Source organism: Leguminivora glycinivorella, chromosome 11, assembly GCF_023078275.1.
Source record: "Leguminivora glycinivorella isolate SPB_JAAS2020 chromosome 11, LegGlyc_1.1, whole genome shotgun sequence".
NCBI classification, from domain to species: Eukaryota; Metazoa; Arthropoda; class Insecta; order Lepidoptera; family Tortricidae; genus Leguminivora; species Leguminivora glycinivorella.
The window spans coordinates 8,639,376-8,711,464 of record NC_062981.1 but is presented as its reverse complement, the minus strand read 5'-3'; the positions used below and the strand labels follow the sequence as shown (position 1 = coordinate 8,711,464).

Genomic DNA, 72,089 nt, shown 5'->3' with positions numbered 1-72,089 from the left:
TCATTTTCCAACCTGAGACAATGAATAAAATCAATAAATTGGTGCTAACTGGGAATTTTCTACAGATTGAAGACATTATTCCACCATTTGTACCTATGTGCAATAAAGTATAAATAAATCATTGGCTTTTGAAATAGTTGATCAATTCACTGCTATCCTGTCATTTTCATAGGCTAACTATAGGTATTATAAATATCATTGCAGGGTACAGGGTTTATTGTAAAATAAAAACAAACTAACTATAATAACGTTTAATTATAATATACATTACAAAAACTTGTTTCATTTACTTGAAAATATTGGAGGTTTACCAGATATCACATCAAATATGAATGCGATGAAATAAGTTCTCAGGAATTTTATTTAAAATGTGATAAGCCTTCAGTGGATGGACTGCTTCTGCTTCTATTGTTCTCGTGCTCCTTCTTCCCATTGAAACCTCGATATTTACGCATTTTCGTCAATCCGTTTCGATTTGTAAACAGGAGCACAGATGAGGAAACAAATAAAATGATTTTCGAACATAACTGGGATTGGTTTCCACGTCGGCTTTTCTACCTCCAATTAAATTTGCACTATAAATTCACCGTAAATTCAATTCAATACTTGTATCAAATAATTACGCACTTTAAGTAAAACTTCAGAGATTGGAAGACACTTTTCTTCTTACGGCAACTATTCACTTAAACGGTGGTTTCGTTTCCACCACTAATATAGGTATATACCTACCTAGGTAAGGCATCAAAGCTTTGACATTATTGTCTTGGCACAAAGTTCAAAAAGAATGTCGTGTCGTTGCACCATTTTCAAATATGTGTAGTTAGCTGTTTATTTGACATACTTATACCACATCAAGCTAAAGTTATACATACGAACCAGAAAAACACGTTTTGTCATAAATCAAACTCTTAGAAATCCATAAAAGTAGTGAAGGCGTCAAAACAACTCAGTGTTTTGCATAAAGATCGTTACCGGTATGATGGATGAGCGCGCGATCATTTCCGACGAGAGCCGAAGAATACCGAAGTGGCTAAGTATTCACTATATTTGACACTCGTATATATTTTCATAGACAAGTTAACTAAACTTATACTTTCTAGTATAATTTGAACCATGAAAAGAAATTCGTCATTTTAGTCATTTATCTAAAAATAGTTATTTGTTTTACAAGGGGCAAAGTTGTTGATTAACCGCACGTGCCAAGATTGGTACCCGAGCAAGCGAAATATTCCAATATTGAACCGCGAGCGTAGCGAGCGCACGAAGGTTAAACAAACTTTGCCGCCGAGTGAAACACAAAATTTTTCACCACACCAACATGAACAAGATATACTGACTATAAAACATGAAACTAAATCAAATCTATCAATTTATTCAATATTTATGATTCAAAATCATCATTTATAGTTAAATTCTACCAGCCAGCAAAATATCAAGCTAAAATTTGTATAAATTTACTTTACGCTCTTGTGGATAAAATGCAATTTTGCTATCTGTTTTCGAATAGCAAAGTAAGCCTTTACCAGTTGGTGTGGTGAAAAAATATTTTTTAATCCGTGGCTCTAAAACAATTTAAAGGCTTTGTCTAATGTCAACGTCATGATCATGATCTAATTTTATTTTAGAAACCTAAATCTTGATGAATGAGTCTATCCACCATTCTTTTAAAGAGCTCATTTAGACGGCGCGCGAACTCTCGTCCGATTTTACTGTTGAGGTACTTGAGGTTGCATACAATTCACCACATCAATCAAATACAGCAATGTACCTAATGAAACTCGCATGCGACTTCTCGCACCGTATACCTAGTCCCTTAGCCCTGCACGGGAAGCATGGTCGCGCGATAGACGATAAAATATCAGGCCGTCCCTATCGCACTTACAAATAGTGCGATAGGGACGGCCTGCTATTTTATCACTTATCGCGTGACCATAATTGCCTGCCTGATTTAGACGGCGTGCGAACTCGCATGCGATTTTAGTTACATTGCGGGCAACAGCCCAGGTTACACAGAATTTTGCATAGCCATCAAATACCGCAATGTAATAAAACTCGTATGCGAATTCTCGAACCGTCTAAATGGGCCCTTAATCGCACGCGCATGCGAGTCAAACTATGTGTGAAACTATTTATAATTCCTACAAATCTGTTGCCTACTTCAAGTAATTCGCGATAGTGACACTAGTTTGCCACTGATAATTCTGTGCCGAACTAGTTCTGGGTTGATTAACATTATCACTCAGCGTCAATATTTCTTTGGTGAACAGGGGGGTTACCATGACGTACTAAAGACGTTCAGTTTAGGTTAAGAGAAAGGGACACAGCTATATCAGTTACATAGCTCCGTCCCTCTCTCTCAACCTAAACTGAACGGCTTTAGCACGTCATGGTAACCCCCCTGACAATGAACGGCGAAGTGTCATTGTCGGGCGACAATAAGCGAGTCGACTTAAAAAAACTAATTAGTCCGTCAGTTAGATTATCAAAGAATTTTAGACAAGTATTTTTTCTTTTTTCTCGTAAACAAAAAATGACGACGGTACAATGCGTTGAAGTTTCGCGTGACGTCACGCCTAGGTACAATTTTTACTTAGAAGTGACGTCACAAGCCTCCACTCCGGAACTTTGATGCTCTATATCTTTGTATTTTTTCATTAATTAGAAAAAGCGAAAAATATGTGTTCAGTATTTTTGAACGATCTAACTGACGGACTAAACAGAATGCCATTTTTTTAATGTAATCGTCATCCCTATTGTTACTGTGACGAAACAGGCCAGAGATCTCAAGATAGTCAAAATACATAGGTGCACTGGTTCGCAAGAGCGTTCGATTCATGTGCAATGGAATATAATTATTTAAGTACAAGACGGCGTCCGAGGTAGGTGCCGCAGGCGACGCGAAGCTATCTCGCGCATTGAGCTATTTAAATGAGTTGTCAATAATAAGTTGTTGGTAATTTAAAATTATATTGCACGGCAAGACTGTATTCTGTAGCTCAGTTGTTTGTAAATAATGTACCTACGCTTTTTCATCTTAACGCATTCACTGACGTATTATAGAAATAGGTTTATCTGCTTAATGGCATACACTATACACACTAGACAGCCGTAAAAAAATGCTTTACAGCTATTTAACCAATTGAAAATACCAATCCTTCATAAAGTTACGCAGGTTGTCTAGTCTCGCGAGGGTTTCCTTGGTCAGAAATCTAATTGACAAAAATATGACATGTAATCTTATCTACTCATACTGGCTATAAATTGTATAAGCTATTACATGTATAATAGATAACTAATCAATATTCTAAAATTGGCCTACTTACGCAAATATCGTTAAGTTGTAGTTTGTTTAAAAACCATCGAAACAAAACCCAAAAGCCGCCGTATAATGAAACAAGATCGTGACAATCATCAAGAGGCGAAACCGTAAACGAACCTTATAATAATCCTGATGAGACCGCCTTAATGTCTCAGAGACCTAAACGCAGAACCGCTAAAAAAACCCGCAAGCCACAGCGTGAGAACGGCCGACGGCGATGCAGTGACTCTTGTATGATATATGGCTCTAAACGTGCTATTTAGCGCTTACGCATCCATTCTTAAGTATAGTGGAAAAGATTAGAAAAAAAATGTAAACACTACATTGTACGAATTCAATAATTAGATTAAGTTTATAATGAGGGGGTTGGACGCCCTCGGCGACGGCGAGACGAGGCCAGGGCCCGCCCCGTGGCGCCTGCGGCGGGCCCTTTTGGACCCTATTTGTTTTAATTACCGACCAATGATCTTTAGGACAACATGGGCCCTTTGAGCTAGCCGAAAATTTGCCCTAATTGGCGGTAGGCCGTAACCAGTCGAGTTAATCGAAAGGAGGGTGGCAACAGTCCGTTCTATGAAGGATTTTTAATCAAGTGGGCATTTTGGTTAAGCAGGAAAGTTGCACTTCTGGTTGTACCGAGAAATCTGAAGGTGAGACGTAGGTGTTGCCTTCTTTATAAAATTTAAAAAAGAATGAGTTCATTATTCTAAGTAATTTTAATAAACTTAAAAAAAATAGGCACTTTTAATCAAAAATAAATGTATCTCTCACTAAATCTGTGATCCCTGTACAAGTATTATGAAAATCTCAAAGTTGTGCACCTAGGTTTAATTTTTATAAAAATACTCAAAGACTTGTTATCTATATCGTCTTTTATAATTTTTAGGTGTGTAAGATTAAGGTAAAAGTCTTCAAGGTTGTCTGTCATGGTACTCTCTAATCCAGACACCCAATAACCTTTCGGAATTTTTATAGTCCCCACAATACATTAACATAACTTAGTTAAACACAATATTTAAGAAATCGTACGTTCCTACAGGCATTCCTGACATTTCCCCTCAATCCCGTGCCGGATCGATTACCAAATAATTCGGTAAACGCTTGTAATCACCTCCGTCCGTGGTTAGTATCGTTATTACCGTACAGCCTCGAATTATGAACGTTTACCATTTATAGTCTGGAATCTGAAGGCGACGCTGGATTTCTTCTTAATCCTTTAATATTGCTGGTCGTAACCGCAATTTAAGGGTAAATGTTTGGGGTTCTCTATCAACCCTTAATAATGGGGTTACTAAATAAAAGATTGGCAACTGTTACTTTCAATCTAATCTTAAAATCATAGAAGATTAGTAAAATATCTACACGAATCCAATAGCTCAAAAGTAAAGATCCCACACCATTAATTCTAATAAAAAAATATTAAAACTTCACTAGACAATAAATTGTCCAAAGAAACCCACAAGTCAAGAAGTTTCACTTATCATTAATAAAATCTTAGCTCCTCATGCTTGTGGTCAAAATCCCACGGTCATAAAAGAAGTTAAAGGTGAGAACCCAGATCTCTAGCCTGGAGCAAACGGTAGATCCACTACAGCAGCCATAGCGACCGTATGTGAGCCTACAGACTTAGCCACTGACTCATCAAATGAAGCCACAGTCGAGAATGTATCATAGCGATACAGCTTTGATACTGGCAGGTTGGAAGTGGTTGGTAAAGGAGCGTTCTTAGTCTGTGTGCGTTTGACTGATAAGTGTTGTGTGGTGAACGAGCATGGTTGGTCCAAGAGGTCGCACGCAATCCAAGCATTCGGTGCACGTGGGAAAGAGGCATCCAAGGCGGGGCGCCCTGCGGCAAGACGCCACGGTTGACGATCCGCTTGATAAATATATGTAACATTAGTGGACACAGAGCAGTTATATTGAAATAGGTTTAATTATTAAATACAAAAATACAATAGACTTTAACCAGGAAAATTGCAAATTTATCCTGCTTGCAGAGTGAAACAAAAATTTCCTATGTAATTGCAAACTGAACATTCGACTCGTCAACAATCATTTATGGTTCTTTTGAAGATGTCAGTTGTAATACAACAATAATCCGTAACAGCATAATTAAAGTTTATGGCAAAAACTTTAGGTATTTTGCATTTTTGCAAGACCCAAATAAATTGTTCAAATAGTTCTCTCTGTTGACTTCAAAGTAGGTAAGTCAAACAACACAGACTTGTAGATTAAAATCTTTTACTGTCACAGTTCCAACAACCCAATCTCTACTCTGTACACTTTCTTACCGCCAGAGGGCAAATTCCCCAAAAAAATCCCAGTCGGCGGGGTCAAATGTCGAACAATTTATTGCCTCCTCAGTGAGGCCCAACCGTTCGCGGCCTTTGGGAATATCTGCGAACCTCTAATTAAGGGGATTATGAAAATATTCACACAGGTGCATGGTACATCCCTAATAAGCATCTTGGCTTCGGGCAAGAGTCGTGAGGGACCTTCGGCTTAATGTTTTGGGTGTTACTGTGCAGGTGATTTTGGGTCTTTTTGGGTCGAGCTATCTAGGATCAGATTTTTTGTGCAGCTGCAATTGTTTCAAAGCGTCATTAGCAGGAGTTGATAAGCAAGCGGAGTGTTCAAATTTATGTTAGCACGTACCTATGAATCAGCTTTCATTTATTTCATACCTTACACATGTATGTGCATTGCATACTTTGGGTGCAATATGCAATATTCGCAACGAGGCGGGAGTGATTTTGAATACGTCATTCCGCTGAAGTAAATGGCGGGCGCTATTTTTATTGTAGCACAACTTTATTGTAAGGAAAGCAGCTGCAAATATGTAATTTGGTCTTCTCACCCGGTTAGCTTCATACTGCCCGTACCGCTTAGTATTTTCCATTTTATCTCAAATACATATTTAATTTTAAAATCAATTTGCTCGTGCGGGATCGTACCTGGTGCAAAGGTTGTCCATTGCCATCCAACGTGGCAATGCGGCAAGTTTGATGGGCACCTTTGCACCCGGTACAGCTCGCGGAGGTCTTTTTTATTAGTTTATATATTTTAATTTAGTTTTATTTAAATTTTTAAGGTACTTTAGTTTTAATTTTTATATTTTAATTGTTTAAGATTGTACATACTAGTCACTTTTTATTTATTGAATAAATTTATTTGTTTCTTTGTTTAATAAATAGTTATAAAGTAATTAAGCATGAAAAATTTTAAAATAAAAAATACAGTAGCCTGTTCTGAATGGAATATTTGTATATTTGCTATGTTTTTATAAGTAAAGCTTTGTTACCCAATAAATGTGCTAAATTATTCAAAGTTCCGCAAACACATGACTTTATTGTACCAATAATTTTGATAGAGGGCACTAAACTTTTAAACTTAAGAATCATTTTAACCTTTGACTGTTATCTTCATAGTATAGCGCAACGGACCTCAAACTTTCCTGCTAGGAGAAAATAATGTGCAAGTGTGTATTAATTCTTAATCTGTGCTGATTTTAGTATGAATTTTATTCTTTATTATTTATTCTTTTTATTCTTTATTCTTTCTTTATTGCACCATGGTAATTACAATATGTTTTTTACATGCGAAATCGTCAGTACCTCATGGACCCAAGATGGGTATGGCAATTTAAATCTTAAAATTAACTTATGTGCTAATACATGTATGTACATGTATATCATTAAAATTAAATTAAATTAGAATTAAAATGAATAAAATTTTATATATGAACATAATTATTAAAATACTAACATCGATTTATGATGGATAACTTTTCAATGATATCTTACTGTTGACAAGCAGCGCAAAGAAACCCTGTGACTCCTTGGACTAAGGAGCCTAGTCAAGACAGCTGTCGTTCACAAAAAATGCCGACAAGTCGCCTAATGGTAAGAAATCATTGCCCATATACACCCAAAACGTCAGAAGGGTTGGAGGTGCGTTGCCGGCTTTTAAGATGGATACGCTGTTTTTCTGAAGATTTGAGGTATTTAAGTAAGTAAATAGTCTTTATTGCACCATTTTACATGTAAAAATATAAATTTATTTATTTAATCGTATGGCATACCTACACAAAAAAAAATGGCGAATAAAATATAAATAATGTTGAGTAAGAGTATAAATAGGTGACAACAGGCGGTCTTATCGCTTAAAACCGATCTCTTCCAGACAACCTTAGAGTAGCTGGTATTTAGGGTCCCCCCACATCTAGCGTCTCGCGAGCGCCGCGTCGGGCCAACTGTATGGAAAAAGACGCCGCGTCGACGCGACGTCGACGCGGCGTCAGGCTTTGCCCATACAGTTGGCCCGACGCGACGCTCGCGAGACGCTAGATGTGGGGGGACCCTTTTGGTCGATGATAATAGATTATTTCTGGCTAAAACACTATAAGCCCTTCGAAAGTTTGAGAACCACTGCTCTAGCGCGTGCCTCACATTAAAATCTTATCAGAGGAGAAAGACATTTACGGTAGTTTAGACCACCTATGAGCGCAATCAGGGCAGTTTATCAGTCACATAATTTAATAATGTCCTAAAGATGTGTCCGAGCGCATGCGTGAAAAGCAGGATTTTATTGCTATTGACTGTTAAAACTGGACGGTAAATTTGAGAATCGTGATGTAGTATGGTTTTATGATGATGACGAAAACACGTGTGCCGGTATGTACAATCAGCAGCAAATGTGCATGGAGAAATTATGAATGAATTCATTGATAAATTCGCCATGCACTTTTGCAGCTGATAGTACATAGACACAGTTACCTCATCCATAACTTTGTTAATTTTTATACAATTGGTTTTCACCGTTTAGAACTAGATGTAGATGGCGTAGGCGAGAGGCTGGCAACCTGTCACTGCAATGTCACAATTTGGATTTCTTTCAACCCCTTTTTGCCAAGAGCGGCACCGCACTGAAACTTAGTAGTTCATATGCTATGCCTGCCCCTTTATGGGATACAGACGTGATTATAAGGTATGTATGTAGAACTAGATGTTATTGAGATTATAGTTTAGAATGGTTGTATTTGAAGTAGTGTCTAATAGTAGCAAGATAGTAAAAAATAATTAAACATGCCGTCAATATACCTACTAAGGATAAATTGACCAGTCAGCTCAATTTAATTTTAGTTTATAATTGTTTGGATATATTATAGTCTTAAAAATTATATGCTTCGTACCGTACGTTTTAGTCTGCGCATAATTACATTCGACTACCTAATAGTGTTCTAGACTACTGCTAACAAAACTAAAACTAATATAAAGTAATAATAACTACTAAAGTAGTCTATATTAGCTGCCTAGTACTTAACATAATTTTTTTTTCACCACCAACCACCGCCTATTACCCAACAACAAATTTGGCAACGTTGCAAAACAAATAATCTTTTGCTTTTTTGCACCCCATTTTGCCAAACTTGCTCTTTCAGAACGTCCATTCACTATTTTTTGCACCATAAAATACATTGAAATAGTATTCGCAACCGTATCTTTCCGAATTCTACTTCAAAATGGCTTCTAAAATTTGCTCTCATTATAATTATAGTAATAGAGGTTGCCTTCGATATTACGAACGCCATAATTTTTGACATGTCGAACGTAAACACCTTCCATTTGGTCAAAGATAAAGGAAGATAAATAGACTGGCCAACTGATTCATATCACTATGTTTTGCCATTTAGGTATTTTTAGTGACGTGTGCTGTTGACTTTAAGTACAACAAAAAAAATCTCTATCAATGAAGTCTGTTTTAAAAAGTCAATTTCTTGGTTAAAATTGGTAGGTAAGTAATACCAGCATTTCTAAGTTTATTGGAAAAAAGAGAGTCCATCTTTTTAGCTGCATTTAAATAGTTTGTGGTTAAATTATTCACAAAAGTAATAAGTACCTATCTAATACCTAATCTGCTGAAAGCGAATCATCCAAATCTAATTTTTTCCGTTCAATTTAATTTTTCCGTTTTCTTACGTTTTTGCAAAAATGCCTCACTGAGGCTCCCAACATTTACCTACAAACCATCTAGAACACCCATTTAGACTCTTACTCGTTTCTATGGCAGTTTCCGAAAATGACCACATAATGACCGGTTGTTTGATTAGTTTTTAGTATATTCGCCGCAATATTAATTGGCGATTGTTATTTCTAGCTTTTTCATGCTTATGGAGACCCAGTGAGATAGAAAGGGATAGCTTTATAACATTTTGAGTTTTGTGGTGTTTCGTCTGACCAGTGGCGCCTATAAATTAGTCACTTACTAAGAACTCGAGAAATGGAAGGTGCGGAAATTGTTTTTGGCTTTAGACTTTGTTGGGTGTTCATCAGTTCAGTTCCATTCACATTTTTTTCTTTGTGCAACTTGGCATAATTATTACCACGCATACCACACATTTAGCAGAATATTGTTTCACAGAACATTTACTTAAGTCGACTTTCATTTAGCATAATTTTATGTACCATAATAATCGTATAACATACTATTACAAGAGCAGAATTATGACACGCTATCGAAAAAGAAATACTGCCTCCGAGCCCCCGTTAGGTACGACGACGAGCGAAGCGAAGAGGAGCGAAGCGAAAAGCAAATTGCAACTTTATGCCGCCTAAATATTATGCACAAATATTATCTGCGAAAGTACTATTCGAATAGAAGACTATTATGCTCATCAACATTATGTCAACGTGCGATTCGGTATTATAAAAATCTGCGAAATGTTTTACGCCAAAGTATATTCTGCGTAAGGTGTTTCTGCCGAACGTGACTCCTGCCAAGAACTATTATGCAAATCAAATATATGACAAAAAAACCGGCCAAGAGCGAGTCGGACTCGCCCACCGAGGGTTCCGTACAAACTTTCAATGGTAAAAATAATCATTACTCATACTCATATTCATTTATTTGTAACGCCATTTTACACGTCAAGATTTGATTTAAAAAAATAATATTCATACAACAATAATACTTAGATAATAATTAGACAGAAGTTAGGCAATATTCACATAAAAAATGCACAAAAATATTTTTCTAATTAGGTAATAAAAAAATTGTCATAAGTGTAGAACGGGTGCTCGACCAGCCAAATTTTTAAGCGATACTTAAAGTTCGACACACTAGGCGCTTCAACCACATATTGCGGCAATTTATTTTTCCCCTCACTAGCTCGGAAACACGTGTTTTGTCCTTCAATACCAGCGGGTAAAAACGCATTTTATCCACTAGTGGATAAAGTAATTAGACTTTGAATATAGTAATTTTTTATGCTTTAAAATTAATAAAAGTGAGTGAATCTAGTGATGACGATGATTTACCACCTGTGGAACTACTGGAAGCAGTGATAAACGCGCTTTTTGCGTTGTACTTTCCTCGCTATAGTGAGGGGAAAAGTTTTGTGTTACACTCGGGTGCAAATGTATTTTACTTCTCGTGTGTTAAAAAACTCGCAAGTTCAGGAGTCTATTCTCGAACCACTCGCTTCGCTCGTGGTTCAACTATAGAATCATTTCACTTGCTCGTTTTTCAATTCCACACTCGCCGTTAAAATACAACTTTGCACCCTTGTATAACAAATAACTAATAGACGGCAGGGTCCATCACATGTGTTAATTTGTTGGATTTCGCCAATTTACGGTCGATACCTAATATAACTGGAACACATGTTGTTCGTTTTGTCACAGAATGTATAATAGTACAAGTACAGAAGGCTCACTCCTTTGATGTTCACAAAATGCCGCCATTCTAAATTCTTACCTACATTAACAAAGGGACCGCACGCGAGCAGCCAACATTGAATTTTATTGCGCCGCGCGAAGGTCGTCGCCAATGAATGGGCCGCGAACTCGCGGCCGCTGACATATGCACTGACATAACTCTAATACTAAATTGAATATACTCTAAGGCCGTTTTCACATTATCCGATCTGATATCTGATGTCGAACCGACATCCTACATTCGATATACGCTTCCGATAATGTCGGATGTAGGTCCGATAAAACGCATTGTTCCAAATCAATGAAGTATGATTTTGTATCAAAATATAATATTTAAAAAATAATTTATATTTAATAATTATAAGCACTATATTCCAAATATTATATTGTAACATTAAAATAACGAACATAAAAATATTCAGTGTCAGGCAAAATAAATAATTTTACATTCAACTATATAAATATATATATTATTATATATATATTCGATAATATATATTGTAAATAATATTGCTATACTTGTCAATAGTTGTCATGCTTTCTAAATTTATTTTTCTCACTGCACCCACATTCGCGAATTTCTGTTTGGCCCTATGGTTGACTGGTAGAGAATGCCTTAAGGCATTAAGTCCGCCATTTGTACTTTTTTCCAATTGTGCAATAAAGTTTAAATAAATAAATATATCTACTAAAAGGTGAAAAAACTAGTATCCGCAATTCGAACCGATGCATTACAACCTTTTTTTTTTCAATGGAAATTGTCAACTAATTTGAATTTCGATCAATTAACAGCTGTTTAATAGACGCCATTTTTGTCACGCACACTACTACATACGTTATATACGCACACAAACAAATATTATCGGCCGACAACTGGCGGGGGGTCCGGCATGCCAAAAATAGTCGGAAGCGTCCTGCCGATATCGGCAGTTCGATGGTGCCTCGGACAAAAACTGTTGTAGAAGAGTGCCATCGGCATTAAATCCGCAATTTTTGCGTTTTATATCGTTTTTTAGTAATAATGATCTATTAAATACATAAATGAAGACCTGGAAGCGCATAAATCTTACATTTTACGTCCTTCCTACATCCGATATCGGATCGGATAATGTGAAAACGGTTAGGCCGGGTTAAACGGGTAGAGCAGAGTCTAACTGGGGAAGTATACCTCCGCTTTACAAAAGACCGCAGTCAAGTAGCACTAGACCTTACTCATTGTTGTGTTCCTGCCAGTGAGTAAGGCAGCCAGAGCTCAACGAGGGTGCGGTATGCTGACAACGGAAGTAATTAGGACAATAGATTGTCCTTTGAGTCGTCGGCACCCAGGCCCCTTCTAAGTACAGATTTGTACAAGTTTCTAATGAGTCGAGTCGGCAACGCACATGTGCCACTCCTTGAGTGGCAGGCGTCCATAGGTTACAGTGACCGCTTTCCATCAGGCGGACCGTATGCCTGTTTGCCACCTACGTGGTACAAAAAAAACTCTCGACGAATTCACCTTAAACATTAAAAACTAAATCAAAATCGATTGATTCGTTCGGGAGCTTCATAGCCAGACATACAGACATGTCAAGCGTCAAACCTATTATTATTATAACACTCCGTCGTTTTTGCGTTGGTGGTTAAAAACAAGAAACCTCCTTCAAAACTATAATAAAACACAACTTTCTAAGAAAATTGGTCAAGTGCGAGTCGGATTTCGACATTTCCATACAAAAAGGTCATGAGCGCCTGACGACATGTAATGGCAACGTACACTAAATTTCGTACTATAAAGATTTTGCGTATATTTTGGAAACTATAAGAGATAGAGCAAATAGACTTCAGATTTTGGTTGTCGGTGGCACAATTTTTTTGTTTTCGTATATATACACCTTTTTTTGGACCTATGTGGGCAATATTATGGTCAGTGAAGTTCTAAACGGTCTTAAGCGCCTCCCTTTTAGTAGGAACTTAAGTCATTTTGGAAAATGATTTTTTTTTAACAATTTCTAAAGCAAAACGAAACAGAAATTGATTTCTTTATACCTGTCCAACGCGCTTACACAATTTTAAGTCGTTTAGTAACTACTTGCAGCGGCAGTGAGTGAAATTCGTAATCTGAGTTTTTTTCTCTTAAGTCCGACTTACGCTTGACTGTAGATTTCTAATAGGTTTTCCTGTAATCTACAGGTAGAGGGCTATCTCGTGTATTTTTTTGAAAATTTTACGCTAAGTAGTTTCGGAGATAAGGGGGGGGGATGGTCATTTTTTGCTTATTTTCTTAAATTACTTCTAAATTACCAAAATGAAAAATATAAAAAAAATATATTTCAGATGCTGATAAAATGTTCTTTCATTTGATATGTAACACAATATAGTTTTAATAACTTTGATTTTTAATTTTCAATTTTACCCCCCAAAAGTGACCCCTGTGATTAAATTTCATTTAATTAAATTACATACCCGTCTTTGGGCCACAGGTTTACATACGTGTGCCAAATTTCAAGTAAATCGGTCCAGTAGTTTCGGAGAAATCGGCTGTGACAGAGGGACAGACAGACAAGCGAGTGATCCTATAAGGGTTCCGTTTTTCCTCTTTGAGGTACGGAACCCTAAAAGTTTCTGCGAGATAATAGTGAACCTTATCACTGTTATCAGTGACCTATTTCATAATAAAGAAAATTATCGCCTGACAGTGACACTTCGCCGTTTATTGCTTGTTCAACAAGGAAATATAATTAGGCACTGAGGAACAATGTTCAGTTCAGTTCAGTTTTTAAAATTAAATGGCTACAGTCCACTGGGACTATTTCGCCAGTGTCAAGGTGATATGAGCTAATTATTAATAATAATTTTTTCCCCTCACTAGCTCGGAAACACGTGTTTTGTCCTTTAATACCAGCGGGTAAAAATGCATTTTATCCACTAGTAGGTAAAGTAATTTGACCTTGAATAAAGTCTAATTAACTGCTTTAAAATTGATAAAAGTAGGTGAATCTAGTAATAAAGATGATTTTACCACCTGTGGAACTACTGGAAGCAGTGATAAATGGATTTTTTGCGTTGTAGTTTCCTCGCTATAGTGAGGGGAAAAGTTTTGTGTTACACTCGGGTGCAAATGTATTTTACTTCTCGTGTGTTAAAAAACTCGCAAGTTCAGGATTCTATTCTCGAACCACTCGCTTCGCTCGTGGTTCAACTATATTAGAATCCTTTCACTTGCTCGTTTTTCAACTCCACACTCGGCGTTAAAATACAACTTTGCCCCCTTGTATAACAAATAACTATTGTACGGTAAGTACGACAGTGTACGGTGAATTAGCACTTGTAAATTGATAGCTAGATTTTACAAGAGCACGTGGACTACCGGCCGTTGACGACAAAAAAGTGTCTATACTTAAGTATACGCGTTTCGAGATTAATTCTTCTTCAGCTTCTTTTTTTGTCGTCAACGGCCGGTAGTCAACGTGCTCTTGTAAAATCTAGCTATCAAATTACAAGTGCTAACTCACCGTACACTGTCGTACAGGTCGTACTTACCGTACTAAAATCACTAATTAATATTAGCTCATATCACCTTGACACTTGCGAAATAGTCCCAATGATGGACTGAAGCCATTTAATTAAAAAAAAAAAGTTTATCATTCTCACTCTCTGCAGGAACTGTATATTTTCTCTGGAGGAACTCGATTCATGTAAGGTACTTTATTTGTCTCAGTGAAACCTGAAGACAAGTAATTTAAGAAAAACAAACAGAGCTTGTTGCGGATTTTATCATGTACATGTACTTTTGATGAAGCATGTGATGGATTATTAGTGATGTAGTTTGGACGAAGTTTGTTGCGGATGCTATTTTGTACCTACGCGTTTGACGAAGCCTGCGCTGTGGATTTGGATGATGGTTTGTATGTTTTGGATATTAAATAAATTAAAATTAAATATATTTAAGAAATAAAAATACAGGACAGCATTAACTATTATGACTAAATCGTCCACGTGGAAAGGCTTTACGGAGTTCGTGCCGTTCGTGGTCAGATTATAATACATGTGCTAAACTATTCACATATGTATCTACAATAATAATACTGTTTAGTGTGTTACTCATACATTAGAACTATTTATTTTTAAATAACAGTACTATACCCAATATTACCCACTAAAATGTCCATCTAGTGTTCAGTAGGTACGAAATTGCAATTATTATGTAGGAATTCATATTAGCTGTCCAGTGTCCACTGTCCATTTGAAACACGGTAACCCTATTATTTCTTCTTTTCCCATATAATTTTGTGTCGCTGCCATAAAATTACTAGAATCACTTTTTAAACATTCGAATTTGTCATAAAAATTCCAAACAACAATGACACCGTAAATCTGTCATTCCGAGCGACATTAATGACAGAAAATTGGCAGTGTCTATTTATTACTAAAATGAATTCGTCCCTTTTAAATTGTGCCTATTAGTTCGCAAAATGACATGGCCGGGGACGGAAGGCACGTACGGACTGCTAACCGCAAAATGGAGAATTCAAAAAAGGAATTAGGGTTGCCACGACAACAGAGGCTGCAACTGTCGTAGTTGGTAGGTCAAATTCAGTCTTAAAAATGTCCGATTGATTAAAATATAAAATAGCGTGATCAACATCATATACCAACGGCTTTCTGTTTATCAACATAGAATTTCATTTAGTTATTAAATTCAAAGTAATTTTCATGAACGGTTTGAAAATTCTACAATCTCAAATTATTATTTTTCTGATCAACTTCGGCTACAGTGAGTAGTGACTGGAGAGAGGTTTGTAGTAAGTAAATAACGAAGACTTATAGGTATGACATGTTATTATTTTAATTTTACCGTATTAAATACTCGTACGTGACAGTTTAAAACTCTCTAACATAGTCACAAAGGGTCCATCCAAAATGGAATCCGTCATCCAAGTGAAACCAAGTTTTTAATTTGCGGTAACCAACAGAACCATGTGGCAACCCCGAGGCAAAAAGTCACAAAATTACGCTTCTCTATTCCCATATCATTCGACGGACTATTATAACCGCATTTGATCCTAAAACCTACATTTAATAACCGGTAATACAGCGCTGCGAACATTTTGATCTTTTATAATTATAGGTCGGACTTTTAACATCGATTCCAGTTTTTTAGACTTACCTGGTTTTACTTAGAAGGCCGCCTGAGTGAGATGCACTTGTACCCTTTGAATTCGTGTATTTTAATTATTAGTTACTATTTCACGGTAATAATAGATAAATATTTTGATACACCTATAATTTAATCAAACGTTTGACCGACATGTGGTTATTAACGGGATTTTAGATAATTACTCTGATTATTTCAACGGTAAGTAATTTTACTGTCTGCAGAATCAGTAGGTAGGTAGTGAAAATGATACATAATTATAGACCTAGGAAACCAAGTACGATTAGGTACCAACTTAAGTAGTGCCTACTTATAGTAAGTAGTACACTCACCACTCAGCATCAATAGTAGCGGATGAAATAATTCACCAAAAGTATCTGACATCCTGATTACTTTCCTACCTATTGATAAATTTGTACCGACATGTCGCGGTCAGGAATGTCCAAGAATAATTATTTTCTCTACGTTTAGACATTAGACACATCTTTTTGTGTTGCAGTTATGGAATGGTAGTGACTTTTGAAGCGTTGACCTATTTGATCCCCTACTACTTACCAGCAGCGGCTGGTCCGTACAAGCCGATTCCCACCGGCTTGCCTAAAATTGGTTACTAGTAAAGTACCTAATGTTAAGGTAGGTTTATTTTTGCTCAGTGTTGCTTAGCAGAAATTTTCACCAGCCGCCACTGCTACTTACAATATATTTGATGATAACCACAAAATTAAAATTTTGAAAAACCCCCGACCACGATCTAGTGGACCGATTTTCATGAAACATGGCTAAGAACACTCCCGATAACACAGCTTTCAAATAAAAAAAACTAAATCGAAATCGGTTCATCCGTTCGAGAGCTACGATGCCACAGACAGACACACACACAGACAGACAAACAGACAGACAGACAGACACGTCAAACTTATAATACCCCGTCGTTTTTGCGTCGCGGGTTAAAAAAAGGAACAGAGCTGTGTAATGGCTTTTATGAAAAGTAATTTTTGTGTAATAGGAATAAAACCGAAATCGACTTTTATCATGTCTGTTTTACAACATTCTATTTAAAAAAAGTCCCTATCTTAAATGAATGCCACCTAAAGTATTATGGATATTTGGAGCCTAAATTCGAAAGGACCAATCCTACCCTAGGCCACTCTACAACCATATCAAAATGACAAGCAGTAAGAGATTTCTTACAATCTGATTTATAACGTCACGATGACATAGTTCTACAGTGGCCTAGGGCTCCAATTGGTTGACTGTACCTAAACTTATTAAACACACACATGCTATTACAACCCAAGTTCTCTCACTTCTTTTAATTTAATCTATTTTTTTTAATATTTCCTTTTTACCACACGTCCTATGTCAGCATAGCACCGTTACATGACCACAATTATTTTACCGCTCACCAAAAGGCTGACCAGCTTTGTCTCAATAATAACATGCGCTGTAATAGCATAACTTAAATGAAAGAGATATATTTGTAAAATATCTAAGGAAGTATACATTTTGACCGCCCGCTTGTCAAAGTTTGACGTGTGTTTGACAGCGGGTATACTTTGTTGCTTGTTCTGGTCAAAGTTGTGTTTTACTATGAAGCCCTTTGCCGCCTTAAAAACTTTCCAGAGCATTTAAATTGTTTATTGAAATATTTAGTTTGAAAAGGTGATCGTTTTTGTTGATGTGGTTGTTATTCGCGCTTGTATGCTATAATTATAAAAAGAAATGTTGAAAGTTTAATTTGCTATGTTACTCAAACAAAATATCCTACTTTATAAGACTTACTTGAGTAAATTTTCATGAATTTCCTTGGTATTTTTTTTTCAGTGAAAATTCACTAAAGAATAAGCTACGAAGACCACCAGTCCACCAGTGGCCGAGCCGGGAATCAAACACAAGTCTTCAGCTTACGCGGCTAACTTCTTTATCACTAGACCGCCCAACCGCCACTTATAGCTACTGGTGGTTAATTATTACATAAATTTTAATTTACATTGATATCTTTAGAACATCTGAAGAATGTCATTACTCATTCGGATATCATGCTTCTCGCTCTTGCTTGCACGTAGCTGTGTCGGCGCAAACGTGACGAATGACTGAATGAAATCTTTCGTATACTATTGAATTCATGACGGTGTTTGTATGAATTGGCCTGTATTGTACATTTTTAATCATGCGGTATACCGGATAAACTTATCAACGACGATTCGACGACATATAAGGAAGTATTTTGACATTGTCCAATTAAAAAATCGATTAACTGGCAATAACAAGCGGTCAAGGTTTAACCGAAGACAAAACAAATATCAGTCATAACATGAGGAAGTAATTTAACAGTGGGAAGAGGTTGACTTTTTTATTATGGCACCGTTTTAAAATAATCATTTATTTAATTGGGTCTTAATACTTGATATCTTGTTTCAATTCTTGTACATACGTTAAAGCAATCTCTGTTTATTTTAATCCGCGTGACATAATATTGTTTTTCTATTTCCGCTATCAGGTACTCAAAGTACCTACTCTTCTGTAAAATTTTAATACGCGACATGAGGGTTCATTTCTCCACACATTCGGTCTCGACTATTTCCTCCCTGGTTTTTGAAGCTAGAGCAATGATTTTTTTCAGCATAGATTATTATTGTTTTTATCTATGTTGGACCATTTTGCTTTTTTTATATTATTATTTTTAAAGGCACTAGAAACTATCATTTCTTTTTCCTTTCCATTTTAGCATTTTCGCTCCTGTTGCCTCTTTACAAACTCATGGTAGAGACAGTGATGTAGTTTTGGTTAAGTATTTTACTTGAATATTTTCTTTGTTGGGTAGTTTTAAGCGAAGTTTTTTGGCTAACCTACTTTCTTGAGTCTGCACGAAGACTGTAAGATTTGATTTTAGTCATCGGAATTTAAGTAGGTATTTAAAATTTATCGTATGCGGCTGTATTATGTTGTTTTATTTCACATATCTCCTACATTAAAAGCCATAGTCGGTAATAGTGGGTGTGTAACTTTTATTAGCCATCACGTCTACTTTTGGCTTCTCATGGCCGGGTGGGTGCGACCATAATTGGCCCAATAAGTGTGTTCCCTGATTTGTGCTGACAGCTGTCAATCCAGGTTGCGTGTGCGATGACTTGAAAGGGATGTTACACTGGGATTTAAATAGGGGTGTTAACGGTTTCTGTTTGTATTATGAATATTATGATAGAAGAAACGTCTGTGTAGTTTGATCACGGAATACTTGTGATTATATTAAGAGTAGATGAGACATAGTAATTAACTTTTCTTGATATAATTTCTTCTAGTCCCGTTTTCGCTTTCATCACCTATAATATGTAACATTTAGAGAGCATTGCCTGAACAGTGAACATACTTGATTAATACGCATTTAAGTAAAACATAATTTAATAAGAATTATAAAAAAAGGACAGACATGTTTCATCATGTAGGTATTTCAGCTTACACTGCATTGGTAGAGAGAAGGTTGTTTGGCAAAGAGCACCTTAATAATGATTACGTAGGTAAGTACTCGAGATATACAACATATTTTTAGGTAGGTTGTTTGAAATATTCCTTGTCCGTTGATTAGTTTCGTATTGTAATATCCATTATTGTCAATCACTATCATATTTAATAGACGATCCAATTTACATAAGTAAGTACATAACAAGGACGATTATAAAGGACCAGCAGAGTCCATACTAAATACCGTACCCCGTTGGCAGCCGTAAATCTATGTCACTAGATGTCACTAAGAGTGTCATTTGAATAAAAATGTCGTTTTTTTTTTAAATACGCACGCGGTAGTTCAACGGCATTACAAGTGATACAGTGAAAAGTATATAGATGACGCTAGGGGCCCGTGTCATGTTTCAGTCCCTGTTTACAACGCAAGCCATCGTTCTTATTTTGAATTATGACAATCATGCAAAAGAGTACCATACTGTCAAATTTTCTATCTCTTTCATTTTGAGCGTGACGTCAATGATTAGTAATATTACTTTCAATATATTTAAAATTTAGATTTTAATGAAGCCATTTCGAACGGTGTTTATGATAGATATCATGTTGACAATCAATCTCCTGACCGTCTCGCTCATACCAATCCTATCCTATATTTGAACGAGTGCGACCGAAACAGTTGAGTATTATTGAAGATTTTTGAATGTCTAAAATCTTATTGGTAGTTGTCGAAAACCCGCTTTTTCCATAAAATGTTGGCGCGACGTCAAGTGGGTGATAGGCGTACGAGCAAGTACGCGTTGGATGGTCGACTACTATGCGCAGCGGTTTTTACGCGTACTTACGGTGACACACAATCGAAAAAGGTCGTCGAGCCATAAGTACGCATACCTGCTCGTATCGTAAGTTTATCACCCACTTCAGACTGCGTTTTGATCGGCGTTTAGCGACAATGATTATCAGCTCGGCTTCATGGCTTTACGAACCTTAGCTCGGACCATCGAATATGAAACTTATAAACTTCTTTATACACAAGGGTATAAAGAAGTTTATAACCAGGTGCTCCATGACACCATTGCACCAATCTTTCGCCAGCACCGCTACACTTCAACGGCCAAGTCACACAACATCCATACTAATATTATAAATGGGAAAGTGTATGTGTCTGTTTGTTTGTCCATCTTTCACGGCAAAACGGAGCGACGTATTGACGTGATTTTTTAAGTGGAGATAGTTGAAGGGATGGAAAGTGACATAGGCTACTTTTTGTCTCTTTTTATATCCCCCCACTTCCTTAGAATGGAGGATGGAAGTTTGTGGAGAGATTTTCGAATTTAACGCGAGCGAAGCCGCGGACAAAGGCTAGTTAACTATAATAATAAAGAAATCGCAGTAAGGAACTTTATGTAGATTTCATTACTTTTTAACCGACTTCAAAAAAGGAGGAGGTTCTCAATTCGACTGAATGTTTTTTTTTTTTATTTTTTTGTATGTATGTTACTCGATATCTCCGAGAATTGTGGACCGATTTTCAAAATTTTTTTTTTGATCGTACGGGTATAACCCCGAGATGGTCCCATTGGCACCAAGTCGGGGTCTGATGATGGAATCCTGGAGAAATCGAGGGAACTCTTCAAATGTTATAGGCACATGTAATGTTTTTAGTGTATTTTTCAAAGGTACACCAGTATTTACGCCTGATGGTAATAATTTTATGTGGCTGAGCTGATGATGGAAGGTCAACTCCTCAATGGTTAGGAGTTAAAGGATAATTCTTTCACTAGTGTGCATATATTCGGACTGATACATATAATATCAATAGGAACCACTAAAAATCAACAAATAAATAAACTTTTTAACAAAAAATAAAACCGCCTTCAAAAATAAGCGCGTTACAAAACACGGAGAAACTAAAAAGCAAAAAATAATAAACCTTTGAATTCAGATTTCTTATCGTATTGCAATAATCTAAACATCCAAATTATAAACAAATCAATTATTTTTGTAGTCGGTACCAGACCTGTTCGTCGCCTTGCTATTGCCTGTTTGCCCCACCCAACCATACGCACGCTGGTACCGACTCCAAAAATAATTGATTTGTTTATAATTTGGATGTTTAGATTATTGCAATACGATAAGAAATCTGAATTCAAAGGTTTATTATTTTTTGCTTTTTAGTTTCTCCGTGTTTTGTAACGCGCTTATTTTTGAAGGCGGTTTTATTTTTTTAGAGATAAACAAGCAGCTCCATCGAGACGGCTATTTTTTACAGAATGTTTTTGGTGGGATATACATAGGCATAGGTATATAACACTAACAAGGTATCTATTGTCTTGGTCCGTTTTCACATTATCCGATCCGATATCGGATGTCGGAAGGATTTAAATGGAAAAAATCCAAGATAGCGCCTGTAATGTATGGGGTATCAGTCCTACATCCGATATCGGATCGGATAATGTGAAAACGCATTTAGTCTCATTAATTATTACTTATGTCAGAGTTTCACTAATTATTTCCTTTTATTCATTTATTATCTCAGTTTAGGTTTATACGAGTACCAAACGAGTAGTATACGAGTAGAAAATATATTACCAAAACAATACAAACTATCATTAATTTATTATAAAAACGTAATCCAAAGTGCCACACCTGGCGGCCTAACTATCCGCGTTGTGTCCAAGACGAAGCCTGACCGACGAAGCTAGCAAGTCTCTCTACATGTTAGCTGAAATACTGTCAAATCATTCACTGTGATTACTCAGATTATTATAAGCAAAATGATCTTCGAATGAACTTTCTGGACAATTGAGATGCATGGGCGCAGTCGAAACCAGCTCGCCCCTTCAGCCGTGTCCCGTTGAAAATCGGAAAGATTCTTTTCCTTAGCACATTTAATGTTTACAAATTGGATTCGCCTTCTGTCATCTAAACTGGTAATTTTATGTATGAGGTCATTGGTCATACAATTATTAATTTATACAGTTATTAATTCTGTATCTCTACTCGCATTGCTGCTGCGATTCTAAAATATTTAATATCCATATATTATGAATATTCAATAAATCATACAATGACATTCGTGATGTGACATGGATGTCAGATGTCACATCTGTTGGCACAATGATTGCGTTCTGTTGAACGTATTTGAGCTCAACATATAGGTTTATTATCACTAAGTATATTATATTAATGAACAACGAAACGGATGTGACATTTTCCTAGTCCACCAACGTCATCTAGTCATTTTATTTGGCAATAATTAGACAACATGCGAACAAACTTAGCCAGCGAAGCGATCACAACTACGTCGAGGCCGACCAAAAAATATATTTTGTAAAAATTGTGTTTTGAGCCAATATTTTGATATTAAAATAAAGTTTTTTGATAGTTATTCATAGTATAATATAATAACAAGTAAAAATATGTGTGAAAATATGTTTTTTTCCACTCCCGGGTTACGAAACAACGCCATCTAGTTTTAAAGCAAAAACTAAGCTTTTTTCAGGGGTACGCTTTTTTGTATGGGCTATATCAGTCTAGTATTAAATGGTCCTTGGTACATAAGTATTTAAACAAAAAAAAAAAATTATAAAAAAAAACATTTAATTTTATTGAGACTCCACAAAACTGTATGATTGTGGTTTCGAAACATATTATCCTTCTGAATGACAGCTGCCAATGAGCATCGCGTGTTCGTGGAGGCTGCGCGTGCGATGTTGGCAGAAGGCGATGCTCGGAATTTGAATTCCGGGAATTCCGAAATATGAAAAATTTAAGATAGTTTTATTGATAAGTTTTTTTTACTATTTTAATTACGAATATGTCACATTTTCGATTTCTTTCAACCCCTTTTTACCAAGAGTGGCACTGAAACTTGAGTAGTTTCATGTGCTCTGCTTACCCCTTCATGGGATACAGGCGTGATTGTATGTATGTATGTACTTACGAATATGTGCTTTATAACGTCATTAAATTTAAAACAAGTCTGAGGGACACGTCTTGATAATCTAGCTGGACAACTCAACTAACGAATTTCTTATCCTCAATCATCTCGTGAAGTTTCAGTTATAAGTAGGCTTTGTAAGCTCAATTTGTGAATTTCTTTCAAAATGTCGGTTGGGTATCGAGATCTACAATTGGTGAAATTATTGCCACTAATGGTGAAAAACAATAAATTAAGGATTTGTCAGAAAACAAGTAAAGAACTCCGTGAACCAGAAATGAAAACATGAAGCAGTTCAAATGGAAGAATGAAAACATATAAGCTTAACCAATTATCCATATCCCTCGTGCCTAAAACCGAATCCCAATGCAACCATACATCAAACCACGCGATAAAAACATTAAAATTACCCAAAAAGAAACATAGCTCAGAGCCAAAACATAAATCTCCTTCAAAAATATCGGTATAAGACAATTATTGTCTAAGTCGTAATAAATCTTTATATAATTCACCAGTTTTTGTGTGCTACTTCAGATAGTCGTTACGATTGCCAGAGGGGAATCTTCATTAGGGTACATTTTATTGTTATCACGCTGAATATCACAACGTTCTATCTTAGCATTACAGGTAATGTCACATACACCCTTGTGTTAGTAAGGGGGGTGTATGTCAAAAGTTTCGTAGATTGTTCCATGCGTGTTGGTAATGGCTATGACCCAAGTAGCAGCTATTAGGGTACTGCTAGATTTTTTGTTGAGCATAATTCGGGAGTATGGCACGAGATCGACTGCTGGTATTAAAGGTCGTTGTGTTGTGGTCGTTACGCAAGGATTTTTTTAAAAGTGAGATGGAACCAAGAAGATTCATACAAAGGGTAAGGTGGGGGAAGCTTGAAGGGTATTTTTTTGCGGATTAAGATAGAAAGCCGCCCGTAGGGCTTCACTATATGGAACATATTCCATCTTATCCCTCAGGAAAAACCTTAAATCTTCACCCACATTACCTTACATATATTTTGCCCTCCTGAGTCCTGGAAGTATTTATTTTGTTTTTGAACTTGAATGGGTTTTGTTACTCAATAAAAGTTCAAAATAGACTTTGGAATAGGTATGTACTTACCTACAAAAAGTTTGTCTTTAGACAAAAGTTCTGCGAAATTATATAGGTACCTATAACCTATAAGACACGTTATGGATAAAGAAGCGGGGACGTGGCAGGCCTAGGCGAAGAGGCGGGACGACTTGGACACCTTCATGAGTGACTGGCCGGAAAAAGCACGTCAGAGGGAATTGTGGAAATCAAGGGGAGAGGCCTTTACCCAGAAGTGGGACACGATAAAGTGGGACAATATTAAAAACAGACAGACAGACGGACAGAGCGGCACCATAAAAGTTCCTTTTGTACCTTTTGGTAGGGAACCCTAAAAATGGATAAATGAGATATTCCGATGAAAGTCTACGCCAAAATCTTGGGATTAGTTGTCAACCCCAGGCTCCCAAGAGCCGTGGCAAATGCCGGGAGAACGCAAGGAGGATGACGATGACTCCGATGAAAGTCTTTCATAGGATATCAAATGTACTTTAGTTAGCAAACATTACTTTTATTTCAAAATCCTAAGATTTTTACGAAATAAAAATAGTACCTAGAATTGTTGACTGGTCATTTTAACCTTAAAATACCTACGTAATTACAGATGGAACCGTGTAGTGACGGGTTAAGAATTTCACTACCCCCTTTCTTCCCGTGGGTGTCGTAGGAGTCGACTGTGGGATATGGGTTAAATTGTGGCGTAGGCCAGAAGTTGGCAACCTGTCACTGAAATGTCACAATTTGGATTTCTTTCAACCCCTTTTTTGCTAAGAGTGGCACTGAAACTTAGTAGTTCATGTGCTCTGCCTACCCTTTTATGAGATAGAGGCGTGATTATATGTTATATGTACAGATTAAATTATGTATACCCCCCATAAACGGTTTCGTAGGTGTGTAAGTAAGCGTTAAATTTCTTATAAATTTAATCCAGTGGCTACAAGCCACTACATTCAATTATTTCATGATCTACGATCACTACGATCATCATCAAAATCAAAGCTAGCTACCGTAACGCGAAATAAACTAGATTGATTTCCTATAATTGAATAGAACTGCCTGAATTTAGTCCGATAAATCAGTGAAGATCGTTCATAAATCACTACAGCGTCAGGCAGTAACACTGACAGACTAAATCACGTGATATATGGCAGTGGTTTCTTGAAAATCGAGTATAATCCTTCCTGAATTGCTTATAATTGGCATAAAAGGATGATTTAAAGGTGCTTAACGCTACCCATTGAAATTAAATATATGAACTTAATATTTAATTTAAGTATTCCACAAAAAAGTTCATCAGATCTTACAGAAAATGTAAACAAAAGAATTGGTTGTTTAAGTTATTTTAATAAGTATCTGTACTTGAAGAGAGGCCCGAGGGATGCTGATCCCAATGACAGTTTCATTATTGCATGAACAAACAACTGTCAATGTTTTTGGCGTTTTTTGGTAGTGTACTCGAAAACACATTGCTTTATTTGGAAACTAGCTTCTGCCCGCAACTTCGCTCGCGCCATTTCGAAATTACGGAAAGCTCCATACACATTTCCTGGGGGGCTAGAAAAAGACAAAGAGTAGCCTGTGCTACTCTCCATCCCTTTAACTAGGTATGTCCTCTTAAAAAACACGTCAATTGGTCGCTCTGTTTCGCCGTAAAAGACGGACAAACAGACAGACACATACACTTTCCTATTTATAATATAAGTATAGATGTACCTATGTAAAAATACTTTAAATATTGTAAAAACCTATTTCATCAATAAGTTTTTAAATTACTTAAGTCTATCCAGTTGTAGTTAGGAATCCATAAATTTTAGGGTATTTTTAAATAGGTCAATTATACACTCGCGATTAAAAACGAAATAGTCATGGGAAAACGTTTCGGTCGAATCTCGAATTCGACCAATTCCAGTGCTATTAGAGCTCAATCAGAGGGATCGTTGCAATTTCCATTGACTGGCAAATTGCGGGCAACTTCAGTCATCAATCTAAGACGGCGAAATTAGTCGTTTATGCAATTAAATTGGAGAAATCTAATCGGTTCACACGAAATGCGAATCGCGTTTGGCGGTTTCAAGGTTATATCAATGGTTTTGTTTTTATATCTGATATAAATTCAAAACCTAGTTCGAGAAAAAAAAATGAGATAGTCTCGATTTCTTTTAAATGTACCGCGTTTAATTGGAGAATGTTTCAAAACAAGTGTATCTAATCTTTTACGGTAGTTCAGTCAGCCAACATGTTAAATAACAAATTACATATAATTTAGCCTTGCCAAAATCACACTTATCTTATTCTTACCTATGTGTTTCATAAACATACCTAATAAGTTATTAGATAGGTTCTTAATCATTGACTTTCATTCGATGCCAAATAACTAGTTATACAATGGACTTCTCAAGTTCTCAAAGTAAGATTTCCCATTCGCCGTTCCATTCAGTTTCTGAACATTCCGCTACCCGTAGCGACATCGCGTCGCGACAGATGACATCGCTCAGTTCGGCCATTCTAAACTAGGTGGCGCCACCAACCCGTTGGGAATATAATTTGATGTAATTCCAACTTTCGATCCAAATTGGGTTTAATCATACCTCATCTATTATGGGCCGTTTTGGAGACCCATAATAGTGAATGGAAATCGTTTCTGTACACTGTGTGACTTTATTAGATGAAATTGGTTTTGCTGATCAAGGCTTTTATGGGGTACTTACTATTTATAATGCTTGTTTTGAGTGTTTTGATATTTTATAGTTCGTTGTTTACCGTTAAGTTTTAGTTTTGTTAGCTGCTACAACGTTATTGACCATATTTTCTATTTATATTAAAATTTTATTTAGATTTGATAGTAAGTCGAGAATCCTCTGAAGTTTTTTTTTAAAAACCGTGGTAGAGAATGCCTTAACGTATGCATAGCATGAAATCTAACTTTTTGTGTAATAATAGATGTATCTTACGGATGGGTTTATGATAAATGTTAATATAATATTATATTTCGCCCATATAACTTCTTATTTACCAATTTGGCTTAGGACTTGAAAGAGAGCGAGTAGGTACTTCTAATTTTATTCGGCTGTAGCCCAGAAACCAAATAGTTTAATACCTAATGAGTTTAATGACTTTTTAGACATTGAGTTACCAAACATTATTAGATTATTCCTCTAACCGTCACGAATGTTCCTTTCGCAAACCACTTTCAACCATCTAAGTTGATTATCATTTCATAATGTGCGGCCCTATAATTATAATTGTTTTTGTATTGCAATATTTATCTGTCTGTCCACGTAACGGTAACAGGGTACCTAGCCAACGTCGCAATCGCTTACGCTTCTAGCTAGCTGTCCCTATCGCTCTTCTGTAGTGGCGCGACAGCGCCAGACTGTGTTTTGATCACCTTAACGACATTGTCACGTGGCTAGCCTGCTGTAATGTCATAGTTCAAGTAATAATAGCGTGATGTACTAACATCACGCTATTTTTACGGCTATTATGTTTTGGTAGTATTTTTGATAAAGATAAATTATGATTCCTAAAATGTTAGATTGACACGTTACATTCTGTTATAATTTCTTGCAAACCAAGGTATAAACTGCAGCTATGTATTTCTATGCTTACTGTCCGAAAACTGGCTCAACTAAGCGCTTAACTCTAATTTCAATGAAAATGTATCTAAGAAAGTTATACCTATTGCTTGGTGGTTCTTCCTTTGCCTTAGTAAACCCATTTCAAGAGTAAGCCCATTCATAATTTAAAAAAATGTATTTATGGACTGCATTCTACTATATTAACATAAGTCTGATGTCCTTGGCCATGTCGCTAAGATTGCATCGGATAATGATCGTTTACCAAATTAGAACACTAAAACAAGCAAGTAGTACCTATTTTTTTTATAATTGCGAAGAAGCAATTACATTTTCATAAAATGCTGCCAGCATTTTGGTCTAAGATTTTTCTTAGCTTAGCTAATTTTAAAAATAAGTTTTACGGGTAAAATAAAACAAGAAAATAATTTTTCGACTCCATGTACTTCTCTTTGTAATTTAGATTTTTAATATAGCCTCGTCGACTTAACTTAATGACTTAAAATAATTTACAAATATATTTACAGGAATGTACAAATTACATCTAAATTCTAACCAGATATTCAAACACACTACAATCATTATGTCTATCAATTGGAATCTCAAATCTGTCATAGCCACATAATTTGGAATAAACGATGTAGGTACTTAAAACAAAGGTAATACTTTTCGGTAACTTTAGTTTGAACTTAAATCTAATTAAGTAAGACTATCACAATAAAATAAACTTCAAAGAAAACATAACAACAATAATTATTTACTAAAACAAATATTTCAGTCTTTACAGAGATGAAACAGGATCTATTTTCTAAATGTATTTGTATTTTTACATGGTGAAAACCAGGATGCTAATTAATGATGATTCTATTGGAACTATAATCAGTCGAAATTAAATTTCTTTGGCAAAAAATACAATCTAATCACTTGACTTGAATTCTAAATCAGTAACTAACAAGTGATACATAAGATCTTGAATTAGCAATGTACAGCTACATGTAACAACAAATACAATAGACATATTAACGTTTCATGATATCTTCTATAGAAAATCCTAAAGTCTTCTTTGGCGCGTCGACAGGTGACTGTTGAGCAGAAACTTCAGGTTGTTGGTAGGACTGCAGCGGTGGGGAAGGTTTCTGAGAGAGATCGAGTAAAGAGTTCTCAGGATGACTCGTGGATGACACCTCCTGGCAACCTTCGAGGTGTTCCAAATGATGCTTGTTCGCGTCACTGTGCGTCAAGAGGTGGGTCTTCAGGTTGGATCTTTGGTTGAAGCTCTTGCTGCAAACTGGGCATTTGTGGGGAGATTCCTCCATGTGCAAAATTTTGTGCACCGCCAAAGTGCGGGATTGGCAAAATCCTTTACCGCACTCGTTGCATTTGAACGGCTTCTCCTTAGAGTGAATGTACCTGGAAAATAGGAAAAAAAAACAATAAGTAACTTGAACTTTCTCTCCACTCTCACATAAGTAAAAAGTAAACAAGACACCTAACAATATTTATGGCTCAATAAGGCGACGAAATAATAACCGTCTCAAATGAAAATTGAGGTAATTCTAAATTACGGACACATTAGACGGGTAATGAATTTGGGAGGAAAAAGTTTGTCTCGTAAAAGCGAAGAAATATAACATGTAATTTGTTCGACGGCGGAGCGAAACAGATATGGTGATCGTAAAAATCCTAACCGGTTCTTGGGACGCGTGCGCCCGCCGCGTCGCGACCTCACAAAAAGGTAAACTTTTAATTCTTTTTTTTTAACTCTTATCGTCAACAATGCTTTCTTGAAACACACCTTAAATCACCCGGTTTGTATTAGAAGTGGAAGTTAAATTTAATTTGTGGTTATTGTGATAACAATTGATTACTAATAGCGTTTTATGGGCCATTATGCTGTCCGAGCGCGAGGCATTATATCAAGAGAGTGTAATGAATTATCGATATCTTACCTATGATCTCTCAGATGGTCCTGTCTTCTGAAAGCTTTTCCGCAGATATCGCAGGAATAAGGTCTCTCATCGGTGTGAGTCCTCTCGTGGATGAGGAGATTGTAGGATTTGGTGAACTGGCGATTGCAATATTTGCAGATGAATTGTTTCTTAGGGCGCGTGCCAGGTACACCGGGAGCCCTCATCGGCGGCGGATTTCTTCCTGGCATTCTCTGGGCCATGGCTCCTGGGTATCTTAGTGAATGATGGTACAGGGCCGCGTTTCTGATCCACTGGTTGACGAGCATGGCGTGGTACGGGGCCGTCGGAGGTAGAGTCGCTACTTGAGCTTGGACGTAGGCTGACATGGCAGGGTGCGAGTAATTCGGGACTGGGGGTTTCTCGTAAGGGTAGGGTGTCTGCATGGCGGGCCGGGGGTAGGAGGGGTAGTGAGGCGCGGGCGGCCACGCGGGGGGCTGGTGGCGGGAGATGACGACGGCCGGAGGCGTGTCGTCGGTGGGCGTATGTGGCGGCGTCGGCAGAGGAGGCGACGGACGCTCGAGCTTCACCAAAGCTTCGATCGGAAAGTCTGGAGGATAGCCTGTGGAAAAAGTATTAATTTAGAACGACGTCGCTTTTGTCCACTTGCATCCATGAATTTAAAGGACTCTATTAACAAAACAAATATTCTTCATAAAAGTATTTTCCAAAAAAAAATGTAGACTGAGAACAATGTTGAAGTTGTTGTCATATTGTTTATTATCTACTTCCATACTTGTTATATTATACTAACTCCTTACTCAAAATTAAAAAACTGTTTAAAGTTTAAATTATAAACACAAAACTTACTGTGATTGTCCTCGATTTGTTCTTCCTCTTCTTCTATAACGAAATCGTCAGAACTGTCCACACTGTACGGCTTATCTTCCATTTCCACAAATAAAAATGTCCAAACAAAACTAAACACTAGGGCACTGTGTCTTAGCACTTCACTGTGGTATAACCGGTTTCGACACAACCTGCTTGGGGGAGAGCGCGGAGCGTTATGAGTTTGTGTGCGTTCGTTATCGAGGCCTGCGTTGCGCGTGGGGCCGGGAGGGGGAGATCAAACGCGCCGCGCGGCCGGCGCCTGTGTCGGCTCGGCTCCCGAAGCAGCTGCCCTCCCAGAAGGCGGGGCCTACCGAGCACTGCCTTCGGAATCGATCGGCAATAATCGCGAATCGCTTTAACGACCAACTCCAACCGTTCCACTAAGCCATACGCTCCCAATTCCACCGGCCAAACTTAGACCTTTTCATACTAAAGCGTAGTTTCTTAAGCTGTTTTGGAGTAGCTTAATGCAAATTTTTGGTGACACAGCGTCCCCAGTGAAGCTATTAGGTGAGCGGATTGCTCTACTAATTGCGTTTCGTAGGCAAGTCTTTGTGCGGGTTTTGTTCGGTCTCTTTGAAACGTTTTATTGCAGCTAGGTATCACGATAGCCTTAGTAGTGAAAGCTGAATCATTTGTAGGGACTAATTGGCCGATTTGTTTAGTCTTAAGTTTGTTCAGTGAAACCGTTTTGTAACCAACGTTTACTTTGTCGTTATTGTCATCACGTCAGGGGATATGAAAGTAAAGATTCTGAAAACTGAAGTGCGCTATTAATTACACAATTACCAACAATAAATTAATGAAAGGAAGACTTTTTCATTAAGCATATTCGCCATAAATGTTAAAATTAAAGTACTTAATGCTTACTTATAATAGAGCTAAAATTTTTATCAGTAGGTACATTTTTCACACCATCAGCCCAATCTGAAAAGTTCACCTGATAAAAACTCTATCTACACAAATATTAAGTAACCTAGGGCAAAAAATAATATTCTAAACCTTTAAGTGCCTATTTACAAATTGTACATGAATTGATTATATTTATGAGCAAGTAGCTTTTTTTTCTACGGCACCTAAAAAATCTAAAGTAGCATTATTATTAAGGTACCTACCTATTATTTAAAGTTTAAGTCGACTGGTCATACTCGTTTTGCACAAACTAGGCAGCACCTTTACCTATCACAATAAGGTCCATAATTCACTTAACACAGTTAGCACAATTCTATCACATCAAAAAGTAGGTAATTCTAAAACATATACTAGTAGCTATATTCAATGCATTATTACTTCAGAGAGAAACCATCTTAGACAGGATGGTTTTTGGATCATTCAAGGAATTTGATGCTGCACAAGGCGGAACACTTAGACCAAAGGGCATAACCCCAAACCCAATAAGTCCAAAGACAGGTTCGGTTCCAAGTATGTGAAGCTCGGACTTTACACATGTTCATTCGTTGTATCATAAGCTCACATGTCATCACTTTAAGCCTCATTAATCATTTCGTTATTTCAACTGAAATAATTGAATAACGTCTAATGATATCAAACGAATGTATCAATTAGTGTACTTAATAGGTTATTAATCTTATTTCAACAGTCTTAATTCAACACATATCGTGTTACAGAATTAGAGAGAAGTAATTAATTAAAGTGCAAAGGTGTTGGGGTTACTCAGTGTTGCTTAATGAGATGCGAATATTGTGAATTCCTTAGACTGATAAGGATGTGCAGCATATTTTGATAAAATTTACTTACCTTCTTAATTTGGTATAGAGTGATTCAATTGAATTCCTTGAGAAATATGACCTTCTCTTTAAAGGAAGATTAAATAGAATATTATAGAAGCGGTGAGCTCCATGTTAGGTAGGTAGGTAGGTGTTGTCTTCACTTTATAAATATGTGACAATAGTTTTATTTTAAAAACCCACCTTAAAGGAGTATAAGTCTATGTTTTAGTTCTGCTAACTGACGATTTAATAAATATTTAAGTAAGTTATTCTTGTTTGGATTTAGGTTAATCATTATTACCAAAAGGTTATCAAAGTATTTTACATTTCAGGTTACCCATTCTCAGTACGTACCTACCTAAGCTTCATTGCTTTATGCAATTCTTTGAACCCGGCTATTTTACCTTGAAATCTTATACTTTTAAACGAGCAATTCTTGTATATTTATTTATTTATTTATTTATATATACCGACGATCTCGGAAACCGCTCTAACGATTTCGCTGAAATTTGTTATGTGGGGGTTTTCGGGAGTGAAAAATCGATCTAGCGTAGCCTTAGATCCCGGAAAACGCGAATTTTCGAGTTTTCATGAGTTTTTCTTTCGCGTTAGTAAACGTAAAATATGGTCGTTAATTTCGCCGCGCGCGCATCGATTCCGCTTAGCTCAGTCGTACGAGGTCGGTCTAATGTACGCAGATAGATCGTAGGTGTCAGGGTTTCGAATCCCGGCCAGAAATTACCTAAGTTTTTGTTTTTTTTTTTTTTGTATTTCTAAGAGTTTTTTTTTATCTAAAGACGTGATATATTAAAATAGAACCGAGCGAAGCTCGGTCGCCCAGATATTGTATTAGTTATACTTCCTGATAATGTTTCTATTGCTATAGTATTTAGGCTATAATATTTTGTCGTTTGGTTAAGAATTTAAGAAGAAGAAGTTGGTTAAGAAGTTTAGAATATAATCTTGGTCAAAGGTACAAAATACAAACGTAACAATGTTATTGTTATGACGTGTTGTAGAATGTATATTTTCGAAAAAGGTCGTTAGCAAATAATAATAATGGTGTCCTTTAAAAAACATATCTTAAATAATTAAATAGGTACCTATTCGATCGATTTTGGCAATCTTTTAATTTCAAGGTATGTTACACTTAACTGATATTGTTACTTATGTTGAAACTCCGTTTAATTCTGTAAACAACACGATCATTTCTGGCTTATTATTTTGTCGGCTTATGATTTTAATAATCAATGTCATTTTACATACGTCGACCTCGACATGGGTATGATAAAGGCGTCTCTTGTGTAAGCTTAAATAGGGTTGTCCAAAGTTCAGTCATAACTAAATACATATTATGTCTCATTAAGTGTTGTATCTCGTATAAGTATAGTATATAGTCAATTGAGAGTACATCTATTATAAAGTACATAGTAATTTGACAGCGATTTTGACAACCCTGTCTAGGATTAAGTAAATTTTCAAAGAACTTTCGTATTAAAAATAACACTAGCACTGACTAGATTGTTAGTTTTGTATACCTACTGATAATAATGTGTGGAAAACTGTCTAAAAACTCTTTACAATGATCAACGATCTTAAAATATATACATATTATGCAGTAATATTTTCAATGATACCAAAACATGGAATGCAATGGTGGAAAATCTTAATGTAAAATTTAATATAAGCATATCTTGGTAGATATGCATTTATTCATTAAGGGCGTTCCCTACGCCAATGACCTTCGATTTAAATCCATTATTATGATGTATATATTATAGTTTCTAAAGCAAATCATATTAACAGCATCGTCTTTCAACAAAAAAAGTATCTCATAATTACCTTACATTCACAGCTCATTGTTTCTGTGATATTTGGCATCAAAGTTGAACAATTTTAAGGTCAAAAACTGGTTTTTTGGTCATAACTTATGTTTTAATTACTTAAAATTAAAATCTCTCTTGAATTTTTAGAAAAGTCAAAAGTAAATCCAAACATGTCGACTTCATGTATGTAACACCCTTTACTAAAATCAAATTTCGATAAAAGTGTTTTTTTAGACGATGTTAAAAATTCATAAAAATTAAGTATTCATTGTTTTCAAAATATGGCACTTATGAATAGAGATAAAAGATTGAAGAACCGATTTCAACTCAAAACTTGTCAAAAATTGATGAAAACCGTATGCAGCCCCTTAATGAGACTCGAAGCATGAGTTACTAAAGTGGAATATTTTTCTAATAATTACTAATGTGTATGTTTTTATTTCATTAGGTAATGGTTACAATTGCATGAAGATTAACTTGCACCTGCCTGGTTGTAGACATTACTAAATATACACTCAACAGTGATCGATGCAATCTATACCATTAGCTAATGTAATAAAATGTGAGTTAAAGTAGATACTGAATTTGCTTTTATTTTTTATTTTATTATGTTATAATATCATCAAATAATGATTGTAAGATGTGAGTTACGATGTCTAGGATCATATTGCTATAGGTATTATATAATAATTTAAATCTGCCAATATCAAAATTGACGTCTTGTGACATTGTATATGTCTTGAAACATAAGTCATTTTTTTACAATGATCCCTATAATTCATAATATCCATCAAGATCTAATATTTGACTGATGATTTCTGCACCTTGTTATATTATTGTCTTGTTTGAAATGTCATACGAAATTGTCAAACGATTAAAAGCGACAAGGTACTTCTTTATGCCGTGTAGTGTACGTGCATATTGGGCCGTTATAATAAGCAGACACTTCTAATAACTGTTTCCTATATACCTAGCAGTGGCGGGGCGTCGATACAACTCGATTCCCTATGGTAGAAGTTCATACAAAACAGATCCCGAAAACCCTTCCGGCTTTATCAACGAAAATTTTCACGCCACGCCACTGGTACCTAGGTCGATACCTACATAGTACATTTTACATTTTGGTCACAAATGTAAGTAACGTTTGGAATTTGTTATGTAGTTACTTAATTATTTGAGAGAAAAATAACTAGCAATAAGGAATATGATTTTGAGAATCGAACTCTGGCAACCCTATCGCCCGCACATATTGGACGCATGTCACCATGTTTCACGACATGAGCGTTTTTGATGGCCCACTGCAAACATAGGTCAGGTGGACGATGCGCGATGGACACACGACCCATAGCGGCGCCTTTTGTGCCGCGATCAAAAGCGCCGACGCAAACATACAACCACACACACAAGCCAAACTTAAACCCAAGTCCATCACACACGCTTTTAACTCCAATACACACATACTAAGCTTTATACTCGTTTGAACTTTAATGGTGGTTAGACTCTTTAGTTGCAAATGATAACAGCTGCGTGCTGCCACTAGACACCTTGTTGAGTCTAGATTGTTAGTTGTAACGATGCTAAGTAAGGATTGTGTTGGCAAATCAAAACGGTCTTCTTTATTATGAGTGTGTTTATGTGGCTTTGTTTAATTTGAAACGTGTACAACTGTACATGTACATATGTGACATTAGGTATATCTTTATATCCCTCAGTTCTGTATATAATTTCCAGTCGAGCAGAATCAAGGCCTCCAAATGTCCAGAGCTGAATGGAGTAATACCTAGGAGCATTCCATGAAATGTATAGTCTAGGTCTACCGTTGTCTCGTACAAATGCGGTATTTCTGAAAACTGGCTTGTGTACGAGGATATTTATCTAAGACATTGTTCAAAATTATGAACAGAAAAATGATCGGGAGATTTATACTCCGAAAAAAAAATCGCAAAACACGAAATATACAATGTTCCATTAGTCTATTCTACTTAAAAATACAAATAAAAATAATTAAATTTATTTTAAGAGTTTTGGAAGCAACTTGAAGGCAGGCTAATTTAACTGCACGGTGTAGGTATGCTAACACAGAATAAGGACTATACTTATATCCATACTAATATTATAAATGGTAAATTCTGAGTGTCTGTTTGTTTGTCTGTCTTTCACAGCAAAACGGCGCAACGAACAGACGTGATTTTTTAAGTGGAGATAGTTCAAGGGATGGAGAGTGACATAGGTTAATTTTCGTCTCTCTCTCTCTCTCTCTCTAACCCCAAAGTCCCTAAAATGGTGGGTGGAAGTTTATATGGAGCATTCCGCAACATTCGAATTTAATGCGAGCGAAGCCGCGGGCAAAAGCTAGCAGTATCATAAACGTAAAACTTTTGTTAAATTATGACTCCTAAAAGAACACCGTATATGTAGGTAAGCTGCAGAAAGGAGTGGAAATCTGTAGGTAATCTTGCTCATAGAATCTGCATGAAAGTGCAAAAAATCGACATCATTTGGGTTTAGTTTTACAATTTTCAAGGTTCTGTTCTACGAAATAGGTAACAAATATCGCGTCACATGGATTTTCCAATAATCATGCTGTTTAAATATGTTTTAGGTCAGGAAGTTCTCATAAATATTGTTTAACAATGTAAGGTAAATTTTCCTTTTAAACATAAAAGTATAACTCTTAGAATAAAGAATGGAAGCAATAAAGAATTGAATTGAATTGAATTGAATTGAATCGTTAGTTATATTATAAAAATAAAACTGGCCAAGAGCGTGTCGGGTCACGCTCATTCTAGGGTTCCGTAGTTTCCATTAAATACCTATCCAACAATATCACAGGTTAGGATTGAAAATGTTGAAATAAAAAAAAAAGTCACTCCCAACTTTACATGTTGCCACTTTGTCAGCGTGATTGAAATACATATAGATACATAATTTCGGGTTTCTAGTGCTAACGGTCACTGAGATTATCCGCGGACGGACGGACGGACGGAGGACATGGCGAAACTATAAGGGTTCCTAGTTGACTACGGAACCCCAAAAACTACCACTTACTAATATTTTAAATATGTTTGAGTCTCACGGGATGTTTCATAGCTATATTAATATATTATGTAAAAAGTAACGATATATACCTATGTGATTACCTATTATGTTGTAACATCATACGAAAGAAATAAAAAACCTAGCCGACAGGAGAGTGTTATGTTTACATTTGGCTTCCGTTTCGCAGTGTTGTGTGCACGGAGATTATACTCTCGTCTAAAGATTAATAAAACAAAGTGAAAGACAGCATAATATATATGTTAAACAAACGAAACTATGTATTTAGAAAAAAACATGACTAAAAGTTATGAAATAAAATTTAATCTCAATCTTCAATTAGGAACGTTCAAATTAATAAAGATAAATGTCGAAGTTAAAATACTTAGCTTAAGTAAATAAGTTGTTGCAGACCGCGTCCGCAAAGCTTCCTATCGACGGCTCGAAGTGGAGAGAATGTGCTGGAGCTCGTGCGACTCACTCTTTCGTCCCGGGCCTGTACCTTGAGCTTCGATGTCGTCCTCAGCAATCAACCGTACCGATTATGATTTTGGAATACACTAACTAAAAAACGAATCAAATCAAATGGTTTATATTTACAATAATCAACGACTCTAATTTTAACGCGGTTATAAAAATACTCCTAAGCTAATATCCTAACTTGATCCTAACGAAACGCTCGGTACGGACGATACGTCGCGATGCTGTCGTTTTCTGCTGCTGCCGCTACCCGTCGTGGAGGGTGGCTGGCTGCTGGCTGTAGGCTGCTAGCTGCTGGCTGTAGGCTGCTGGCTGCTGGCTGTAGGCTGCTTGTAGTAGGCTGCTGGCTGCTGGTTTTCCTTGGAGGCTGCTGGTTCTTCTTGTTCCGGTCGAATTCGAATGTCCCATACCGAGCGATCGTTCCTTTTATACCCCTTTTCAGAATGCGCCTACGCTTCACGGAAAGAAACATTTCAATTTATTCGCCCAATCACGACTCGGCTGAGCGCGAGGCTCCGTGCGATAGAGAGGTAAATAATTGCGCCCGATAGGCGACGGATGGCGCGTCGTGATTGGTCGAACGCGTTACGGCGCTCGATTACGTGAATTTAACGCTATCATTTTTCGTTCAAATCCTAATTACTTATAAACTAATTAGGCTATCGCTTCGAAATTACGTAACAATGCACCTGACACTAGGGTCATTCACCTCGAGTGGAATGCACCTGCGTTTGTTTACGTTTTTACACAATAGAAGAGGTGATTAGCCGTCCGGGCCATACAATAGACTGGTTTCGCGGCTCGCCTTGAGCTCCATTGTTATCGATAACGGAATATTACTATGGAAATGTAGGTTATCGTGTTACGTAAGTTCCCAGCTACGTTTTAAAACTATTTACATCTTCATATGTCTTATAGTTATCGAGTTATTGGCTTGGATTCGAGTAATCCTAAGGCAATTTTCGGGTGAAAGGAAAATGATTTCGGAACTTTAAGGAAATATTTTTAGCCAATCAGAGGAGAGTTCGGTTTTCTCGCTCTAAGCCTCTCACGTTAGTGCTTATTGGCTATTAATCGTAGTCCAATGGACAGTCTGAGTTTAGATTGAACTTTGGACTCGGTTTCCGCGACTTGGGAAGGAAGGAATATGGGAATTGCCTGCTATCGAATACATCACATATGAGTCTTATTATCATACTTAATAATCGGAATTGACAAAATTAACTTAACTAACGCAGTTCTACCCGTTTCCTACCTACGAAATAATCTTTATTGCGAATACAGTCTTAATCGAATTCTTATGCTATTTTACATATATTTCGACGCGTCGCTAACATTTTGTCCCCGCAGTCGAAGACTCCTGGTGCATGGGTTGCGACGCGATGACCGCCAGCCTGCAGCTGGGCCTGCGTAGCGTCCCGTGTCTCGTTCTGATGTCAGCGGAGCGGACCCGTCCATCGGGTCCCGGGTAGGTAGTCTCGACGACGCCTCGGGGCCACACGCTGCGTGGACCATTGGGTTCAGCGACGATGACCACATCGCCTGGTTGAAGTTGCCGCCCTCCGTCGTGGGACGACTTCCTCGGTGCCAGTAGAGGAAAGTACTCTTTGGTCCAGCGCCGCCAAAAGTGGTCGGCAAGCGCTTGGGCCATCTTCCATTGCTTCTTCTCGTTCTCGTCGTAAACGCCAATCATCGGTAGGTTAGCGTTATGAAGAAGTAGAAAGTGTGCTGGAGTCAAACTTTCTTCGGAGTCTGGATCGACGTTGACATGTGTAAGTGGTCGTCGGTTGACGATATTCTCTATCTCGGCGAGTAGAGTTTCGAAAACTTCGGGTTTCGGTGCTCGTTCGTTGAAAGTGTAGGACATCGCTATCTTAACTGTCCTTATCATTCGCTCCCACGCGCCCCCGGCCGAAGGATTGCCAGGTGGGATGAATTTCCACTCCATTCGGTTCTGAGTGGCGTAAGTTTGCAGTACAGGCAGCCATTGTCGGTACGCCTCACGTAGTTCCGTCGACGCCGCCCTGAAGCACGTCGCGTTATCGCTGTACATCGTCCTGGGCCATCCTCTTCTCGCGGCGAATCTTCGTAGTGATAGTAGCGCGCTGTCGGTTGAAAGACTGTGCACGCTTTCAAGGTGAATAGCGCGCGTCACTAGGCACGTGTATAGACACACCCAGCGTTTTTCTCTGCGCCGCCCGATCGTGACGAACATCGGTCCCATGTAGTCTTGTGCGGTGTGAGTGAAGGGACGTTGATACGCCTGTAGTCGCTCGGGCGGGAGATCGCCTAAGGGCTGCGCTCTCGGTGTTGCTCGTCGTAGTGTGCATAGCGCGCAGTTTCGAGCTACAGACTTCACGGTCGGCCGCAGATGTAGTATCCAATATTCTTGTCGCAGTTCGTTGATTACTGCTTCGTTGTGAATGTGCGCTGATCGTCGGTGAGCTCGCAGGATGAGTAGACGGGTGAACGGCTCGCGGCCATCCAGTATTATCGGTTGTAGCGCGGTGTACAATACTGGAGCGCTGCCCAGCCTCGTCTTCATGCGTAACACGCCGTCATCGCCTAGCTCGGGTGCCAGGTCGTATAATCGCGATTTGCGATCGATGAGCCTATTCTGGCTTAAGGCTCGAAGCTCTTCGGGAAAGCTTCGTCGTTGACTGCACTGCAACCACATGTGTTCTGCCTTTCTCAAATGTCTGACTTGTAGCTGCAAGGCTTTATTCTTCGTTCTCATTTTCTCGATGAATAGCAAGACGTTCGCTGTCGCGTTCAACAGTCTGTCGTAACTGCTAAATCGTCTCACGTCTGGCAGTACGCTCGAAGGGTCTGGCTTCGCTGAGATGATTGCCAGTGATGTCTCGGTTGACGGCCTCGCCTTCCTCTCAGGCAGGTCGTCTGTTCGATTCGATGTGTGACTAGGCCATGATGTCTCGGGTCCATAGAGAAAGCGCGGTCCTTCGTACCACTCGTCCTCGATGCGCACGCTCTGCGCTGGTTGACACCTCGTCGCTCGATCTGCGGGGTTCTGAGCGGTTGGTACATACCTCCACGCGTCTCTATCTGTTTTCTCGGCGATCTCCGCAAGTCGGTGTGACACGTACGGACGATAGTTTCGCGCGTCATCGCGAACCCATCCGAGAACAACCATGGAATCTGTCCAATACGTCACCTTTGTCACAGGATAACGCTGCTCGCGTAAAATTGTCTCCGCCAGCCGCACGCCGACGACTGCTGCGGTTAATTCGAGCCTGGGAACTGTCATTACCTTTAGCGGGCAAACTCGGCTTTTCGCTATAGCTAAGCTCACTTGCGTTTCCTCCTCGTCGTTCGATACTCGCCAATAGGCCGCCGCGCTGTAGGCCTCGGTCGATGCATCACTGAAAATATGCAATTCTCTTCTAGCTGCACCGGTGGGCGTGGCGTATCGTCGGGGTATTCGCAGCGCGGACACGTCGCTCAGTGCCCTCAGCCACCGGAAAAAGTCCTCCGCTTCCTCCGCCGGCAGCCGCTCGTCCCAGTCCGTGCCCTTTGTCCACACACGTTGGAATATGATCTTAGCGCTTATCATATACTGCGCTATGAGGCCTAATGGGTCGTAAACTGACATTACGGCACTCAAAAGTTCCCTTTTAGTGGGCGATCGCTCGTACCTTTTCACGTCGTCTGGCACTCGTAGCATTTTCGTGTTGTACCCCAGCGTATCCGTCTCTGGGTCCCACGTCATTCCGAGGACGGTCTGTTGCTTTTCTCCGAGATGAGAAGGTCCCGTCGCTCGCTCCTCCGGATCGATGTTTCGCATTAACAACTCGCTGTTGCTAGCGTAGCTGCGCAGCCGAAAGCTAGCCTCCGCGTGTGCTAGTCTCACCTGTGTCGCTGTTGATATGAGTTCCCGTTCTGTCTCATATGATGCCACATAATCGTCCATGTAGTGATTATTATGGATATCGTAGACCGCGTCCGGATAGCGATCCTTGTTGTCCGTCGCATTCCTATTCCGCACCGAGTGTGCGAGAAAAGGAGAAGAGATGTTACCGAAACATACCCGGTTTAGCTGGTACGTCCACGGTGTCACGTCACGCCGCGATCCCCTCCAGATGAAGAGCTGACTATGCCGATCCTCTCTTCGCAGCTGTATTTGAAGGAACATTTCCTGTATGTCCGCGGTGACGGCGAATTCCCACTCACGGAATCGAAGTAGTATCCCCAGCAGGCTCTGTAGTAAATCCGGTCCCGCGAGGATGAAATCGTTCAATGCACATCCCTGACTTTTCGCGGCGCAATCGAATACAGCGCGATACTTTCCTTTATTTAAATTGTAGACGCTGAAATGGGGCAGAAACCACATCCGATCTGACTGCGGTGGTTCCATGATGCGCTCTGCGTACCCCTTTCCAGAAGCTTGTGTATCTGTGCTTGATACTCGTTGGCGAAGTCAGGATCTCTCGACATGCGGGCTTCTAGATTGCGTAATCTCGCCTTCGCCATGTTGAAACTCGGTGGCAGCTTTATGTCGTCGGCAGCCCATAGTTGGCCGACTTCGTATCTCTGTCCTACCTTTTTTACTGTTCGTTCGAATGTATCGATCGCTCGCTGGTCGTCGGGTCGAATGTTGTCCTTTGCCGTTATGCCAAGCGCCTCGACTGCCCAGTGTTTCTTGACCTGCTCCACGAGATCACTGTCGTCACTGTGGCAGTGCATCACGACCTGCTCGTTATTTGGTACATACCTCGGCATTCGCCCGAAGAAAACCCATCCTAACGAGGTTTTAACTGCGCACGGCTCGTCCTCGCCGCCCTGCCTCACCTCCGTCGGGTTTATAAGATGACTGAAGTCTCCGCCTATTAACATCTGCGGCACGCCCATGCCCGTGTAGCACTCGTCGCCCAAGTCCGCCAGATGTTCGTATTCCAATAGACGCTTCTTATTTAATGACTGCGAGCGTATCCCTAGTCCGTCTACCGTTTTTAGGGATATATCGTATGTCAAGCCGCCACGAGCGGGGCTTACTTTAGCCTTGACCGTCTGTGTCACTGAGCTAAGTTTCAACCGCTGAATACCTCTTATGCATAGCGGCTCGTCTTGACCGACCGCGCCGATCTCGTCCGCGACGTCCTGGTCGATCATTGACAAGGTGGATCCATCGTCAAGGAAAGCGAAGATATGCGCCGTTCCCTTTGGACCTGATACGGTTACGGGTAGTACCTTTAGCAGCACGCTGTAGTCCGGTGTTGACGACACGTACACGCGGGCGTCGTTCTCGTCGTCCGCAGCTCGCGGCTCCGTCGTGTCCGCTGGCTCGGCCGATGACGTCACTGCTGACGATGTAGGTACTGACCTGATTTCTTGTGTTAGCACCATAGCCGTATCCTCACGCACTTCCTGCGGCGAGTCCGCATGAAGCAGTCGATGGTGTACGTGAGGACAGCCTGCAACGCCGCACGCTTTGGCCTTGCATTGTGTTTTCATATGCTTCGCGTCGATACAGCGATAGCATATACGATTTAATTTCGCCCACTCCCATCTAGCGCCCACGGATTGGGCGGCTAACTTGCGGCAGTCCGGCGTCAGGTGACCGCCACCGCAGAACAGGCACGTCGTCGAACGGGATGTTGTGGCTTGACGTGTCGCGTACGTCACTTTCTGCACCTCGTGTTGACGTCCTGTGGGAGCTCTCGGCGGGTTGTGCGTTGCGGATATTTTCACGCGAGCGCCGGCTGCGCGCGCGTGCGGCACTGATAACGGCGCCTGCGCTCGCCTCGGGGCGGCGCGGGCGTGACAGAAGGACATCTCCTGTTCGCTCTCCTCCATGAGGAAATCCGCCAACTGCAGAATCTCCGGGTCCTTGCTGTCTCGATGTTTCTTCGCGTAGTCGCACCATCTGCTTCGAAGATGCGGCGACAACCTGTCCGTAACCTCTCTGATGAGCATGGGGTTATCGGCATAGTGCCTTCGATCGATATCCATAACTGTAGATACCACGTTCATTATTTTTATCGCGAAAGTGTTGAGGTCGTTCGCGGTAGGCCCCAACTGCGGCAACTTTCGCAGGTCGTCAATCGCCTTGTCTAACAATACCTCGCTGCGTCCAAACTGCTTTTTCAGTATTCTCACGATCATATCGGGTCTGGTGGCTGTCGATAACACGTGAGACACACACGTCTTTGCGTCCCCGCGTAAAGCCATCCTGAGCCGCGCCACGTTCTCGTAGTCAGTAAACTTATACCGCTTCGATGTCTCTGCGTAGGTATTGTAGAAACTTCTCCACTCGCTGACGTCTCCGTAGAAATGCGGCAGCTCGAATATATCTTTCGGGGCTGGACGGGCCGCCATCTGCATCCTCTCGAACAGGTGCAGCATGGACTCTGCTACAGTACCTTCGGTGGCGCGCGTGTGCGCCGTGTGCGGAGTACGCGCGTCCAGCTGTGGCGACGTCGATCGCTCGCGACGCGCCGGCGGCGTCGTCGATCGCCTGCGTCGCTCCGGTGGCGATATCGATCGCCTACGCGACTCCGACGGTGGCGATATCGATCGCCGATATACCTGGCGGTCCGGTGAGAGGCCTCGAATATGCCGCTCCGCCTGCGCAGGTCGTCTCGGAGTCTCGTACTTGGGTAGAGGTTCGTCGGTTAACCTCTTACAAATGGGTTTTGACGTCGCGTCTCGCGAGTTCTCTAGCCATTCGTCTAATCGATCTTGATTCGAATTTCGCACGCTACCAGCAGATTCGTGCTCGTCTGCGCTATCCGCATTAGCGCGGATCTGCAGTTTTCTGGCGTCTAGCCGTTTACGTACCATGTCCGCTTCTAGCTGCAACTCCCTCCGGGATATCTCCGCTAGCCGTTCGCTGGCCTCGAGCTCCGCCTGAGACAGCTGCGCTTCTATCACAGTGCGACTGCTCGCATGTGATCTGACGGACTGAGCTTTAATAATTGGTTTATTTACCTCCTTGGTAGTTTCCTGCAGCGACTTTCGTTTCTCGGTAGTTCTGTCTATGACGGCAGCCTTGGGATGTCTAGCTGGGATCGGCGTGGGTCTGGAACGACGCCGTAACCGCTTGGCTAAATCCCTTCGCCATAGCAATGTCGTGTCGTAGGACGGTGACCTCGGTGTCTCTACGGTTAATCCATACCTGAGCGTGCTGTTAGCTGTCGCCGCGCCCATCGGTTGCGCGCCGGCGACGCTAAGCCCTTCCGTTACGCCAGCGGGTCCGGAGGGAGGTGAGGAGGGCGCGCCGCGTCGGCGCCCATCGCCCTCTCAGCGCTTGCGCGTGCGGCCTCTCGTTCGCGGGCCGCCGACGCGCCTTCGTCGAGTAGTTGCTGCCTCTCCTCTTCGCTCGTCACTGACGCAGCTCGGTTGGACCTGGACCTCGTCCTTACCATCCTGTCGTCGCTCATGACAGGTACGTCGCTGTAGACCCGTAGTCCGCACGAAGATCCGGTTCGAAGGACCAGAAACTGTTGCAGACCGCGTCCGCAAAGCTTCCTATCGACGGCTCGAAGTGGAGAGAATGTGCTGGAGCTCGTGCGACTCACTCTTTCGTCCCGGGCCTGTACCTTGAGCTTCGATGTCGTCCTCAGCAATCAACCGTACCGATTATGATTTTGGAATACACTAACTAAAAAACGAATCAAATCAAATGGTTTATATTTACAATAATCAACGACTCTAATTTTAACGCGGTTATAAAAATACTCCTAAGCTAATATCCTAACTTGATCCTAACGAAACGCTCGGTACGGACGATACGTCGCGATGCTGTCGTTTTCTGCTGCTGCCGCTACCCGTCGTGGAGGGTGGCTGGCTGCTGGCTGTAGGCTGCTAGCTGCTGGCTGTAGGCTGCTGGCTGCTGGCTGTAGGCTGCTTGTAGTAGGCTGCTGGCTGCTGGTTTTCCTTGGAGGCTGCTGGTTCTTCTTGTTCCGGTCGAATTCGAATGTCCCATACCGAGCGATCGTTCCTTTTATACCCCTTTTCAGAATGCGCCTACGCTTCACGGAAAGAAACATTTCAATTTATTCGCCCAATCACGACTCGGCTGAGCGCGAGGCTCCGTGCGATAGAGAGGTAAATAATTGCGCCCGATAGGCGACGGATGGCGCGTCGTGATTGGTCGAACGCGTTACGGCGCTCGATTACGTGAATTTAACGCTATCATTTTTCGTTCAAATCCTAATTACTTATAAACTAATTAGGCTATCGCTTCGAAATTACGTAACAATGCACCTGACACTAGGGTCATTCACCTCGAGTGGAATGCACCTGCGTTTGTTTACGTTTTTACACAATAGAAGAGGTGATTAGCCGTCCGGGCCATACAATAGACTGGTTTCGCGGCTCGCCTTGAGCTCCATTGTTATCGATAACGGAATATTACTATGGAAATGTAGGTTATCGTGTTACGTAAGTTCCCAGCTACGTTTTAAAACTATTTACATCTTCATATGTCTTATAGTTATCGAGTTATTGGCTTGGATTCGAGTAATCCTAAGGCAATTTTCGGGTGAAAGGAAAATGATTTCGGAACTTTAAGGAAATATTTTTAGCCAATCAGAGGAGAGTTCGGTTTTCTCGCTCTAAGCCTCTCACGTTAGTGCTTATTGGCTATTAATCGTAGTCCAATGGACAGTCTGAGTTTAGATTGAACTTTGGACTCGGTTTCCGGACTTGGGAAGGAAGGAATATGGGAATTGCCTGCTATCGAATACATCACATATGAGTCTTATTATCATACTTAATAATCGGAATTGACAAAATTAACTTAACTAACGCAGTTCTACCCGTTTCCTACCTACGAAATAATCTTTATTGCGAATACAGTCTTAATCGAATTCTTATGCTATTTTACATATATTTCGACGCGTCGCTAACATAAGTAATAGTTCGATTTTTCCCGGAATAAAAAGCTTTAGATGACATTGACTATGTGTACATTACATATTCTTGTTTGTAACATTTCATATGTGTAATGTAATCTATCATAGTAATAAACGTATTTAGTAACTTCTACACATCAAAATGTTGTTAAAATTAAATGCTAATCATTACATTTCTAATATAGCACATAATCCTTTATTAGCACATCTTAGTAACAAAAAAAAAAACAGAATATAAATTATTACATACATACATATAACATATAATCACGCCTGTATAACATAAAGGGTTAGGCAGAGCACATGAACTACTCAAGTTTCAGTGCCACTCTTGGCAAAAAGGGGTTGAAAGAAAACGATACTGTGACATTGCAGTGACAGGTTGCCAGCCTCTCGCCTACGCCACAATTCAACCCATATCCCATAGTCGCCTTCTACGACACCCACGGGAAGAAAGGGGGTGGTAAAATTACCACCCCCTACTACTAACTAACTAGACATCGATTAAAATTAAGATTTTTTGAATAGTTTAGTCAAAGTGGGTCCCACTTTGTCGCTTACCTACCTACTACTATAAGGATGAAAATGTCCTTGTGTCTTCATTCGAACAACTTGTAAAGGCGTCCTTATGACAAGCGACAACACATATATTTAGATCGTATCTCAAAATCAAACTCAATGGCGAAAAGACTCCCCGCTGAGAGTTCAATCCTATCATAACCCATTTAACGGATCAAAAGACTCCAACGGTATTTAAATATGTCATTTCGTCGGGGATAGTGCAATACCGCGTATCTAAAAAAACACATAGAGTTCAACACGGGAACAATTTACAAGGAAATTTGAACTTATTGACTTTGTTAGTTACGCGGTATTGCACTATCCCCGACGATTTGTTTTAAGCAAATGTCCATAATTTCGTCAGCCCTTTTGAATGCAAATTATAGATCTAGTTATATGTCGAAAATTCATCAAATTACTTGTAAAAATGATTGTAACACAACTTACTGTTATATTCCGGTGATTCTAGTTTTTCATATAAATAAACGTTTTTTTAATTACTTAAACGGGTTTCTCCGTAATAATATACATATGATGAGTCAAACAGGGAAATAACGTTTATGATTTTTTTACAGCTTCTTCATTACCATGGACGATATAAGTGTAATCTAGGTTAAATATGAACGAAAATCCGTCGTAAACCCACTATAAACTTCTTCATTTGCACAATGATATTTGTGCCTAATTACAGCAATCGTGAATTGACAGCGCCGAGGCCATTCTTTATTATTGAGAGCAATTCAAACGTATATTTTGATGTCTGAGTATCTACTACTTAAGTCGTTTGACGTTTTAAATTCTTTCGGTATCTAGGTACTTGCTTGGTAAACGTCAGGGAAAAATGACATGCATTGTTTAAATAAACATACACAATAAAATGGAACATTTTCTGTGAAGTTAACGTGGAATGAGCTCCTTGCCTAGGTATTCCCGAAGGTTTACAGTATGGAGTTCTTTAAACAAACAGACAGACGGACAAAGCGGCGCCATAAGTGTTCCTTCTGTACCTTTTTTGGTACGGAACCCTAAAAACCAGTGCACAGATTTTTACAGGGTTGGCAACGCGCAAGTAACACCTCTCTGGAGTTACAAACTGCGGTTGGTTGCTACGGTGACTGCTTACCTTAAGGCGGAAAGTTTGCTTGTTTGCCATGATATGGTATAGAAAACCGCAGTAGAGTCTCTGAATTATATCATTTAGACAACTCTGACATTAGCATTTCACTCATATCATACTCATACTCGTATATAACCTACTTCTATTATATTGCAATATACGTACGAGTGAGTAGTAACGCCGTGTCTTGCGTGGGCGACGGTCGCGCGACAGTCGCCGTCGCGTCTCATGTCTCATCGCATCGTCTACTCCATATCGATAAGGTTTGATTTCGTATGCGTCGCATCGCCGTCGCGCGAACATCGCGCGACCGTCGCCCACGCAAGCCACGGCGTAAGCGTGAATGAAAACAAGGTGACATCGATGTCAAATTTGTTTTTTTTTTTTTTTTCAAAAAATGATTTCGGGATTTTCATTTCATGAGATTTTTAAAGTGTTTCTGTTATTATTTAGATTAGACTATTAAATTTATACATACTTACTTAAATAATTTGTTGTCAACTGTTCATTTGAGTTACATAATTTGAATAAGTAAAATTCTTTATCATAACGGTGTCAGTCCGGTTTGAAGTCTAAACCGGACTGATTCGTATTAAAAATGAAGTAATAACTAACTGCACTTGTTTAGTTTCCAACAACACTGTTTCATTAATCAAATTGCTACCATGTAATTAATTTGTTTTATTGCTAGTGCTACTAATTTTGGGGAAGTTTTAACTGTTATTTTGCAAGTAACTACTAACTAGATAAGTGATATCTACTAGTATATAGTAGGTACTTAATAATTATTATTAATACAAATACATACCTACTTCGTCATTTTTTTTTAATTTATTGAATAATAAAAGAAAAAATACACTTTTTTTTTACACAAGACCCATCGTTGGCAAACCCTTGAGGAGGTTGTGTGCCGATTCTACTATGGATACCCAAACAAGCAAGTTTGATCACAATTTGAAAAGATTGAAGAAGCGAATCAAGCGAATCGGAGCTTTAATAATTGTTAATATGCGTTATTAGTGTCGTTTATAAATAAATATGCCGGTAAAGAGACCTATTTGTCGGTGGCGCTTACGTACCGCGGTGTCGTATTTGTATACGAACATCGATCATAAAGCCGTAAGCGCCATCGACAATAAGGTCCCTTTACCCAGATAACGTCACAAATTATTCTTAAAAGTAACAGCTTCTTATTTTACCATTCAGTAGTCCACAAAATCGACTTTGGACTCAGTGGAGCGCAGAGCCAGGAGGATGATTGGCGACAAGAAGCTAACGGCCAAGCTACAGTCTTTGGCCCATCGGCGGAAAGTCGCTAGTCTGTCGGTGTTTTACAGGTTGCACTTCGGGGAGTGTGCTCAAGAGCTACACGAGCTTATTCCACCGTCCCCATTCTACCATCGGACTCTTAGACGCACGGCAGGTCTCCATCCTTACTTGGTGGATATTCCACGAATCCGCACGAAGCGCTTTGCTTCTTCTTTTCTTATGCGCACTGCCAAGGAGTGGAATTCCTTGCCGGCGGCTATATTTCCGAGCTCATATAACCCGGCAACCTTCAAATCAAGAGTGAACAGGCATCTTCTGGGCGAGCTCTCTCCATCGTAGGCCACGTCTTTGCCTTTGGCTAGTCTGTGGTCAAGAGTAAGCCCATTTATAAAAAAAAAAAAAATGTTTTAAAAACAACCGGAATTGAGTTGTCTTTAAAACTTGTGTTAAATATATATGAAAGTGCCAGTGTATATATCTCGATATCAGAGTTTACTTTATGTCTGTCAATATGCTACGTAACCGACGTATTTTTTAAGAATTTATCTACTAATCTTACTACGTCTCACTTTGGTTTTTTTCAGGTAATAATGCGTTTAACCATAATGGTTAATAACATGTAATGCTAAATCACCGCATGAAAAAAAAGTACCTACATATCATTTTGTAATATATGTAGGTATTTACCTAATCGAAATTGAGCCTAAGCGTCACTAAACATATTACCGCAGGCACATAAAAATTTTTTATTAATACAATTAGCCTTATATGAATTAAAAACTCAAAAAGATAAAGGCTAGCGAAAGCGCTCAGGTAACAGCACAATTATACTCACAGGGCTATGGACTCCATATTATAGGTATGTACCTACATAACTTACGTATTAATTATTCAAGGTTGACTAAAATATACCTATGCTATTTTCATTTTTAAATGCACCAAAAGTTTTGCAACCAAGCGAGCTTATTTTTAAGACCAGGTAACCCTTACTCATCTGTGTAAACAATTTGCGACGCTCAGTCCAATTTCCTCACTTAAAACAAGCCGACTAGAACAATAAAATGCCAACGTTGTAAACATACTGAATTGTTTACAATGGAACAAAATAGCATTACAGCACCTTAGGTGCCACTGTCGGTCTTTGCTATGCCGATGTACCTGGATTTGCTGATAAGAAACAAAAGAACAATGACCCTTTGAGCCAAATCCTAATCTGTAAGAGGTCTACTGATAAGGTCTGGTGAACTATGTAACCTTTCCTTGAAGGATACTTTTTACCACGCGAAGCTGTGTGGTTGTTTTTAGGAAGGTTTTGGAGGTCAAATGTGACCTGTGTTATCTGCTAGTCTTACAGTGTGCGTTCTATGAGAATAAGGAACAATACAATTATTGTTAAGAAAAAATACCATGTGGGTATAACTAACCTACCGTGTTGAGTAGGTTTCCTATGTGGCCTACATCTACCTCTATAGATATATTTTCGGAACTTTTGGACTTGGACGACACGCGAACTACGATCTCAGGAAAGTAGCTTTTGCCCGTGGCTTCGCTCGCGTTAGAAAGAGATAAAAAGTAGCCTATGTCGCTTTCCATCCCTTCAACTATCTCCACTTAAAAAATCACGACTATTCGTCGCTCCGTTTTGCCGTGAAGGACGGACAAACAAACAGACACACACATTTTCCCATATTTTATAATACATATTAGTATGGATTCAGCACACCAATCAAATATCACAATGTAGGTAATGAAATTCGCATGCGAGTTCTCTCACCGTGTAAATGGTCACTACCGGTTATAATTAGTGCGATACGAATTTTTTTTTTTCAATTAAATTTTAATTTCAATTTCAAGTACTTATACAAAACATAAGTTGTGCTACTTGTGCTATTTTTGGTCCGAAATCTTAGTCTCAACTCAACCAGATACGTGTCGTAGAAGTCGACTGTGGGATATGGGTTAAATTGTGGCGTAGGCGAGAGGCTGGCAACCTGTCACTGCAATGTCACAAATTCGTTTTTATTTTCAACCCCTTAGTTGCCAAGACTGGCACTGAAACTTGAGTAGTTTCATGTGCTCTGCCTACCCCTTCATGGGAATACAGGCGTGGTTATATGTATGTATGTATGTGTATATTTTGAGATATTGTAAAGAAGGAATTGGTTTTAGAAAAGACGTGTAAGATCCATGTATTTGCGGAATGCAGATATGCTTAGAAACCTTCATTGCCCACTTCAAAGCGACCGACAATCTTGATATTACAATGCATATCTAGTGTAGTACGATCGATACCATCGTTTAATTAAATTAATAGCATTACTAAAGCAAATTCCAGTCGATGGCGTAAGATGCGGTTAGCAAAGGTGACAACAGCCGTTATCTTGAAAACTCTTGAAGAAAAAGAGAGAAAAAAATATTGTGCTGTAAATTTAATCAGCTTTATTCATTCTGACTCAGAATGCATAATTTTCGCGAAACCCGAAAAATGGAACCTTCAAACATTGTTTTTCTTGTGTATTATGTAGATAGGTTTTACTCAATATATTTCAACAATGCAGATGGACAGGAACTACTTATCACATTCATAAAAAGTACAATATTTTTTTCGAAATATCGTTATTGTTTAGAAATAATTTACTAGGTACTGACATTTCATACTAGAACCATGACCTTGCAATATCTAAATAGTTGCTAATATTACAAGGTTATTTTTATTGTTAAACGGCATAAGTTACATGATGGTGTCCTACATATTGTTTAGAAAACATCACGCGGGAAGTATGAGTGAGAACATAAGCTTACGGCTCAAATTCAATACTTAAAACCCGTAACACACCCGGAACACCTAGCCGTAGTACTACGCCACCAAACACTTGAAAAATGTGACATTATCTAGGTAAAGGGACCTTATTGTCGATGGCACTTACGGCGTTATGAGTGATGTCCGTGCACAAATACGACGCCGCGGGACGTAAGCGCCATCGACAAGGTCCCTTTACCCAGATAACGTCGCAAATAAACTTTAATAGACCGTGCTCATAAACACTTGTTTTGATAATTCTACTGTTCTTCCGTACTGTACTGAGATTTTAATTTATGGAATAAAACAAGGACATCGCAATAATTTTGAACACGACTGAAAAGAAAATTTCCTGCCTCGCACAGTTACGAGTAAACTTTGGGAGTGAAAAGACATTTGGGGTTGTCGCAGCATGTATTCCTCTTCCACATCTCTCTATCGTCACAAAAGCAGAAATTTCTTTATTACATTTGCTATTTCTGATAATGATAACATAAAATATATGTACTAAAATCACGAAAATGTTGCCTCTGTCACTTCAATCAGGTAAGCTATCTATCGTACTTCATCTCCAAGTATAAAGTCAGCTAGTGCCAGCGTCTTTCCGAACTGATACGACTTTTCAAAACAGCGAACGTCCAACATAATGCAAATTACTTGTAATGAATAAATAAGTATAATAAACAAATATTGGGGACACCTTACAAAGATCAACTTAGCCCCAAACTAAGCAAAGCTCTATGGGTGCTAAGCGACGATAAAATAATATCTACTTTAATTTAGCTACCATGAGAGTAGGTTACTCAATATAAGTAACGAGAACGCCCTTAAACGGTTACTTACGAGAACCAAAAGTTACAGTATACATTTTCAGTGACATTCTCTCTATCAAGCAATTTTCATGGTAGCCAGTGGGTGCTGCTCATTGGCGACAGTGATTGCTTACCCTCGTATCGTCAGCTTCTTTAACTGCTTTATCATCCAAATGCAGTAAGCTTATAATTTTAAACTAAATACATAACAAAAACAAATATAATTGCAAAATATTAAATAAATATGACAAACAATTTTCATTCCTGCAACCTTGGACGTGGATTTGTTTTCTAAAGATAAAGTCAGTAATAAGATTATCCTCTCTAGAGTCAAGGTGACCGTCAAAACAGTGCATACTATACTGACTTTAAAATAGATACAGTAGGTTCAAATAAAGTCCATAAGGCCTTATAGACTTTTATCAACTATATTAAACTTTTGATGTGCGGAGCTGCAAAGCGGCGGAGAGGAGGATATTCATTCAGACGACATAAAATCCGTCAAAGTATATTTTTAGCTAAGTATTTAAATGACAATAATTACTATGTACATTTAAATACTTTACCGTGGATTATTTCTGCAGCATCTGAACCACGTTATAGATTCCGCGGCGGTAAGCGGAGGCAGCGGCATTTTAGGGTATGACGGCGTCTCGAATTCACTCCGCGTGGCGCTCGGGGTATGATGAAGGATTTTCCCTAGAATATGTTGCACGGTGGCAAATTGGCAACTCCTTAGAAACTTCAATGACCTGAGGACGGTACTCATGTTTGCAGAGTCGTTTAAATTTATCGGTAACAAACCACCGGTATCGGTACCATTTTCCATGAAGCGGGCTCTAGGTGGGTACCTATGCCGGTTTTACGCCGCCTTTTTCCGTGCAAGATTTTACGGTACTTACTACTTATTCTTCAATGTTTTACGCCTTTAACTTTTAGGTAGCTAAATTTAACAGGTACTGATAATGTCACATTGTCAAAATGATTCATACGATAAACAATACACCCACACATACATTATCAAAACATTATCCATTGTATATAAAGGTTCACAATACTCAGGTAGTCAAAGATATGATTTCAAAGTATTTGATAACAGATCAAAGTGCCGCCGAATGATAAGGTAGATCTAAAAGACCGACGCATTACAGTAGCCAGCGTGGAACTAGCGATTATGTTCGCGAAATGTTTTGATGTTACCGGTTTCTGATAGTGATGTGAACATGTGTGTTATTAAACTTATTAATGTGTCATTGAGTAGTGAAATAACCTTTTCAGTACATATGATGTATTTTATGATGTATTTTACGTTGGAAAGGTTCATACATTTTTCAACTCAACAAATCAAAAAAAAAATATGAGAGCCAAAGCCATAGGTATATTTTAATCAGCTAATAGCATACGTAGCGTTATAATCTACAGCCATAGCCTCCACGGGTATTAACCCATTAAATAACCACAATAAAAACAACAGCCCTGACAAGTCTATTGTGACAGTGTTATCGGTACGTCTATCAAACGTTATTAAAGTAAGTCATAAGATACAAGCGTTTAACGAGTTTTAACTTTTAAACTTTTTTTACCACCATCCACATAGTATAGTATTATACAACAGTGTACTGTTCTGTGGGCCACTGTACAACCATGTCAAAATAACAAGTTGTAAGAGATTTCTTACAATCTGACTTATAACGTCTCTGTGGCAGTTCTACAGTAGCCTAGGGTTCTAAATTGGTTGACTGTACTACGTACAGTGAGCTGGAAAAATGAATAGATTTTATTAATGAATTCATTCATAATAATTTCTTCGTAACTCACACATAGATAATGTTTCCTATGTAGCTACTATTAAACTTCTGTGATTCGCCCTTCGTGATTACACTATACTTTACATGTAGTAGCACGCGAATGTGCTGCCATCGTACACAATTTTAGAGTAACATTTTTAACAAAAAAATATCTCGCCTAAATTGGGGGTATTTCATACACGTTTTGTGTGGCGGCCATCGTGCACGTACTTTTCCTTTGTTAGTGAAATAATTGTGTTTTTACTAAGTTTAGTGTAGTGTTTTGTGTTTGCGGATAAAATGGGAAAACGCAAACATCGTGAGGAAGATGAGGAAGATTACTTGGAAAGAAAAATCCGAAGTCTCGAGAGGAAAAGATTGAAGATTCGTCGCAGGCGCCGTCATCGTAGTTATAGCCCTAGTACGTCCTCATATACAGATAATGAATATGAGTATGCGGACCAAGATATCGGTGAGCCCGATCCCTTGCTAGAGGATTCGCAATATGAAGGTAAGATTTTCAGTTATCTTCGTCTAATCATTTGATAGAATGTGTCCTATGTACATGCCAGCTTTGTTTTATTAAATAGATACATTGTGCAATGAGTATAGTCTGTAAGGCTATTACCGACCCTAATTTATACCTTCAGTTCAATCCGAGAGGTTGATCGCTGTGTAAAAGGGAAGCACATATATTCCTAGAGCATCAGTCCGTGAGGCTATGCCGGAATACTATAGGTAAAATACCTGGTTGCGGCAAATTGTCAATGCTATCAGTCTAGACTACAGTCCGCGAGACTGTAGCACGACTGCCTATGTCTAAGAACATTAATTACGTTAATTACAACGGCTTATATGTGTACTATATGTCGGTAGTTGAGTATTGTATATCCACCCTACATGATAAATAAACAGTCTTGAAGTCCATCTCGCGTATCATTCATATACCTAGACATGGCGCAGCCGGAAATTAATTAAATTGGTTAATTAACGCGAAAATAGTGCGAAAAGTAAACAAAATAATAATTAGCGGGACTTGGTGTTTAAAGTAAACAAACATGGAAACAGTGCTAACGCCTCCGTTACCATTTACTTACGATCAAAGTTTGTTGAACATTACTTCGGGCAGTTTAAGTGACAGTTGGAAAAAATGGAGTAAAGGATTTCAAATATATTTCGACGCGTGTGAACTTTCTAAAAAAACATCGGTCATACAAATAAATATATTGCTTCATATAGTGGGTGAACAGTGCAGGGAATTGTATGAACAACTAAATGTAAAGTGTACAACGGTAGAACAAGTGTTGGACGAATTTAAGAAATATTTTGAACAAAAGAAAAATCTGACGGTGGAGAGGCATCGATTTTTTACAAGAAATCAGGCAGAAAGTGAAACAATTGAACAATATGTGTTCGATTTAAGGAAATTGTCAACTTCATGTGAATTTGGAACTTTATGTGATTCCTTAATTAAGGATAGATTGATATGTGGAATCACGAGCAAAGCTATTCGAGAGAGATTATTACGCGAAGCCGACTTGACTTTAGAACAAGCTATGGAGATATGTCGAGCGGCCGTAGTATCCAAAGTGTATTCTGAAAATATCATTGAAGAATCGCGGGAGAAATCGGTACACAATATAACGGCAGGTGACAATAACGGCACATCACAAGTAAATAATAATGTGTGGCAAATATCACAACGAGGAAATTACGGTCGAGGACGTGGACGGTTCGCGGGGTCGCGCGGCGGCGGCGGCCGTGGCGCCGGGCGCGGTGGCGGCGCCTGGAGCGGGAGCAGCGCGGGCGGCTGGCGCGCGCGCCCGGCGGCCGGCCCGGCGCGGGCGGCGCCCGGCGCTGGCGCTGGAGACAGTGCTCGTGGTGCGATGGACAACGCGTATAATAAACATCGTATGTGTAACAAATGTGGCACAATGCATGGAAACTATGAGTGTCCTGCGTATGGAAAACGTTGTTTACGGTGCTCGCGTATGAATCACTTTTCGCGTGTGTGTGGTGTATATCAAATTGAAGAATCTGACCAGCAGGTAATATATTGCCTTAATAATGTGATAGATGAATGGTCCATTGTTTTAAATGTTAATAGTCATAATTTAAGGTTTAAACTTGATACGGGAGCTGAAGTTAATGTATTACCATTACGCTACTTATCTCAGATCGGTTTAAGCAAAGATAATTTGATGGTTACAACGTCACGCCTACACGGTTATTCAGGAAAAGACTTAGATGTTTTAGGCAAATGTTTTTTGAAAGTGGTTTATAAAGATAAAATATATTTTTTGGAATTTAAAGTGGTAGATGTGCCGTCCTCTCCCGTACTAGGCAAATATGATTGCAAGCTAATGAATTTAGTTAAAAGGATATTTGAAGTGAGCGAAACGGAGCAGAACTCTCCGTCGTTTATTTCAGAATATAAAGATGTATTTCAGGGTATAGGTTGTTTGCCTGGTACTTATAAAATTAGATTAAATAACGAATGTAAGCCTGTTGTGCACGCTCCAAGAAAAGTACCAATACCATTGCGAGAAAAATTGAAGGCAAAATTAGAAGAGATGGAGCGACAAGATATCATTGCAAAAGTTGAGGGCCCTACCGACTGGGTCAACAGTATGACTATAGTGAAAAAACCAAATGGAGACCTTAGGATATGCTTAGATCCAAAAGAATTGAATCAAGCTATAAAACGAGAACATTTTAGATTGCCTACGTTAGACGAAATAGTGTCAAATTTGTCGGGGGCTCAGTATTTTAGCACGCTAGACGCTACTAATGGTTTTTGGCAAGTGAAAATTGAAAATAGTGAGCTATGCACTTTTAATACGCCGTTTGGGAGATATAGGTTCCTACGTATGCCCTACGGAATATCGTCTGCTTGCGAGGTATTTCATCGCAAAATTTATGAGAATTTTGACGATATCGAAGGAGTTTGTATGTATGTAGACGACATTTTAGTGTTTGCAAAAACGAAATCGGAACATGATGAGAGGTTGAGACAGGTATTAGAGAGATGTCGTAAAATAAATTTAAAATTAAATTTTTCTAAGTGTAAGTTTGGTCTCGAAGAAATTAAATACTTAGGGCATAAAATAACAAAAAATGGTCTATACCCAGATGACAGTCATATCTCGGCTATTATTAATATGCCTAGGCCACAAAATAGCAAGGACGTTGAACGTTTGTTAGGACTAATAACGTACGTGGGTAATTTCATACCTAATCTTTCTGATAAAACAGAACCACTCAGAGAATTGTTGAGGAAAGATATAGAGTGGCATTGGAACGAGACACATGAAAATAGGTGGAACGTAATTAAAAAATGTTTGTCTGAAAAACCAGTGTTGCAATATTACAGTATGACTAAGCCCATAACACTTTCAGTTGATGCGAGTAAGAGTGGTCTAGGATGTGTTTTATTACAATCTGGTCTGCCAGTATGTTATGCTTCCAAAGCACTTACAAAAACGGAACAAAGATACGCACAAATAGAGAAAGAGTTATATGCATGCGTACACGCATGTGAAAAGTTTTATGGATATATTTATGGGCGCTCAGACATAACAATTGAAACTGACCATAAGCCCCTGTTGAGCATAATAAAAAAACCAATTGTGGATGCCCCGCCGAGGTTACAGCGCATGCTGTTAAGACTGCAACCTTACTCATTTAAGCTCGTTTACAAACCCGGCAAGCAGCTACATATCGCGGATGCGCTATCGCGTGCTTACGAGCCGGCCGCGGCCGAGTGCCGCGACCACAACGACCTGCAGGACGAACTCGCAGAGGCGGTGCACACCGTGTGTGCATATAACGAATTAACCGATACGCACTATTTAACACTACAAAGAGAAACAGACATGGATAGTGAAATGCAGCTGTTAAGAAAATATATTAGAAGAGGATGGCCGGAAGAGAAAAAAGACGTAGATGATGTTGTGAAACCATACTGGCAATACAGAGAAGATTTAACAGAAGGAAATGGTTTATTATGGAAAGGATGTCGAATAATTATACCTAAAAAGTTACGCGGTGACATGCTTCAAAAAATACATTATGCGCATTTTGGTCTCGAGAAGTGTTTATTAAGAGCAAGAGAGTTATTGTTTTGGCCTGAAATAAATAGCCAATTAAAAAACTTTATATCTAATTGCCAAGCGTGTTTAACATATAGAAAAAACAATACAAAAGAAAAACTAATTCCGCATGAGGTACCAAAGAGACCATGGTCTAAAGTAGGTATTGATCTTTTTCATATCCATCGGAAAGATTATTTACTGACTGTCGATTACTATACTAAATATGTGGAGGTACGTGAATTGAGTAGCACACTCTCTCGTGCGATCATAGATGAGTTAAAATGTATATTTAATAGTCATGGCATACCCGAGATAGTTATGTCTGACGGAGGACCGCAATTTACTTCTCGCGAATTTAATAATTTTGCAAAAGATTGGCAATTTAATCACGTACGTTCCTCCCCCACTACGCCCAGTCAAATGGTCAATCTGAACGTAGTATACAGGTAGTAAAGAATATTATTAAAAAATGCACGTATACGTCGACGGATTTTCGCCTAGCATTGCTAGAATATCTTAATACACCTATCAGTGAATATTTACCCTCACCGGCAGAGTTACTTCAAAATAGAAAGTTGCGAAGCATTTACCTCTACGGGAAACTGTCCTAGACGAGACAGTTAACCATAACGTTAGGAACAGATTAATTGACCGGCAGAATGTTTTTAAACGGTATTACGACATAAACGCAAAAACCTTATCTCCTCTAAAAGTAGGGCAAAAAGTAAAGGTAAGGCATAACAATAACAGTATTTGGATGAACGGCACGATTAGTAATATTTTAAGAAATCGATCATATCAAATATTAATGACAAATGGTAGTAAAATAATTAGGAATAGACGTCACATAATAGCGGACTCCCCACACCGGCCAGGTGCGGATCGGGAATGTAGTTTCGACCTTGATCACATGCTCCCGAGGCAAATGCAATCCTCATCAACTTCAGCTCCCAGTTCAAATGATGTTAGTGTAAATACAAACCAAACTAATGCTTATGTAACTCGTTCTGGCAGGACAGTGATACCACCTAATAGGTGGGGCGATTGGAGTACATAGCTGGAATTCAAGTACCTACCTACTGCCTGTTGGATAACCTTTGCCTATACATATTATATAAAAAAGAGAATGTTCAGTTTTAATGTAATAGCGGTATAATTAAAGTCTATTATAGTATAGGTAAACATTGAATATATTAAATAATATACCCTATTAGTTGTAAATTATTAAAACACATTTAGTATTGTAAAAACAAAATTGCATTGTAAAGTATTCAGTATGTTATCAATGTACCTAATAACTATAAGCATGAAAAAAGTGTATCATAAATAAATAAAAATAATTGTTAATTATAATGATTGTCAAGTAATTTATAGTTAAAATTCTAAAAAATAAGCAGTTACTTATCTAAAACCAGTTTATAATAATGAATAAAATTGTATACTACCTTTTCCTTTACAATCTATGAATGAATTTGCATAGGTTTGTTTAAAGTACTAGGTTAGTGGAATTAAGGCTTTGCATGTATATTTCAACATTAATAATATTATGCATGTACTATTATGCATACTTTTTTTTTATATTTTTGTTTTAAAGAAGGAAGATGTCGGTAGTTGAGTATTGTATATCCACCCTACATGATAAATAAACAGTCTTGAAGTCCATCTCGCGTATCATTCATATACCTAGACACTATACGTAGGTATATAGATATGTAGATACGTATGTAGATACGTACGTAGTTATAGTATAACATCCAACATCGAGGAAGTAGGCGGTAGAAACACTACCTATTACCCTACCAAATGGGCAATTCACAAAGATCACCGAGCCGCTTATGATGTCTGACCAGTATAAGCGTTGGTCTCTGATTGAAAACATTATGTCTAGAGATAAGGGTCAAAGATAATGGACACTTATTTTTTGTTGCTGAAATTAGAGCAGCATTGTGAAGGGTATTTGACCGTATTGTTACAGAATCCCCATTGACCAACAATACTGTATACGACTTAACCGATGATGAGGTCGGTGCTTCAACGTCGGGTGCGCTGCCTGCTGCTGGCGGGCTGCGATCGGTGGTCATACAGAATAGAAGCGCCGCCGGGCCCCGCGCGGTGGACGCGCCGGCCCCCGCGCCCCCTCCCGCACCCGCCGCCGCCGCCGCGCCGGCGTGCGCGCCCGCGGCCGCGACCACCACGCCGGCTGCGCCCGCTCCCGCGCCTACATCCGCAGCTACCACCACACAGGTGACCGGTGAACAAATTGGTTTACAAGAATCTACGCCGATTGTGACCGCGCTTGATCCCGGTTTATTATGTTTGTTGGGCGATGAGCCCGTAAAAGAAGAAACATTTGGTCCTTGCATTCACGACGATATCTCGACGAGATGGTCCGACATTCTAGTTAATGGTATGAAGGACGATATTAAGAATGATATTCTAAAACGTTACGAAATACCAGAAAATTTTAAATTAGCGCAAGCTCCTATACTCAATCCCGAGATTAAGGTGGCGTATAATGATAATGTTTTAAAACGGGATAATATTCTAAGTGACAAACAAAAGTTGCTCTCGACTATTATAACAGGAGTTGCCAATACATTGTCGAATATCTTGACAACAGATTCAACTTTAGACAACAACAAACAGGGGATCATAAAGTCACTGAGCGATACAGGTAGACTATTATGTCACTTACATTTTTCAGAGACTCAGAGCAGGCGTAATTTCTTGGTGCCTAGTTTAAATAAGGAGATCAAGGATAATATTAAGGACTTAAAGCGCGATAGTTTGCTTTTTGGTAAAGAATTACAAGAAAGTCTGAAGTCAATAAAAGCAATGACTAAAACCGGAGACGAGTATGAACGAGGAAGTCAAAAAACTTATTAGTGCTGGTGCCATACAAGAATGTGATCCGCGTCAGGATCAATTCTTGTCCAGTATTTTTCTTATTAAAAAGAGTAATGGAAAAAATAGATTCATTCTAAATTTAAAATCATTGAATAAGTTTATATGTACCCCGCACTTCAAACTCGAAGATTATAGGACAGCAATGAGACTTTTATCAAAAAACGCTTACATGTGTTCAATAGATTTGAAAGACGCCTATTTTGCGATAAATATTGATCCTGATTACAGAAAATATTTACGATTTCTTTGGAAAAATAAAACATACGAATTCTTGGTATGTCCATTCGGCCTAAATATTGCTCCGTACATATTCACGAAGTTAATGCGTCCTGTTGTGCAGTTTTTGCGCAATCAAGGTTTTTTATCAGTCGTTTACTTAGACGACTTGTTACTCTTCGGTGACACGTATTCTAACTGCTTACATAACTTTAATGTAACGAAAGACTTGTTAGAATCATTAGGATTTACAATAAATGTTGATAAATCAATAGGTACACCAAGTCGAACGGCAAATTTTCTTGGGTTTAGTTTCAATTCTGCAAATTTGACAATTGCCATGCGAAAAACGAGAGAGGATTAAAGACGAACTTTTATACTTTAAATCCATTCGAAGATGTAAACTTCGTAATTTCGCACACTTGATAGGATTATTAGTTTCTGTTTGTCCGGCAGTACCATACGGCTGGTTGTATACTAAGAGATTGGAAAGAATCAAATTTCTTTATTTAAGTAAAAATGATGACTATGATCAATACATTAGCATTCCGGGTAGCTTAGATGATGATCTAGATTGGTGGATATATAATATAGAAACATGTAGTAATCCGATCAAGACAGGAAATTATCAATTAGAGATATTTTCTGATGCGTCGCTAACAGGCTGGGGAGCAAGTTGCTCAGATATGACAGCCAGTGGTCAGTGGTCCAGTCATGAGCTTGGGCAACACATTAATTGTCTAGAGTTAACTGCCGCGTTTTTTGGTTTAAAAATATTTGCTAAAGATTACAAAAATTGTGAGATTTTGCTAAGGATAGACAATACCACTGCGATTTCATATATCAATCACATGGGTGGTGTTCGATTCCCACATCTGAGTGAATTAAGCCGACAGATATGGCAATGGTGCGAGGAACGCGATATACATATATTTGCTTCGTACGTTCGTTCAGAAAACAACGATATAGCAGATGCAGAATCACGCCGGAAACATGCAGACATTGAGTGGGAGCTAGCCGACAGTGCCTTTCGGAAAATTTGTAATTTTTTAAACAAAAGTCCAGAGATTGACCTCTTTGCGAGTCGAATAAACAAAAAATGTACTAGATTTGTTTCGTGGCATCGTGATCCTGACGCGTACAATATCGACGCGTTTACCATATCTTGGTCGTCGTATTTCTTTTACGCCTTTCCACCATTTTGTCTAATACTTAGGATGTTGCAAAAGATAAGATAAAGCGGAGGGCATTGTTGTTGTGCCACTATGGCCTACACAACCCTGGTTTCCTCTTTTTGAGAGATTATTGATTTCTGAACGAATAGAACTCCCACCTAAACCAAATTTATTGTCCTCCCCTTACAGTGTCGAACACAAGCTGCACAGGAGCCTTACCCTGGTTGCCGGAGTGTTGTCCGGGCGGCGTTCATGAGGCAAGGCACTCCTGCAGAAGCGGCAGACATCATGCTAGCGTCACTTACAGAAACCACACTTAAGCAATATAATTGTTATTTAAAGAAATGGTATATATTTTGTAAGGAAAAATGTTATGATATTTTTGATGTCGGCGTAGCAGAAGTATTAGATTATTTCACATTACTTTTTAATCAAGGTTGTCAATTTGGATCAATTAATACTGCGAAAGCAGTTTTGTCATTAATATTGAATAATAATGTTATAAATAATCCAACTGTGAAACGTTTTATGACGGGAGTATACAAACTGCGGTCTCCAAATCCACGATATGATTTTACTTGGGACCCTTCAATCGTTCTTAATCATTTAAGTTGTTGGTATCCAAATGAAAGCCTTTCTTACGAGCATCTTTCTAGGAAGTTAATAACTATTTTGGCATTAGTTACGGCACACCGTGTGCAAACCTTATCGTTAATCAAGCTAAGTAATATTCATAAATGTAATAAGAAATATATTATTAACATTACAGATAAGATTAAGACATCCGCAGTTAATCGCATTCAGCCAAAACTGATTCTGCCTTATTTCGATGAAAATCAGTCAATTTGTCCTGCAAGGACTTTAGAACGTTATTTGGTTGTCTCATCTACCAATCGCCCAAGCGATTGTGATTTTCTTTTTACAAGTTTTAAAAAACCATTTAGAAAAGTGTGTTCACAGACCTTGAGTCGATGGATCAAAACCACTTTGCTCGAGAGTGGTATTGATACATCGATCTTCAAATCGCATAGTACGAGACACGCAAGTACGTCAGCAGCCAACCGGCTCGGGGTTAATATAGAACTGATTAAGAAGACCGCCGGTTGGTCAGATAATTCCTTGACGTTCGCTAGGTTCTATAATAGAGATGTTCTGGCGGACTCGTCCGAAGTATTTGCTCGTACAATATTACATGGTAATAATAATTGAAGTGTCTGTTGATTACAGTTAAACTGACGTAAACGTTTGTTTTATTTATATTTTTCAAACATACATGTTTCATTTAATCTGCTATTTCGTGTAACTCTAAACATCTACATGTAAAGTATAGTGTAATCACGAAGGGCGAATCACAGAAGTTTAATAGATAATCAAACGAACTTACCTGTAAGTGATGTTCGATGACTATTAAACGATGTGATTCGCCCGAGTGATTACAACCCTCCCTGACCCGAACTGGTCAAGCTCCAGATTCTACCCAATTGGTCACGAAATAGCACACGTATTTGATGGCCTTTTTTATAAGAAACGTGTATGAAATACCCCCAATTTAGGCGAGATATTTTTTTGTTAAAAATGTTACTCTAAAAGTGTATACGATGGCAGCACATTCGCGTGCTACTACATGTAAAGTATAGTGTAATCACTCGGGCGAATCACATCGTTTAATAGTCATCGAACATCACTTACAGGTAAGTTCGTTTGATTATCTATTATGCTTTACTAGCGAGATGGCATACGAATCATACGATGCCGATGGATGGTTACGCAGACGTTAATAGAGAAGATTTTCGTTGACACTCACTGATACGTGTATGGTCAATCATCCTGGATTCACACCGCGGTTAGTACTTGTGCCGTAGCCGAATGGCATTTCTGCGACGCGAAACGAAAACGAAACGCCTCGAAAGGTAGTCAGTGTGCGTAGCCGACTGCACAAACGCTCACGAAACGCTCACGATAATATCTCTTTCGTAGCTATCTATCTCTATCGGTCTTGCGTATTGGTGTTTCGCGTCGCAGAAATGCCATTCGGCTACGGGGCCTGTCTCTGTCACGCCAATACGCAATAGCGATAGAGATAGATATCTACGAGCGTTTCGTTTCGTGAGCGTTTGTGCCATTCGGCTAATTACCTTGTACGTTTAAAAAAGGCTTAAAAAACAACAGCATGCCTGGATTCTTAAGGGCTCAATTCGCCAAGCCCAACTGCCTCTCATATTAATAAGCACTACAACTTGCATAAACGCTTGTGACTTGGACCAAATGGTGACATCGACTAATGCGATTGTATATATGTAATGTAACGCAACGGTGTCGCATAATCAGCGCGGTAAGGCAGCCAGCCTCACCAAAGTGACAATCAGGCTACACGGCGACGCGGCGGCGGCTACAGAAGAGCGATAGAGAGAGCTAGCTACGATACAGTTACGAAGCGTAAACGATTGTAACGTTGACTAGGTACCCAGGAGTGCTTTAGCGATATCGGACTTGTGCGATATCAGTCGACGACAACAACGTATAGGGTACAATCTGCAATTTTTTTTTCCAGAAAATTGCACCTTACCCACCAACGTACAAGGTGCTATCTGCTACAAGAAAAAATCGCAGATTGCGCCTTGTACGTTGTTGTCGTCGATCTGAGGTACATTTTGGACGTACTTTATTGAACAGTTTGTAGGTTTTGACACGTAGATGCGAATATGAAATAGGAGATAAAAAAGGAAGAAAATGGGAATAGATTTACGAATTTACACAACACACGCTATATTGACCGATTTTTTGACGAAATTTGAGGAATATGTATCTACACTATAGATTTACACTCAGGCACGTGCTTTTGTTGTACCGTAGGTATGTAGATCGTAGATTATTTGAAAATTTATATTTAAAACTGAAGAATAAATATTATACATACCATTACCAATAACCAGATATTAAGTATGTACCAAAAGCAAAATGTATTGCACAATTTCCACAATCCTGAGGAATTTCATAAGCCAGCTGTCGTACAAACTGATGCATCATGGTTTCTGTCTTTTTTCTCAACTTCAAGGGTTGGACATTTTCATTCATAAAGACAGTCAAAGCCAAATATTTGGTTACAAACGTAAAACAAAAACACAAAACAGAACATTAAATTAAGCTTTATTTCAATAGGATTGAGTGTATTTCAGAATATTTGTTGTTTGAGGATAAAACAAATAAACCGAGGTCGCCTCGCGATGACGCCACTTAAGGACCACCCAAGAAGATTTTGCGCAGATTTGGAAAGTACAGCGTGTCAAAAATATGTTTAACACACGCCTAACAGCTTGGTGCTAAAAAAGGGACGCATTGAGATAAGCAACTGGTCGTTAACGATACATTTGCTGATGCTAAAAGTGAACCAGGGTATTTCAAACACGTGCGCTAAATTCGTTTATGATAAGGTACCTATAGTTATGAACCGCGTTAGTTCAAAAGAAATCATAAAAAGGTACGTTTTTTTGAGGAAAAAAATTGTTGCAAAATGGCTTCACACAAATAGGAAATAGAAAGACATACCTACACCTACTGTTATATTAAACTTTGGTATGTTTATTAGTATTACTCACTGATATTTTCAGACATAAGTATACTACAGTATTAGATTATTTAAAGAAGGAGATAGAGTCAACAACGAGCAAATATTTAACCCCTCGAACTATGATGGCGGCTCGAAGCGGCAGAGAAAAGTAGACCCCCTTGAAATTTGTATGGCAGGTTCAAGCATCCATATTACTATACACTAACCGCTGACCATCTCGTGAGCTGGATATTTGTTCACGTGGAAGAAGACGTTTTCTAAAATCTATATTATTTAAATTTATTTTGATGCTCTAAAGATTATCTCATTGTCGATGAGGTTGACTTTTACACAGTGCACCAAATTCCAAAAATAACTTCCAAAGGCACTTGAATGGCAATTTTATCACAAATATCGAGTATCAACACGATCAAAGTAATGCTATGCCACATTGAACGCGACAAAGTACCTTTAAACCGAAGTTATTTCGCAGTCGATTAACCTAAGAAGCGAGAACGACACTATTCTTCAATACATTCGTCACTTCGCAGCCGCAGTTAACACAACAACCATTTTGAGACACCTATTTTGAAATAGTGTAAGAAAGTATACATGGCGGAACCGACCGATAATAGACCCACTTTAAGATGCAGATGGTGAATTGGAGTAAAAAATGTGTATGTTACAGTATAATTTAAAACGATTTCTTTGGGAATTTTTGAAAACATGAAAGTCTGCATGGGGTCGAGTTTATAGTACCTTTTTAATTTTAACCTCCATGGTATTTTTAGCCCCCGACGCAAAAACGACGGGGTGTTATAAGTTTGACGTGTCTGTCTGTCTGTCTCTCTCTCTGTTTGTCTGTCTGTCTGTGTATCTGTCTTTGGCATCGTAGCTCCCGAACGCATGAACCGATTTAGATTTAGTTTTTTTTTATCTGAAAGCTGAGTTAGTCGGGAGTGTTCTTAGCCATGTTTCATGAAAATCAGTCTACTATGTCGCGGTCGGGGGTTTTTTAAAAATTTTAATTTTGTGGTTAGGTTATTACGAAAAGTCAAGCAAACAGACATTATTTTATTTCTGTAATTTCATAACTTAATTAAAATAATAATAAAATAAAAATATCCCATATTAATATGTAAGATGGATATTTTTTAAACGGGTTGTCTAACCAGACAGTTTAAGAGCAAAAATCTCTAAGGAAAGAGAGAATCGTGAAAAGTATGAAATCGCTTACATTCTAGGACTTTTTAAGTCTTTACGCACAGTGTTACCCTACTTGTGCTACAATGTGTCAGCTTTTTAGCGCCCACGGTGTATCTGCAAATTCACATCTCGTCGGATTACCACGACAATGTGACGTAATTTCATGCAATTTTGAGTCCAGTATAATCCCTGCTACTCACATACGTGGACCACACAACGATACATTTTTTGCGAGAAATTCAATAACATCGATAATCGTTCAGTTACCGCGAATACTCGAAGATCAAGCAAAGAGAATTGAACTATAAACACATGCGACTACAAGTCATATTATTTTCTGGTTCTGTGTAAAGCTTGGGTGGGTACTTACGCCACAAACACTGCATATTTGACACAGATTTCGTTTTCAATTTAATGACAATCGAAAGGTACTTTGCTACACTTACACGCATTTTGAGGGTACAATTGGTAACACCGATTGTGTGGTGATGTGGAAACCAGAACTAACAATAATATAACGATGCTCTGAGATGTAGTGACACTGGTGACATACTTCTTTTATGTCATAGATGCATTTGAGTTAATAACGGTAGAAAAAAAAAACAATTGTAAACCATGATAAGCACTGATATAAATCTAAGGATATCATTTAAAAACCGGCCAAGAGCGTGTCGGGCCACGCTCAGTGTAGGGTTCCGTAGTTTTCCGTATTTTTCTCAAAAACTACCAAACCTATCAAGTTCAAAACAATTTTCCTAGAAAGGTTTTATAAAGTTCTACTTTTGTGATTTTTTTCATATTTTTTAAACATATGGTTCAAAAGTTAGAGGGGGGGGACGCACTTTTTTTTCATTTAGGAGCGATTATTTCCGAAAATATTAATATTATCAAAAAACGATCTTAGTAAACCCTTATTCATTTTTAAATACCTATCCAACAATATATCACATGTTGGGGTTGGAATGAAAAAAAAATATCAGCCCCCACTTTACATGTAGGGGGGTACCCTAATAAAACATTTTTTTCCATTTTTTATTTTTGCACTTTGTTGGCGTGATTGATATACATATTGGTACCAAATTTCAGCTTTCTAGTGCTAACGGTTACTGAGATTATCCGCGGACGGACGGACGGACGGACGGACGGACGGACGGACGGACGGACGGACGGACAGACAGACATGGCGAAACTATAAGGGTTCCTAGTTGACTACGGAACCCTAAAAATGGTATCATTTTTCCTTAGTGAATTGAATAGGTACTCTCGTACTTACGTTCTCGGTCCTTCGGAGTAAATTGGTATCTCCGTAACTACTTAAGCACAAGAAAGATGGCTGAGACGGTTTGGGCACATAAATAGAACTACTTAATATATAGAAGATATTTTGATTACAACGACGATTGAATTTTAATATTGCTAGATCCTAAAGAGGGAGACTGAAAAGGAAGTGCGCAAAATTCATCATTTTTTTATTCAAAAAAGAGGAAGTACGAGTAGGTACATCATTTAAATGACTTATATTGACCGGGATGGTATGGACACGTGAAGAGAAGGCCTCCTGAGTACATAGGGAACGTTGCTATGGATCTGAGAATTGCTGGGTCCCGAGGAAGAGGAAGGCCGAAGATGAGATGGGCAGATACCATAGCAAAAGACATGAGAGCCTGCGACGTTTCAGTCGACGACACGTCCGATCGTGCGAAGTGGAAGGAAAGGACAGGAAAAGCAGACCCCAAAATCAGATGGGAATAATAATGCTGAGGAGAGAGAGAGAGATATTGACCGGGATATAGACCGTGATTACCTTTTTGAGTTTTGCCGAGCTCCCGATATTTCGACGCAGTTGCATGCATCATGATCACGGAAAACATGCAACTGCGTCGAAATATCGGGAGCTTGACAAAAATCAAAAAGGTAATCACGGTCTATATCCCGGTCAATATAAGTCTAATGAAAATAACCGTGAATCATTCAAAACTCTTATCATTTAAGAAATGTTATAGGTATATCGTCACTACTTTTAAAAAAACTTGTATCTTCGTCTGTCAATGAAAAGAAAATTGTAGTAAGTAAGTATGGAATGCATATAGACTTACTGCGTTTTAACTTTGAGGAGCAGCGTGAGATACGAGTTTTTTAAAAGTAGTGACGATATCTCGCCAGACTATTCATAATGATGATGAAATCCTGTGACGTTACAGTAGACGACATGCAAGAAATGGAAAGAAGAGAGAGTATTGCTGAGTTGGAGTATAGATAACACGGGCGTTTTCATTTTCCAGATATTTAATTTAAAAAAAAATGTTACGTTGTTTTTTTAGTGACTCCATTTAACGGCTGACACTAGTATTCCCTAGTGTGATAATAATACACTAAACGGTCACTGCAGATGACCATAAAATTAATCCGCGACATAAAGCCAACATCACGATACCATGCAACACTAATTTCTAGTACGTTTCGGTGACAATGAGTCAAAGTTTCAGTCGGAGTCCAGCAAATATCCCGGAGCTTCGAATAATTTTACTTAACTTGCATACAAAATGCTAAGGGACAATCAACTGTCAACTATATTACCGATGCTTAAGATTTAGGTGGTATTTTATTAAAAGCAAGAGATCAGTTTTAGTAGTAATGTCTGAATGATGTTTGTGTACTGAGGATCCCCTGTTTGAAGAACAAATTAGTTACATTATACCCTAAGTATAGTAACTCAATAGAGACAATATTAGTAAGGGTGAGCAAGATTTTATTTAAAGATAACATTTGCTTCGTTTTATGTATTATTGTGCATATAAATACTATTTCACCACACCAGCTGGTAAAAGCTTACTTTGCTATTCGAAAACAGATAGCAAAATTGCTTTTTATCCACAAGAGTGCAAAGTAATTTCATACAATTTTTAACTTGATATCTTGAGCTGGCTGGTAGAATTTACCTATAAATGATGATTTTGAATCATAAATATTGAGTAAATTGATAGATTCGATTTAGTTTGATGTTTTATAGTCAGTATTTTGTTCGTTTTGGTGTGGTGAAAAATTTTGTGTTTCACTCGGCGGCAAAGTTTGTTTAACCGTCGTGCCTTGAAACCCTCGCAATGCTCAAGATTCCACTTTTTAACCACTCGCTACGCTCGCGGTCAATATTCGCTTGGCCGGGTATCAATATTGGCACGTTCGGTTAAACAATAACTTTGCCCCCTTGTAAAACACATAACTATTTTCAGTTCAAAGATAAAATACATAGTTAAACAAGAAATGCTTAGGTACATGTTGTAAGAACGTGGGTGGTACTTTTGCAGACAGGAAAACTTTTCCTTCCAAAAAAATTGTGGATGAACTCATTCAAACATCTTAATCCTAAGACAAAATTTGCATAACTCCGAACCTTTTTGCGTAACTAAAAAAAACAAAAGACAATGGAGCGTGCCTATCGCATCGGCACCTTTAGAAGTCACTTAAAATGGACTAAGTCGCAAGAACAAAGGCGCATCGTAAACATCCATTTTTCCCTACAATAAAGCAATTTAGTCCTACTGTGGAGGTACATTGTAAACTTCCGAATTGAAAAGCTGTGTAGCTCCAACACATTAGCGGCGTTTCTTTAAACAGCGA

General features: G+C 38.7%; 3 protein-coding genes across 3 annotated transcripts; 1 reads left to right on the top strand and 2 right to left on the bottom strand.

Moving 5' to 3' along the window:
- Positions 1-28,669: 28,669 nt before the first annotated feature.
- On the bottom strand, positions 28,670-31,193 carry LOC125231097 (protein odd-skipped). The gene is made up of 3 exons (XM_048136441.1): positions 31,015-31,193; positions 30,187-30,766; positions 28,670-29,647 (listed from the first exon to the last, which is right to left on the bottom strand). Exons 1-3 carry the CDS (start codon positions 31,094-31,096, stop codon positions 29,257-29,259), a joined length of 1,053 nt encoding a protein of 350 aa, XP_047992398.1. The 5' UTR covers positions 31,097-31,193; the 3' UTR covers positions 28,670-29,256.
- Positions 31,194-39,437: 8,244 nt separating this feature from the next.
- On the bottom strand, positions 39,438-45,271 carry LOC125231329. The gene is made up of 3 exons (XM_048136769.1): positions 44,651-45,271; positions 44,186-44,587; positions 39,438-42,323 (listed from the first exon to the last, which is right to left on the bottom strand). The coding sequence occupies exons 1-3, from the start codon at positions 45,269-45,271 to the stop codon at positions 39,438-39,440; spliced, it is 3,909 nt and encodes a 1,302-aa protein (XP_047992726.1).
- Positions 45,272-55,392: 10,121 nt separating this feature from the next.
- LOC125231328 lies at positions 55,393-64,959 on the top strand. Its single transcript, XM_048136768.1, has 3 exons — positions 55,393-55,837; positions 61,396-62,094; positions 64,946-64,959. The coding sequence occupies exons 1-3, from the start codon at positions 55,627-55,629 to the stop codon at positions 64,957-64,959; spliced, it is 924 nt and encodes a 307-aa protein (XP_047992725.1). The 5' UTR covers positions 55,393-55,626.
- Positions 64,960-72,089: the final 7,130 nt, after the last annotated feature.

Excerpts from the sequence above, each read along its gene's own strand:
- LOC125231097 (XM_048136441.1), bottom strand. The coding sequence starts at position 31,096 with ATGGAAGATAAGCCGTACAGTGTGGACAGTTCTGACGATTTCGTTATA. Across the intron at positions 30,767-31,014 it reads ACAAATCGAGGACAATCACA|GCTATCCTCCAGACTTTCCG; the intron begins GTAAGTTTTGTG and ends CTTTTTCCACAG. Across the intron at positions 29,648-30,186 it reads GACCATCTGAGAGATCATAG|GTACATTCACTCTAAGGAGA; the intron begins GTAAGATATCGA and ends CCTATTTTCCAG.
- LOC125231329 (XM_048136769.1), bottom strand. The coding sequence starts at position 45,271 with ATGGGCGCGGCGACAGCTAACAGCACGCTCAGGTATGGATTAACCGTA. Across the intron at positions 44,588-44,650 it reads GCCTCTCACCGGACCGCCAG|CGACGCAGGCGATCGACGAC; the intron begins GTATATCGGCGA and ends TCGCCACCGGAG. Across the intron at positions 42,324-44,185 it reads AGCAGTTTGGACGCAGCGAG|AGCCTGCTGGGGATACTACT; the intron begins GTATTGTTAGAC and ends GATTTACTACAG.
- LOC125231328 (XM_048136768.1), top strand. The coding sequence starts at position 55,627 with ATGGGAAAACGCAAACATCGTGAGGAAGATGAGGAAGATTACTTGGAA. Across the intron at positions 55,838-61,395 it reads AGAGGATTCGCAATATGAAG|AATCCCCATTGACCAACAAT; the intron begins GTAAGATTTTCA and ends GTATTGTTACAG.